The following is a 72089-nucleotide window of genomic DNA, read 5'->3' as shown; positions in this document are numbered from 1 at the left end:
CATTAGTGCTAAAGCAGAATTTTTTTCCTAATGAGAGAACAAAAGGCAGAGTGAGTACATATTTCTTTCATTGTGCTTCTCTGTCTGAATTAGGGAGAGAGTAGGTAATCAAGTAAAGTGCAAGGAACTTAGACAGGGTAAGTATTGCATACAGTGTGTAAGCTTCTGCAGTAATTCCTCCCAATTGATTGTAGATTTTCTGTTCTAATGCAGAATACAATTGCAGGATCAGGGTCACAAAATCAAACATTCAAGAAAGGCAGATTATAATTTCTCACTGTTGCCCTCTTGCATGCATACATACATTTCAATATGATAAAGACATAAATTATGTGTGCATTATCGTGTTTCCACACTAAAATATGGAAATATGAAATATATAATGCCTTGAGAGTCCCATGAAGCTTAATTAGCACAGATGAATTTTTTTGTCAAACGGTTGAATTACAAATATTTCCCCAGTACAGTGATGATCCATTTTAGAGCTGCACAAAAGGTCCCATGGGTGGCATCTTTCCACAGGAGGCATTTGTGGCAATCGCCAGCTTTAAAATCCTTATTTTCTAATTTGGTAGTGGATGCTGCTTTTTTTTTTTTTTTAAGTCCCATCTCAACTCCCATTCTTTTTTGACCTCACAATGATTGCAGAAGCACCTGCAGCCTTTTCCCTCTTTCTCTCCAGAAGAGAATCATAAACACGAAAAGTTGCATTTCATATTTGCACAGAGTGCTTGTGGTATAAATAAGATAGTACAGTATGTGCTGGGGAGCTCGCTGGTGGGGCAGAACTGTGAAGTTCTTGTTCACCTGCAGCCTCAGGTGCACTTGGTAACTCAATACATATACAAACAGCAGCAATGGCTCACAGTCTGTGTCACTGTGAACTTCCTTTTCTCCACACCTTTTCCTCTTTCTCCCTTTTCACATCTCTCTTTCCCCCTTTTCCCTCTCTCTCTCCTCTGCCCTCATCTCTACTTCCTGTTTGATTCCTTTCCAAGCACATTATTGAGGTTTTATGATAAAATTTGCCTTTTTATAGACAGAGGTCACCTAATGGATTTTAATTTTACTCCATGCCAAACTGTATTAAGGGCAATCCTGTAATCTTGAGTGAGGTAAGCATTTAGGAATCATTTTAGGGGCACTTGTCATTGAAAGCAGTGGAGTTGTTTGCAGGCACATCCTCTAGAACTGCCTTAGTTAGTCTGCGATGCGCATATTTAAATTAAAGGCCTTATAATCTTCAAGAATCCTCTTTTAGGACTAGAACCACAGAACCAAGACATTTTGGAGATTTTTTTCTCATGAAAAAAGATGTGATATGGGTTAATTTGCCACTGCTGTTTCCTAGGCACCACAATGAAACAACCCGATTGATTTTAGCTGGGTTAACATCTATTCTGAAGATCAGCAATGTGAAAACTGAAAAGGAAAACTGAAAAACCTTTGTAAATCCCTGTTTGTGGTACAAGGTTAATTTTTGTCTGTATCACAGGTTTACATTCAAAAGTCCAATTTCATACCATCTGAAGGGAAAAATTATAACAAATAAAATATGATTATGCATTGTAAAGAAGACCAATAATTTCAACAGTTAGTTGAGACTACTTGGGGTAGATATAAAGTGACCAGTACTGCCAAATCATCTGTGCTCTCTTGTCCTGCTAACTTTATCATCAATCTAAACCAATATAACAAAATTGGGACATTATTCCACTACATACATGGAAACAGCTACATTTTTCCAGTTCTAGTGCAATCAGATTATTTGTTTTCAGAGGTCTGTAGGTTTACAATGCTTCTTTTGTTACTGCAAGTTAATTTTTTTGCTGTGGAGTGGAAGGATTAGTAAATTGACTCATCTTGGAAGTGTGAACATCAGCTTGAAACTATGTGGTAATTTTTTGTGAACAAAAATTGAACTTGCAGTGAGCCTTGTATTTAAATAGAATGAAAAAATTGTATCAAGAGCTCAGTGCTGTACTGCATACTTGAAAACATCACAGCATCTTCTAACTAGGGTGTGGACTCATTCCCTGCTCCTCAATTACATTAGTATTCAACATTCTAGAAGAAATACAAAATCCAGTGTTAGACCTTTTTGATGTTCAAGTCCTGGGACTAAGAATCTGCCTGGCTTACAAACTGTATTTGATTTCTCTGCTAAAAAAAATTTCTGTCTTTTGTAACAAATGTGGATGTGTGCTATTTGGCATTTAAGTGTAGCTAATGATTCCTTTTACTTTTATTTAAAGAACATGTTTAGACATCTTAGGGAACTCTACTCACTGGCAGCTGCCAGAATTGAAGCATTACGTGCAGGAAGACAATCTTCACAGGCTCACTTTGAATCCGAAGCAGCTTTGGTGCCTCTTACTCCTGTTCCTGATGGTAAGTGTGCTTTGCAAGCAATTACAGTCACTTGGATGTGGGTTCCCAGCCAGCATCTCCCTTCATGCTGCTCAGCTTCTGTAGGAAAATACAACAGCAATTAATTGTAAACATATTGAAGCAATAAAATTAGTGCAAACAGAAATGTTCAGAGACATATATCAGAAGAGAAAGAAGGTGATGAAAGTTAACACAGGACTTAAAATTAGTGCTGTATTTTTTTTCTATTGGTCATTATTTGATTAGGGGTTTTTTTGTTGTAGTTTGAATGTTGCTTGGTTGGTTGGATTTCTTTTGGTTTTGGGGAGTGGTGGTGGTGGGTGGGTATGTGTTTGGTTTTTGAGGTTTTTTGGGTTTTTTTTTTAATATTATTATCCTTCCTCCTTTCCTGGAACTTTCCTTTCCTGGAACTTTCCTTGCCTTGAAATTTCCTTTCCTTGCCTTGAAATTTCCTTTCCTTGAAACTTCCTTGAAATATCTTTTCCTTTCCCTGAAATTTTCTGTCCTTTCCTTGAAATTTCCTTTCCTTTCCCTAAAATTTCCTTGAAATAGCCTTTCCTTGAAATTTCCTTTCCTTTTCTTGAACTTTCCTTTCCTTGAAACTTCCTTGAAATTTCCTTTCCTTTCCCTAAAATTTCTCTGAAATTTCCTTTCCTTTCCTTGAAGTTGCATTTCCTTTCCTTTTTTAAAAATATCCTTTAGTTTCCTTGCCTTGAAATTTCCTTTCCTTGCCTTGAAATCTGCTTGCAATTTCCTTGTCTTGAAATTTCCTTTCCTTGAAACTTCCTTGAAATTTCCTTGAAATATCCTTTCCTTAAATTTCCTTTCCCTAAAATTTCCTTGAAATTTCCTTTCCTTTCCTTGACATTTCCTTTCTTAAAATTTCCTTTCCTTTCTTTGAAATTTCCTTTCCTTTCCTTGAAATATCCTTCCCTTGAAATTTCCTTGACATTTCATTTCCTTTCCTTGAAATTTCCTTTCCTTGAAATTCCCTTTCCCTTCCTTGAAATTTCCTTTCCCTTTCCTTTCCTTTCCTTGCAATTTCCTTTCCTTTCCTTCATAGACTTTTCCCTTTCTTTTTGTTAGAAGCCATTAACATTTTGTAACAGCCTTTCCTTGCAAACACAACCATTCCAGTATTGTGCATTTCCTTGCTTATTACAATTTACTTTCTCCAAACAGAATCTTCACACTGCCACATTGAATCTGAAGCAGGTGGTTCACCACCTCCTCCTCCACCTCCTCCTCCTCCTCCTGCTCCCACTTCTGCTCCTCCTCCTCCACCTCCTCCACCACCATCACCTCCACCTCCACCTCCTGCTTCTGCTCCTCCTCCTCCTCCTTCTGTTGCTGTTCCTGCTGCTGCTCCTGTTCCTGTGGGTAAGTGTGCTTTGTGCCTTTCAAGCAATTAAAGTCACTTGAATGTGGGTTCCCAGACAGCATCTCCCTTCATGCTGCACAGCTTCTCTGGGCAAACAATACTTAAATATAAACATAAGGGAGTATTAAAACTAGTGCTAAGAGAAATGTTCTGAGACTGTTTTCAGAAGAGAAAGGAGATGGTGGAAGCTAACACATGGATTAAAATTATTAGTCTAGTGTTTTTTATTATTGGCTCCTATTTCCTTGTGGGGTTTTTTGGTTTTAGTTTGGGTTTGGATGCTTGGTTGATTGGAATTTTTTGGTTTTGGGGAGGGGTTGAGGTGTGTGGGTGGGTGTTTGATTTTTGATTTTTTTTCTTTTTTTACTTCTTTTAATTGCTTGCTTTCTTTCTTTTTAACCAAAGGCTTTTCCCTGTCTTTCTGTTTTAAACCATTAACATTTTGTAATCACCTTTCCTTGTAAGCATAACTATTTCCATTCTGTGCATTTCCTTGCTTATTAAAACTTTTTACTAAACAGATCTTCTTCAGCCTCACATTTCACCCCAAGCAGCTGGTAGAGCTGCTGCTCCTATTCCTGCTCCTGCTGGTAAGTGTGCTTTTCAAGCAATTACAGGATGTGGGTTCCCAGCCAGCATCTCCCTTCATGCTGCACAGCTGCTGTAGGCAAACGCAACAACACTTAATTGTAAATGCACAAAACACTTAATTGTAAATGTAGCATTCCATAATGTAGCATTAAAACTAGCACAAACAGAAATGTTCAGAGACATTTTTCAGAAGAGGAAGGGGATGGTGAAAGCTAAGACAGGGATTAAAATTTTTGTAATTTTTAGTAGGTTGTTTTTGTTTTTTTTTTTCTAGTGGTCCCCATTTGCTTGGTTATTTTTATTTTTGTTTGTGTTTGGTTGCTTGGTTGTTCGGATTTTTTTGGTTTGGGGGAGTGTTGGTGGCAGGTGGATGGGTATTTGGTTTTTCATTTTTTTCTTTCATTACTATTTTAAATTTTTTAAAGGCTTTTTCCTTTCTTTCTGTTTTAAACCATTAATGTTTTTGTAATAGCCTTTCCTTGCAACCGCAACCATTGCAGTTCTTTGCATTTCCTTGCTTTTTAAACTTTGCTTTCTCTAAGTTGTAGAAATTTGTCAGACTGGGCTTTTTTCTTGTCATCCTCTGTCTTGCATTTTTTTTCTTGGAAATAGTGTAGGACAGAATTCAGTAAATGTGGACCTCAAATAATTGTAACTTTTTCTTAGTACTGTTAGTAGTGAATGGTTTATTTGCTTTGAGACATGTGAATGTTCTTACAGTGATAGTAAGTAAAGTAAAATCTGATAGTGTCATGGGTTTGACATTGGCTAAAAGCCAATGCACCTACAGTGTGTTAAAAGCCAGTGCACCTACAAAAAATCCTTTACTTATTCTCCTCTGCCACAGTTGAGTAGAGGAGGGGGAAAGAACAATTAAAAAGCTCATGGGCTGAGATAAGGATTAGAAGTAAAAGACTTCAAAGGCAAAACAGGCTCAAAACTTTAAAATATATAAAGAAAAATCTATTAATGAAATTTAAAAAGAATCATGAGATTTAAAACCCTTCCATAGCCCTTCTTTCCTTCCGACCAACAACAGAGGGAGACAAAACATGGGGCTTTTAGTCAGTTTGTCACTTCTAAAAGTCTTTCTTCAGTCTGCTTAGGGAGAGGTGTTTTTTTGCTATGCCATGGAGTCTCTTCCACAGGAGACAGTTCTCTGTGAACTTTTCCAATGTCGTTCTAATTTTCACGAGTAGCAGCCCCGCCCAAATTTGCTGCAACATGAGTCACTCCCAAGGGCAAAGAAGTCTTCCCACAACTGTTTTTTCATGGGCCATTTGGTTCATGGGGTTTTGTTTTAAGGATAAGCTGTTTTAGTATGAAAGCAAAAGTGTTTTTCTTCTATCTCTGGAAGCAAGGCTTCTCTCTCTCTTTCAAGTCTTTCACTTGATCACAGCTTCTCAGCATCCACACGTTCCAGGATGAGCACCTTTTTCTCACAGGCTGCAGGTGATTTCTGTATTCCCCCACGCACTTAATGAATTACAAGGAAATAGATTGTTGTGTTATAGTCCTCACCACAGCTTGCAGGAGAATTTCAGCTTTGAGGCCCAGAGCACCTCCTCCTCCCCCTCCCTCTTCTGCACCAACCTTAGTGTCGCCATGTTGCTCTCCTCGCATGTCTTCCCCTTTTCCTTTTCTCTGACTCAGGAGAGAATTAGTGTTCGTAAGTTCATTTGTTCCCAAGTTCTATCAATTGAAAAGTTTTATAGACCTCTGCAGCGTTGAAAGGTTGATCCTATGCAGGCTTCACCCTGGGCAATTGCTCGCCATGCCCCTCACACTGATCACACGGCTCCCACCGGCGCCATGCGGGACGCGCCAGCTGCCGGCTCCACTCAGTGCCTCTCCTCATGTGGTGCACCAAAAAGGGGAAAAAAATCCACTGCCACTACTTCTGGCTCTTCTGTTGGCAGCATGGCTGGCTAAAAGCGGCTAAGCAAATAAAGCTCATTGTGAGCCACACTGAGACAGCCGCACCACATGGCGCCAGCCTGGCTGTGCCCATCTTGGCTGCGCTGTCCTGGCCACATGGCCAGCCCTGGAGCAGGAAGACCGTGGCACCTACCCACCTCTCCGAGGAAGAAAAAGAGAGTTCCCAAGGTTTTGTCTTTCATAAATAAATTATCATAGAGGCAATACAAGCTTTTGTAATTGACTTAGCAGTGTGCCTATTCTCAGAGGGAGACAGCAATTGGTTTTGCTTAGCATGGAGGAAGCTTTTAGCACCTCCTCACAGAAATATCACTTACATGGCTGGCTTCTTCCCTCCTGACCAAAAAAAAACCCATGCAAAACCAACATATGCCACAAAAGAGAATTTTCCAGCTACTGAGATGATGGCAGACATGAAAGAATGGAGATATCAGTACAGGCAAAACAGAAAAGCATACTGACAGTGTTTACTTATCTGGAAGTGTCTATAATACACCAAGCAGCGATGTCTCCCAGAAACTAATTTTTTACAGGAGTAGTAGCGATTCTTACCTGACTTTAATCAACTGAGCATCACTTGCCAACATTACTACATAGCCAAGGAATGCACATATCCCAGTACAAATGCTCTCCTTGTCATGTGTCTTTGCTTACACAAGTAATAGTTGTAACTAAATATTACAAATCATGCAGTTTAAAATAATAACAATATGAAACTTATATTATAAATCACATTATGTAACTTAGGACAAAGTTTACAAAAACACGTTAGTTCAACCCCACACATGCTATTTGGTAAAGAAAGTGCCTTTTCTATGCAAAAATGGTTTGATACTCAGTATTTTAGTTATGTGAACTTTTAACTTGTCAGATTATTGTAACATACTGGAATATTACAGTAATTTCATTAAAATGTTGCCTGCAACAATATGCTTGACTAATATTTGAAGAACATTAAGTGTTGATTTCAATTAATAGTGAAATATATCCAAAAACAAATAAATCCCTTCTGTGGCCAACAGGGCAAGTGTTCCCCAATAACAGTGACAGGGAGACTGTAGAATAAGTTTGTTTACTTGATTAAAAAACACAGCCTTGGAATTATAATGATGAGGGATAAAAGATCTCTGTAAGTATTGTGTAGCACTTCAAATAAAGTGCCATTGTTTTCCAACCCTTCTGAGGGCAGGATACTTGTGCTAATGTCCTTTGTCTATTAAAGATTAGTATCTATAATCAGGTGCCGTGTGTTTCAAATGAGCACTTAAGAAGCAAACAGTTATAAGTACTTCACATACATACCCTTGTGAGAGGTATTTAACAGGAAACGTAGATTTGCTCTTGATTTGTTTTTCTATTTTTTTTATTCCAGCACACAGGGGAGAGCTTAGACTCAGAACCTATACTGTTTCTGGAACCGACACAACATCCACTGTGGCACCAGACAGAACTGTGCCTGTACCCTCCAGTGTGGTACCATGCAGAACGCACACTCTGTATACCACCGACACATCATCCAGTGTGACACCAGACAGAACAGGTGTTGGATCATCAGTGGACATATCCTCCCACAGGATATCCGACAGAAGTTACAGTTTGTCTGCAAGCAACATACCCATGTCCATTGTGACGCCAGACAGAACAGGTTTTGGATCATCAGTGGACATGTCCTCCCATGGGATATCTGACAGAATGTACCCTCTGTCTCCAACCGACACATTCTCCAGTGTGACACCAAGCAGAACAGGTTTTGGATCATCAATAGACATGTCCTCCCATGGGGCACTTGACAGAATGTACCCTCTGTCTCCAACCGACACACTCTCCATTCTGATACCAGAGAAGGCAGGTTTTGAATCATCAATGGACATGTCCCCCCATGGGGTATGTGACAAAATGTACATTCTGTCTCCAACCGACACATTCTCCGTTGTGACACCAGAGAAAAAAGGTTTTGGATCATCAATGGACGTGTGCCCCCCATGGGATATCCAACAGAATGTACACTCTGTCTCCAATCGACACATTCTCCAGTGTGACACCAAGCAGAACAGGTTTTGGATCATCAGTGGGCATATCCTCCCATGAGATATCTGACAGAACGTACCCTGGGTTTGCAACCAACACACTCTCCAGTGTGACACCAGACAGAACAGGTTTTGGATCATCAGTGGACATATCCTCCCACAGGATATCCGACAGAAGTTACAGTTTGTCTGCAAGCAGCATACCCTCCAGTGTGACATCAGACTGTCCAATATGTCCACTGATGACCCAAAACCTAAGTACAAGTTTTGGATCATCAACGGACGTATCCTCCCATGCGATATCCGACAGAAGTTACAGTTTGTCTGCAAGCAACATACCCTCCAGTGGGACACCAAGCAGAGCAAGCATTGGTCATCAAGGGACACATTCACCAACCTGACACCAACCAGAAACAGTACTGGGTCATCAATGGGTGCATCCTCCCATATGACAGGGAGCAGAACTGGTACTGGGTCTTCAGTCAACAAAACCACACAGAACTAGTTCTTTGCCTTCAGTCAGGTCTTTCAGCCTGAAGGTCTTACCCAGCACCAGGAGAAATCAGGGAATTTAATTATTGGATGTGACAGTTTTCTTGAGCAGTATCCTAGCTTCTCTTCAGGAGAAAAAAAAATCCAGCAATGTAAAAAGACCTAATTAAAGTAGAATTAAAAAAGGAGTAATTAAAGTACCAACCTTTGTATTATAGTTCAGTGTATGTAGTTTTTGGTTGTGACAGCTATAGGTGGCCTAAAGCTGCACAGATGATGTGGCATAACAAGACAGCAACTCAACCAGCCTAATCCATTGGATAGTAGAAGCAACCAAGTCCCCGGGTGTGTTACTGATAGGCTGGATTCAAGTTCAAACAGGGGACTTCAGCCAATCCGTTTGAACCATGAATGCACCCATATCATTGGCCAGTGAGCTGGTGGAGCTAAGACCCTTGTCCAATCAGCTATGTAAGAGTGGGAAATTTGAAGCCCCTATAAAAGAGGGTGCCTTTTGTTGGTTTTCCCAGCTTTTACAGAGATGGGCAACTGGAAGGCATTTAAAAAGATTTGATTCCATTATCAGTCTCGATGAATAGTGAGACACAAGAGATGTAAAACTCAATGCCATTCCATCAGAAGCCAACCTATTTCCTGGTTACAATACCTTATAAATGTTTTTCAACCTATTAGCTTTTGCCACACAATGCTGCTATTAACTCTTAACACAAATCGCCTCTATTTTTCCCCACATGGTCCTGCTACAATGCATCTTTCACAGTTCTAATTCTCTAAAATATCTAGTCTTTTTGCAGGGCCATATTTTGAAACTTGTTGAAACTTGTTTCTAGTTCAGTCTCTCTCCACAATGTCATCTCTAGTCCATGGCCTTCCTAAGTCAGCACACCTTACCTCAGTGTTTGCATACAGGTGTACAAGACTGTGAGCTTTCTGTCAGGTTGTGAGAATTCTTCACAAATCCATTTCCCACAGCCATTCAATAAGCATTGGCTGTTGCTGCATGGACTCAGTGTGTGTGTATGTCACATTCCTGTCTCTACCATCAGCGACTTTTGTCTGTAATTTCATATTTTTATGAAAATATGCATTCATATCTTCACATTTCTGTGTTTCTAATTATTTGTACACCAAAGAACTTACTTTTTAAATTCTTACTTATTGCAGTTGTTAATTTTTATGTAGTATATTTTAAAATGTTACAAAAAACCACATTTTGAGTAATTTTCCTCATTCTTAAAAAAAAAATCCCATAAGCCATTTTAGTCTCCGTCTCCCAAAGTTGTTTCATACCTGTCTATTTTAAACCAGGACTAGAGTACTTTAATAGGATTGAGAGAGGTCCATGAAATGCACACCAGTGATTCCTCTTGTGGAACGTCATAGCCCTGCCATGAGGCTCTTTTTTTATTGGTGTTTTTTTGTTTGTTTGTTTGTTTTGTTTTTCTTTCCTCCTCATCAGTGTAACTGCAGCCACACATTGAGTTGCAAACTTAAGCCAGATGAGCAGAATAAAAACGATGTGATGGGCCTTTGGGAGCACCCTTGCTGATCTTTCTGTTTTTTCCGTTGAGCAAGGCTCTGATCCAGGCAAAGAGATTGCACTTAGCGCTACAGAACCATTTGGCAGGAACTCCATTGATTTCTAGGAACAGCTGGAGGCCTGTGTCTCCCCAGAATGTTTTGGCTGTCCCAGGCTTTGTTGGGTTTTGGCTGCAAATGCCATTGCCTTTGCTTTCTGATCTAGAAGTACCATGGCTGGGCAAAAACTGCCCATGGGCCATATTTCAAAGGCAGTTTGGTCTGGAGTTTGTGAATGAAGGAGACCTTCATCCAATTCCATAGGAAAAACCATAGGAAAAAAAATCATAAAAGAGAAGTTCCCATCCTTAACAAGCAACTGACAATTCAGAAGGGAATGTAGAGCTTATTTACGGAATGAAAAGGAAAGGAATCTTCCAATGGAGTTGTGGTTCACAGAGTTTTTATTCCGACTCCCACTCACAGCTGGCACTGGAGAAAGCCATGTCCCTGGAAGTGTCAGTGTCTTCTGTCTGCCATGAATTGTTTTGCTGCAACAGAGGCATCAGGTGGAGAGAGGCTTAGCTGATGTTAGGAACAGGAGCTGCCCCAAGGAGAAAAAAATAAACAAATTTTTACTTCCCAAATCCATCTCCGCACAGGCTCAAGCAGGATTCCTCTGGTTCCCAGAAATACACAGAAATAGGGCTGAGAAGGCCATCTGGACATACATGTTCATGCCCAAGACCTTGCTGATGCCATTTGGGTTTTGCCTTTTTTTCTATGTTTTCTATATTCTTTGCATATATGTTTGTAGCTCTGTATCCTACTGTATTAGTCACCAGTTTTCCCAATACTTTTCCAAGTCCTTTTCCTAAGCAGAAAGACAAAACAAATTCCAGAGCTCCAAGCGCTGCGGGGGGTCCAAGGCCCTGGTGCCATCTTGGTTCTTCCTGGCACACAAGAACAACTCTTTGAGATGCATTTTAATGGACAAAGTACAGCCAGTGCCAAGAGGGGGGACTCCAGAGAAGGAACTTGACCTGGGGGGGAATTGCATCACCACTTGTTGTCCTAATTAGTGCTTTTTATCAATTACGCTAATTTCCTAAAACCTACAAATATGTACTCATCTCTGGAGGGAGTGGGCTTTTGTGGACATCTTCCATAACTGCCCCTGAAAACTTCCAAATAAAGATCCATTTTTATATTATCTCCTTACTAAAATTATCTCTACTTTCATTTCCAGGTTGGGAAAAAGGCAACATTGCCATCACAGGCAAACGTGGCTCATAATCTCACTAATCTGTTCATCAAGGTATCTTCAGTTTGCTGCTAGCTCTTTGGGAAGGCTGCTTGCTGTCCAAGAATTTTGTTCTTTTCAGGAAACTCAAGATACTTGCTTAAGTTCCCCTTTTCTACAGACTTGGGCTATTGTTGAAAAAAATGAGGGGCACAAACCATTGCTTAGGCAACTTCAACAAATCTAACGTTGATCCCAGTAGGTCTTAGGCCCTTGTTCTGTCAATTGACAGGGGTGTTTTAAAGGACACAGACACCAATGGAAAGAAAGATCATATTTTACTAGGAATATTAAGGCAACAGAAAAGTGAAACAATACATTCAATAAAACTGTGTGCTTGGCTTTAGTGACAAGCAAAAACAAGCAAGGTAATCTCATTACTATATGAGAGACGGGACAGTGTTTGAGAAAGATCCATCACCAATGGCGTGAACGCCTGGATCTCTTGCCAAAAAAATGAAATTTATTTACTGTGTCTGGGTGATCTTCAGGACAATGAATAACTACTTTTTAAGCTTTACATGACATATACCCGGTATTGAAGATTAATGCTTATTCCATAAAATAAAATTAAAGAAAAAAATTTACTCTGCTCTAATCCATTTCATTTTGCTCCAAATTCTGCTTAGCATTTGGATCAATAGAAACACATGTGCCTATGTATTCCTCCGTCTTTCTCTTTCAATTTTGCCATTCATATTTGTTGTAAAATTGGTGAAATTAAAGATTCTGAAGCAGGATTTCTGTTTGCAGCATTTATACTGAGATGAAATATCCACAGTTCACTATTATAAAGAAGACATTTATTTTATAGCATGATTTTCTGGAACGTGTGTTGTTTTTAAAAAATAAGAATGCTATATCATCACTAGTACTTTGTGTTTCAAATAAATTGCTACAATGTTCCTGAAGGTAATACTAAAATTAGATGAATCAGACCGGACAGCGAACTGCAGTATAGGGAATACTACATTAATTTCAACTACTCCTTCACTTGTCTTTCTAACACAAAAAAGGAAAAAAAAAGCAAAGTATCTCCCCTTGAAGGTTTCAAAGATGGGTAGGGGGGTGGCAGCAGAAAACAGGAGAACAATGAAACAATAAAAATTAAATACTAACAGAATCTGTCGGCCTCAAAACAATTAAAAGATTCAGAGTTCGTTCAGCCATTGTCTGTCATTTGTACATCAGAAAAGAGGGAAATCAATATTTGTTTCTTGGAGAGTTCCAACCCCAGCACGTGGTATTGATAGTTTCAACAGTGTAAAAGATCAATACTTTTCACAACAAACCTTTCACTTTTCCGCTGTTAGAAAAGGTTTGTGAATTGGCTGGTAACACTGCTCTTGTTTAACGTTTTCTTTTGGGGAGTTGATGTTATTTCTATTGGCATTACTAGTGAAAATTTTTGCACTACTATTGCTGTTTTAACACAAATGATGAATGCATAAATAAAAAAAACCTTCACCACACAGGTGACAGCCATGAGAAAATATGCAACCAAAAAGTGCTGCAGCAAAGTCCCACTAACCATGGGTGACAGGAGCTGCTTTGTCCCCAACAAATGCCTGAGGCATTTGCAGGCTGCAGCAGTTTATGGCAGGCCCTTTTTATAATTTTCTGATCTCATTGCTATCCTGCAAAGCCCAGAGACACATCTGTGGAGGCATGGCCAGTCATGACTTCTAGTTGTCACGGAACCTTGACACAGCCGGGACCTCTCTACTGGCAGATTGTTTTCTCAGTTTCAGCTCTGAATGGGAGGAACTCATGCGAAAATGAAATTTATCCTGAACTGGTACTATTGAAAAATGCTATCTGTGTTTCTTTGACTCCTGTTCTCAATGTGTCATATCACCTGATTCTTTTATACAGCTTCTGCATTATCAGTCTACTAAGTGCTGTAAGGGGGTTTATATCTCACCCCTCAGGAGAGGGGGGAAATAAAAGGCTCCTTACTGTGTTTGCAGGAGAAAAAGTAACCGATCTCTCTTAGAGCAGAGGGAATAGGAAAGGGGATGCTAGAATTAAACTCCTACCTGCTATCACTAAACTCTTCTCTACTTTTCCAGAGCAAATTTACAAAAATCGAACTTGCATGTGGTTTTCAGATAGGACTTCATGTGCTCTCCAGCAGGTCTGAGCACTGCTAATTGCTCTGTGGCTGTCTCATTCTTCCCAAGAGTGTTGTAAACTAGGCTACTGGAACCACAGCACATTTGGGATCTGGTAGCAAGGCAAATCTCCCCGTTCTCCTTCCACAGCTTCAAGCTTTCTGGTTTTAGACATTATTGTTTCATTCAGTTTGTGCCTCCCAGTATGCTTCTCTTGAACATTCTCTGATTCAGGATGATTTTTTTTTCCATTGCTCCAGGCTTCCAAAATCAAGTGTGAATTATTTTACCTTTTCTCCAGAGTGCTAGGACTGTTCTAGGTTGGACCAGCAAAACATTGCTGTTCAAAAGTCCAAAGTCTGTAGAGCACTTCTTGTCACTATGGTCTGTGGCAAGCAACACTGGGTGAACTAGTGGAATTTAAGCATATATCTTGCATGAAATATATTCAAATAAGTCAGTGTCACTCTGCATTTATGAAAAAATTTTGTTTGATCCGCAAAAAAGATAACCACAATACTAGAGAATATCGGTTCCAGGGAAACGGGCCTTGGAACGCGCCCTCTCCATGCATGCCGAGAGAAATACAGAGAGCTGCCTGGATAGCTCAGCCTCCCACGGAAGAAGAAGAAGAAGATTTTACTCCCTTAGATCGTCAACTTCTAGAAGTGCCAGTGTAGAAGTAGAAACCACAGTAGCTGTTACCATCACAGACTCTGCTGTACACCTGATGGATACTAATGTAAAAAGACCCTTGAAAGATAAGCTTAGTTCTTTACTGTTAGAGAGATCATCTGCCAGTAAAAAGAGATGAAATAGAATTCCAAGAGTTATTGATGCAGACTATCAAGGGGTTGTTAAAATTATGGTTAGAACATTTTTTCCTCCTGTATCTATTCCCAAAGGTTCACCAATTGCTCAGCTTATTCCTTTTAAGTCTTGCGTCCCCTGTACGGACTACAAGGAATGGGGAACAGGAAGCCTTGGTTCCACAGGTAAACAAGAAATATATTGAGCCACAGACATCACAAGACCTAAACCAGACAAACAGGTAACCCTGACACATCCTAATGGTGATTCTATTACAAAGAAACTTTAAAAGCCACCATTGTTACACGGCCTTTTTAGCAGCGGCCGCTGGAAGGCAGCCAATCCTCAAAATCAGCTAGACCACTGATACACCTGTTTGGATTGATCAGTGGCTGCTGTCAAAGGAAAAGCTGCCCATAATCCAACCATTAGTGCAAGAAGAGCTGGAGGAAGGGCACATAAAGGCATCGATTACCCCTTGGAACACTCCAATTTTTGCCATCCCGAACAAGAGTGGGAAATGGAGGTTGCTCAATGACTTATGTGCTGTTTATGCAATCATGCTAAGTACGGCTGCCTTGCAACCTGGTCTTCCATCTCCTACTATGATACCTGAGTCGTAGAATATATTGATCATTGATCTCAAAGATTGTTTTTTTACCATTCCCTTGCATCCAGAAAACACTAGTCAATGTTACATTTTCTGTTACATCTATCAATAAGGCAGAACCGAACAAAAAGTATGAAGAACTTTGTTTGCCCCAAAGCACGCAAAATTCCCCTACGATGTGCCAAATTTATGTGGCTTGGGCATTAGAACCTGTTCGGCAGCAATTCCCTGAGTATATCATCTATCACTACTTGGATGATATATTAGTAGCTGCAAATTAAACTATGTAACTGTTCTAAAACCATGACAGTTTTGCTAGAAGAAAGGGGTATAAGAATTGCTCCTTATAAAGTGCAATCTTCTGCTCCTTAGAAATATCTCAAGTAGCAGATTGATCAGTCTGTAATGAAGCCACAGAAACTCACCATTACAACTGAGATGAAAACTGTACCTGATGTGCAGAAGTTAGTAGAAAATATTCAATAGATAAGACCTATTTGTGGGATAACTAATGAAGAACTTGGACCACTAATACAGTTACTAAGTACTGCGTCTTGAGCAGATGAATGCCAGATCCAAGATAAAAAACAACAGCAAGCCTTAGATCACATTGCCACAAAGGTTGCTACCTCACACGGACCTCCTCTGATTGAAGATGTTCCAGTTCAACTGATGATCATCACCCAGAACAAAGAAGATGACAATTATGCCAAGCATCCTTTCACCTTGATTTATCAATAGGTTAAAACTTAAGCTAATCCTTTCGTTATTATAGAAAGAGTATTTTTACCTGTAAAACAATCTAGAAATATTACCACTCAACTAGAACTTTTTGCTCATTTGACTATGAAGGGCAGTGAGAGAATATTAGAAATCTAGAGACATGAACCATATTCAATTGCTGTAGCATTAGCTAACTAATATCTTAAATAGAGAATTAAGCATTCTGTTTCTTTACAGATAGCTTTGGCTGGATATGATGGTAAAGTTCACAATACTTATCCATGGCACCGGGTGGTATCTTTAGTGGAGCATGAGCGTCTGGAGGACAGACCCTGGAGATTTGACTGTCCGGTGTCTGGGCAGACAGTATTTACAGATGTAGGTAAAAGGCCCAAAAGGGCTGCCTGCACTTGGCAGTAAGACAAAGCGTGGAAAAAGCATGTCATTTTTGGAGAGGTAAAAGATATATTGCAGACAATAGAATTGAAAGCTGTGATTTGGGCTTTTGAAAATCGGAATAATGAGGTCATTAACATTGTTTCTGATTCGCTTTATGTAGTTGGCTGTGTCCAACGCCTAGAAGGAGCAGTGCTTGAAGAAATGAGTAATGAGCATTTGTATTCCCTTTTAAGCTGATTGCTTAAAATCCTAAATCAACAACGGCAGGAATACTTGATTATTCATGTTCGTGGTCATCAAGCTCTCCCTGGTCTGTCTGAAGGTAACGCTCGAGCTGATCGGTTAGTAGCCACTGTCTGGCCAATGCCAAACTCTGATAAATTTCAGCAAGCCAAAACTTCCCATGCATTTCTTCATCAATCTGCAAAAATGTTAGGTAAACAATTTGCTATACCCCTTACTGATGCTTCTGGTATTGTGCAATACTGTCCTGACTTGTCAACCAGATGGCATTAGTTTAGTCATGGTGTTAACCCTAGGGGTACTCAACCCTTGCAATTATAGCAAATGGATGTAACTCATGTAGCAGAATTTGGTCAGAAAAAGTTTGTCCATGTTTGCATTGATACCTATTCTTGAGTTATATGAGCTACTCCCTTAACAGGTGAGACGTCGTGTTGAGAAACATTTGTGCAATTGCTTTGCCATATTAGGTATCCCCTTAGCAATTAAGACAGACAATGGTCCTGCTTACTGTTCCTTAAGATTCCAACGTTTCTGTAATTTGTGGGGTATTCGACGTGACACTGGTATTCCTCACAATCGTACCGGACAGGCAATTATTGAGCGTGCCCACCAGACATTCAAGGGCATGCTGCAAAACAAAAAGGGGGAACTCCAAGGTTATCCCCTGAGGAAAAAACAGCTAAAGCCATTTTTGTGCTTAATTACCTTAGAACAACAGGAGATAGGGAAGATCCACCTATTCTTGTGCATCATGCCCTCACACGTAATCCAAGTGAGGAATTGCCTGACGGCATTCAGGTCATGTTCAAAAGTCCAGAAACAGGGGTGTGGGAAGGACCAGCTACAGTCAAATTAAGAGGAAGAGCTTCTACGTGCTTACTTACAGATAAAGGCATTCGTTGGATTCCAGCCACGTGGGTGAAGCCCTATCTGAAAGCACCGTCCTCAGCCCATGTTGTGCCCAGAGGCGGAGAGTCGGCAAAAGCACCGATTCCAGACAGCCCTGAATCCAATTCTTCGACAGCCGACCGTTGAACAACGGTTAGAATATCTACCAAATTTTCTGGACTATGCAGAGGAAGTACTAGCAACTTCACATAAGCTTAATACACACAGGTTAGATGTAGACAGACTTCTTTTACCTTCACTTCCATCACAAGTTGTAAATCAGATAGAAAATGCTTGATATCTGCATGGTTGTGCATGTAAGCCACAGGCTTAAGGCTCGTTGTATAAAGCGTCACTTAAAAACTTGGCGACAAGTTTGTCAAGAACATAATTTAGCAGTGGTCCGAGGGAAAAAGCAAAAATTTAAGCCTATTAACCTAATATGCAATAACTGTTCTTACACACTTAACACTATTACCCCAAGAATGGCAAGAGCTAAATTTTTAAGGCGTAACTCAAGAAGATATCAGAGTTATCTCCAAGATGTATCTTTGATAGAAATACATAAGCAAAGATTGTTACTGTGGTTGCAGTTTAAACTTGCTTTAATTGCTGTAGTAAACCAAATTGTACTAGAGAGCAAGATAATAGCTACTGAATGGAGAGTAAGAATAGCAATACCACAAATACGTCACTTTAGAGATTTTGAGTGAGAACAAGCTAAAGCAATTGGGGCAAAGCGCAGGCGTGATGGATGACAAGGGCAACAATGGCACCAGCCTGGCAAATATTAACAATGTTGCTTAGTGGAGTGATTAAGGAAACGCAGGGAGTATACAATATAGAGCAGCGAGCTGACATGAGGGTTACATAGGCTACCAGAACAGGGCAGAATCTTTCTGCTTATCACTAGCTACACCTTTGCATCCATTTTGCACCTGTTTAATTGGAATTCCCTTAGACTCAATGGAAGAATTTGGAAATTGGACCAGAGCTCACATTTATGGCAACTTAAGTAAGGCCTGGTCCAATTGGTGTACTAATCAAAATGGGATGATCACAGAAAATTGGTGTGAAACACAAAAAATCCCTAGAAATCCTTTAGGAGTTGAGGCATTTACAATCGCTCAAGGTTTAAATACTACAAGCCAGTGGCCGCAGGAATTGGATATTTTGGGATCAGTGCCAGGAAATTACTGTTTGTTCTTTGAGTACCACAAGGGTAAAGAGCTGATTAGGGAGAAATCAGGAAAACACGGCGATGGTAGCACTTGGATATCTCCTCTTTCTTCCTGGTATTACAATACCACAGCATACTGTGCCAGTTGGACATGGTCTGTATCCCTAAAACAAAAATCTGCAAGGATGTAACCTCCTGGAGTTTTCTCATTTGTGGAGATAAAGCTGAGCCTGTGATTCCTCAGAAAGCATTAGGAGGACTGTGCTATTTTGGGAAATTGACACTGTTTGCCCCTAGCATTCAACAGATGCTTGACATCAGGCACAAATTCCCTGCAAAATATCTTCAACAACAGGGCTCTGCTCCCTGGCTGGGAACAGCCCGGTTTTGCTGCCCTGAGCGCAGGCAGGAAGGAGCTCAGGCACGTGCAGAGGCAGCAGGCAGCTCGTGTTTGGAGGGGCCCGGGGCTGCGCGCCTGGAGCGACGCGTGGAAACAACCTCGGGGGAAGGAAGATGAGCTCCAGCTGGAGTGCCTGTGCTGCAAGGAGCACAAGCAATTCAGCCTTGCCAGGGTTTCTTAAGGGTGTGTTGGTGTTGCCCAGGAAATGTACACATTTGGGGAAGTGCCCTTGGAAGAGAGGGGCTTGATTCCCAAGGAAACTGCTTCTCCAGGAGCCCCCAGTGAGATAGGTGCAAGTGTCTCCATTTGACTCCCTGTGTTTCCTAGCATTCAACAGATGCTTGACATCAGGCACAAATTCCAACGCCCAAAATGTAATTAGGCTCAGACTGTAAGGATAATGTAGAATTGTAGAATACACATTTCGTTATACTGGCATCACTTTTTACACCAGATGTAGCTTCATCAAAGGCCCTCACACAATTCAAATGATTGGCTTGTTGGACAGGAAAACAAATTAACATTACATCTGCAATACTGAATGAGCTTACCAACTGATGTAGGTAGCATATGCCACGCTGTGTTACTGGATTGGGCTGCTCTAGATTTTTTGTTGCTAGCACAAGGAGACGGATGTGAAGATTTTGAAGGGATCTGTTGCATGAATCTCTCTGACCACTGAATATATTGACAAGAAACTGTCATTGCTTAAGGAGAATATGAAAAAGCGGGCAGTTGTTTAGAATTCTTTTGATGAGTGGCTAAAATTCTGGGGAATAACAGGCTGACTCAAGGACTTAGTACGCGCTGGCATTATGATACTTTGTATTCTTTTTTCAATTCTGCTTATAGTGCCTTGCTTACTATGCTGTGTGCAAAAAATAATTGACTGTGCTTTTAAATCAGTCTAGTTTGTGCAAAAATAAAAGCGGGGAACTGGTGAAGATATTTTGCAGGTTGAGGAGTTTTGGCAAGACAATGGCCATATTCAGCCGATGCACAATCCAGCCTGCTTGTAATAATGGACAATGAACACGTTCACAAAGAATGAATTATGGACATATTCAGAAATGGGCTCAGTATATCCTTGAAAAAGATACAAGAAGAAGAGTCATCAGGACTCAGCAAGTTTGTCAGCAAGCTTGGGAAAACGAGCCATGGGTGAGCCAGACAACCACAGCAAGATACGTAAAAAATTAGATGATCCAATCAGCATTCTATTTTAGACGCGTGAACAGCTAGGATTAACCAATCACGTATTAGCTAGAGACACATGGATAGCAGAGACTTATTATAAATATAGTCTTTTAAAGGATAATAAATTTGGCTTCACTAGATCATACTGCTTATGGTGTGATGTCCCAAAACCTCTGCGCCCTGCAGCCTGTTCCTGCAGGAGGCTCTGGTGAGCCCCTTGCGGGACGCTCTGCCGTGCACGCAGCACTTCTCCTCTTCTCCTGCCCGCCCAGAACGCTCCTGGGACAGCAGGACACAAGCTGGCGGGCTCTGGGCTCAGCACATCCCAAACAGAGGGGCAGGAAGATACAGTGGCTGTTTTGCAGCCCTGCCCAAGAGAGGTGGGAAGGGTCTCCTCCCTCTGGTCTCACTTGGTTGGGTTTCTGACTGGGCCTGAGGCAGGGGCTGCCATTCCTCACTTGTGGGGACACCAGAGCTGCCAGAACCACACCGAGCCTGCAGGCACTGCCCGACAGCGCTGCGGCCACTGGGACGGTCGCGCCTCTGGGGCTCAGCCATTCCCTGCTGCTGCTGCTGCTTTTAGGCACACCCAAAGCTCACTGTTAGGCCATGACGGTCTCTGCTTCTGCCCTCTTCCTGTCCCTGTGTAGGGATGGAGCATTGCTGTGCTTTCAGGAAGCTCTCTGGGAAAAACTTCCAGCATTGCAAGCTCCTCTGCCCTCCATAGATGCATGCTGTGGAATCCCTCACAGTTGGCTTCAGAGCATCCTCAAGCTGGCTTTTCTAAAACCCAGGGTCCTTGTTCCCTTCAGCGTGCTCAGCACGACCTTCAACTCCATGATGCTGTGCAACTGAAGCAGCAGGACAGGGACCTTTGCAGCCTGAGCTGCCCTTGTTCCTCTCTGCCCGTGCACAGAACACAGCGTGGAAGAGAACGGCAGCAGGGCCCTGCGTGTTCCTGGGTTCAGGATTTGTGCCGCTTCAGCTCCACAGACACGTGGGTAAAGTGACAAAGCCAAACTGTTTATTAAGGGAGGGCAAAGCAAAGGGGTGAACTGGGAGGCAAAAAAGGGGATGGACAGGGCCTGGGGGCTGGAGGGAGGAAGGGAGGGAAGGAGCTGCCAACAGGGAGGGAGATGACAGGAGCTCCTGGAGCTTCCCACAGGCTCAGCTGTGACCAACAAGAGCTGGGCCTGGAGTTCCAGCTGGTCCCCTGTGCTCTGCAGGTGGTCTCATCTTCATTGGGAACTGGGGGTTGCCGAAGGACACGGATTCTTCTGATCCTGCAGACCAAGTTCGGCAGCTCTTGCCTCGAACTTCAGCTGGATAAATTGGTTGATGAAGGAGGGGCACTCGTATTCCCTCAAGGCTTGAAGGGCTGGAAAAAAGAAGCACAGAGCCACGGTTAGAGGCCGGATTGCAGGAATCCAGGGAAACACTCCTGCCAGGGCCATCCCAGCCGGCTTCTGCTATGGCCAGAAGGGAGCCGGAGACAAGGGCTTGGGCCGGAAGGTTGTGGCCTCGGCTCCCCCACGTGTGCCTGAAAGCTCTCCGGGCTCTGTCCCCGCCGCCCCTCGTCCGTCCGCACAGGGAGCAGAGCCCTCGGCAGCTCGGGCTGGGATTGTAGCTCCGGAGCTGGGATTTAGAGCTGCTCCCGGCGGCCCCCGCTGGCACCCGCGCGGCTGCCCCCACTCACCCTGACTGAGGACCTGGAGCTCCTCCTTCTGCCCCATCATGAGCACTCCGGCGACCCCTGGCAAGACAGAGCCCGTGGCGGCGCCAGGCGGCACAGCTGCCCGACACGGGCGCTGGCAGCCCTGCGGCCGCACGCCCTCCTGCCCCGGCAGGGCTGCTGCCGGGCCCCTGCCGCACGCTGCCGCCCGAGGGCACGGCTGCGGGAGGGCGGCGGCAGCGCCGAGGGCGGGCGGGGCTGCAGCGGCCTGGGCGCGGCTCCCGCTGTAGCCGGGGCAGCAGCCGGGCCGGGGGCAGGGAGGGGCGCGGGGCTGCTGGCTCACCGATCAGCCTGACGGCTGCCTGTCGCAGGCGCTTCTGTGGGCTCTGCAGGAAGGGCAGGGCCCAGCGCAGGTGCTCGGCTGCTCGGCTCTCGTCCTCCAGCAGCTGCGGGGAGCACCAACAGGGAAGGCTTGGCGCGGGCTCTGCCCCTCGGCCGGGCGCTCCCTGCGCCCAGCAGCGGCCGAGCCGGCCCGCACGGCCCAGGGCAGGGAGCGGCGTGTGGGGCGCAGGCTGGCGGGCCCGGCTGCAGCGCCGGGCAGGGGCACAGCTGCCAGCCCCAGCACGGGGGGCAGGGGGGGCTTCTCCAGCCTGCGGCTGGGGCTCCCGGGCTGTCCTTACCAGGCGCTCGGCGAACTTCATGCGCTGCTGCTTCGTCAGCAGCTCCTCCAGGTCCCTCCTCCTCCGGAAGCGGGCCGCACAAAGCAGGGCTTGGAAAGAGGCCTGGAGAGCAGCAGAGAGCCAGTGGTGGCACCAGAACCCAGGCCACAGGACCCACATGCCTGTGCCAAGGCCAGGGAAGGCTGGAGCCTGCGAGCTGCCAGGGCAGGAGGCAGCCCAGCTCCTTGCCAGGGATGCAGCAGCGTCACACAAAAGCTGACCTTTGCCACACGCCAGTTCTCATCGTGCCAGCGCAGGAAGAGAGGGAGCAGGCTCTGGCTCACAATTCTCGTGAGAGGCTTTTCCCCCTCTTCCACTACCAGCTCCATCACTTTGCAGAAGAGCTGAATGGAGAGCAGCTGCACGTGGCTGTTGTCCTGGAGGAAAGGAAAAGACCTCAGCACCAACTACTCCAGGCCCATCAGGGCAGAGGCCCAAAAGTGCATGAGGCACAACATTTCTGGGCAGCGTCCAGTGCTGGGGGCTGGCCGGGGACACAGAGCCTTACATTCTCCAAGTGTGGCAGGAGTGGCTCAGCCAGCTTCAGGGCGGTGGCGCTGGGTATCTTGAGGCCTTTCTCCTGGAGCATGTGTGTGAGCACAGAGAGGATCATGCCGACCATCTCTGCATCAGGATCCGCCAGCTGCTCCAGCAGGTGTTGATAGAGGCCGCGTATTCCTCCGCCCTGTGTGCAAGAGCAGGCCGTGCTGTGAAGCCAAGGACAGCCGCAGCACCAGCAGCTGCTTGGGGCACTCAGGCAGCTGAAGTGGGAGGCAGGAGAGCTGGGAGCAGCTGCCTCTGCTGCCAAAGGCCAGCCAAGGCCAAAGGTCTGCGTTGGCCAGCCCCACGCTGTCAGCGCAGCTTCAGCCACTGCCCTTTCTCACCAGCGAGGGCTCCTTGCTGAGCACCACGAGGCCTCTGAGCTCCAGGCGCAGCCTGTCCCTGCACTCGCTCGGCAGGTGCCTGGACACAACCGACAGGGCACTGGCACCATGCTTGGTCAAGTCCAGACACTGCAGGACCTGAAAGGCACAGGGCAGTGACAGGGGGGCCGGCCAGCAGGAGCCCAGAAGCGCACAGGGCCGGGCCCAGGCAGCAGCAGCAGCAGGCGCGGGCAGCGTCCCAGGCAGCTGCAGCTACGAGAGGCCAGAGAGCTGGGAGGCAGCTCAGCCAGGCAGTGCTGGCCATCAGGCTCACCTCCACAAAGAAGGCCAGGGCAGGCAGATCCCAGCAGGGCTGCTTCCCAATGAGCAGGTTGAGCAGGTGCAAGGCGATGCGGGAACACAAGGGGGTCAAGCTATGGCGCATCTCCCTGGCAGGGGGAAAAAGGCAGAAAAGCCCTGAGCCAGGCAGGCAAACCTCTGCCAGGACTGACTCCCAGAGGTGTGATCTTTCTCCAGCACCGTGCAAGGGGACGTGGGTGCTCTGGGAGGCAGCTGCTCCTGGGCACCCTCCTCTCCCAGCCTATTCCAGTCTGCTTGGTCGCCCGTCGCTGACAAGGCCCTCTTGCCCACAACCACGGGGACTGCGTGGGGCACTCCGGGCACGGGGCACAAACGCTGGCGGCGGTGGGAGAAGGGGGTCTCACCTGGCCAGCAGACCGACTGCATGGTGCCGGGTGTCGGCACAGAGCAGGGTGTCCCAGAGGCACTTGCGCTCCAAAGCCACCAGCCTCTTCTCAAAGTCCAGTAGGCAGAGCAGAGCCTTCATGGCCTGCACTGCAAACCTGTGTACAGAGCAAAGGCCAGGTCACGCCGGGAGCACTGGCGCTGGCCACAAGGGCATGGGAAGGACAGGGCGACTGAGACCTGTTGGGCTTTGTGGGAAGGCAGTGTTCCTCCCGGCACGCTCTCCAGAAGTTCTCAACCTCCTCTGGCATCTGCTCTGTGGTGACAAAAACTTGGAAGAGCAGAGCCACAAACAGGCGGGCAGAATGAAGGACTAGTGCCTCGTGCCACTCGGGCATGTGGACAGTCTTCCACAGCACCACAGTTGCCTGCAAAGGAGAAAGCACCCCAAGGCAGCAGTCAGTGCCCAGGTGTCCATGTTGCAGGGCCCAAGGGGAGATGCAGTGGGAGCAGCCAGCCTGCTCCCCCTGAGTCTGCCCCTAGCCCAGCTTTCGGCCCAGCGCCTGAGGCAGGGAGGTGCAGGACAGGGAGAGAGCATGGAGAGCTGCTGGAGAGGTGACCTGGAGGGTGAGCAAAGGCCAGTTCTAGAAACTCACAGCCAGGGCAAAGATGGCCTCGTTATCCCCACTGTAGAAGAACATGCTGTAATGTGGCCGGTCCTCTGTCACAGACAGGAGCGCTGGAAGCACCTTCTGCACTGCGGATCCCGAGGAGCCGATGGTCCTCCACATCAATGCAGCAGCTCTGTGGGACCAGGGCTGCGCGTCAGTACCGTGCCCTGTGCGGCTGGGTGGGGCCGGGTGACAGAGCCCCGGTGCCCTGAGGGGCGGGGGGGGCATGGCAGCAGGCTCAGGAAACAGAGGGGCCCCAGGGTCCTGGAGCTGTCCGCCTGTCTGGCAGACCCCACTGGACAGGCTGGACAGGGGGAGGGCCCTAGGGGCCACTGAGCACCAAGCTCTCGAGGCAGTTGTGCTCTGTACCTGTCACAGGTTGGGGCACAGCGCAGGAGGCTCATCACCACATTAGCAGGGTGCTCTTGGGCCAGGCTCAGAATGTCCCTTTGCAGCCCAGCGTCCACAGTGAGACGGGACACGAGTGTCTGGTGAATGTCCCTCACCATGGCTGGCACCTAGAGGAGGCATGGGGAATGCCTGGAGTGCTGTGCAAGGGGGCAACTTGCCCAGCTTCCCCCAAGAAGTGCTTGCCTTCCCACCCCACTTTGCTGGCTTCAGTGGCTGGCGGGGCCCAGCAGACGTAGCTTAAGGGCCACACGATCCTGGGAGGCCTTCAGCCCTTGGCCCCAGGCTGCTTACCTGCTGCTGAGATGAAAAGAAATGCTGAGTGGGAGCAGGAACCGCAGTGCAAGTGGGCCTGGTGTTGGTCTTTGAGAGGGCCCACGTGCTTTGAGTCCTTGCATCCTCACTCAGGGCCGTGACAGCCTCTGGCCTGCCCTCAGCCATTGCCCTGACAGAGTCTGCTGCCTGCTCAGGGGAGGCTGAGCTGACATCAAGCTCTGCCCGCAGCTCAGCCATGCCCTCGGTTGCTGTGGCGCTGGTGTTTCTGCACCGAAGGCACAGGAACCTCCGCAGTATCTGCAGCAGAAGGAAGGGCAGGAAGAGAGGGACGTTCCATGGCCTGCTCCAAGCGCGGCACTGGGCCAAGCAGTGCCAGCAGGCCCGGCCCAGGTGGGGATGGCCGCAGGTACCTGTGCTGCTCTGTGGAAGCGGCCGCGAGTGGGGTCCTGCTCTCGTGTCCGATCCTTGCCCGCATCTGGCAAAGAGCGAGTGCAGCCAGAGCTGAGGGGCTGCGGGAGAGGCCCGAGAACACGGCCCAGCCCTGGCAGGGACAGCCCCCGGGTGGCCAGGGGATGGAGCAGGGCCGCTGGGGGGCAGCCCCAGCCCCTCTTCCGTCCTGTCTGCGGGCTCGTCCACAGGGGCCGGGCCGGCCGCAGGCACCAGCCCTGCAGCCCGGCTCTGCCACTCACCATCCTGCAGTGGCTGCAACTGCTCCGGCTCTGCAGGCTGCTGCACTGGGGAGGCTGCAGGGCCTTTCCTTTTCTTCCCCCGAAGCACCTTGAAGAGGCTGAGCACTCTGCCTGCCATCCCGCTTTCTGACCTCGAGGACACCTTTGAGACAGATGCCTGGGCAAAGGTCTGAATCAGCAAGCACCTTGCAGGTGCCTGCAACAGAGAGGCCTCAGGAAGGCTACAGGACAGCGTGTCCTGCACTCTGGTCTCGAGGCCTCCTGCCACAATAACAGGAAGGTCCTTGTGAGCAATGGAGGTCACTGAGTCCTATGGCCTGGCCACGAGGGCACCGCCACAGGGATGGCAGATGCCTGGGAAAAACTCTGAGTCAGGAAGTCCTGCAGTCTGGCCACAAGGCCAGCCGCAGGAGTAACACCTTGGAAAAGCTGTGGGTCAGCGACAAAAGAGCCGGCTGCGTGGGGCTCCTCACAGCACAGCTCTGGCACGTCCTGTCCCGTCACATCCACCAAGCACTGTGGCGTTGCCTCGTCACCGCCAGCACCCATGTCACCACGTGTCACAAAGGGTCCTGTTCCATTCCATTCCATGGTAACCGTGCTGCGCCTTGTGTCAGCAAGGGCCCTTGGGATACGCTGCCAAGTGCTCTGGGGCCACCCCCACCCTGCCCAAAATGCCTCTGATTGGAAGAAATCCATTGCCCCAAGTGTCTAAGACAGCCCGGGACACACCAAGCCCAGCCAAGTGCTCAGGGAAGGACTCTCCATGGTGCCTGGCCAGCACAGCCCAGCTCGCTGCTGGCTCTGGAGCAGAGCAGCTTCCAGCAAGCACGGGGCAAACACATCTTGCCAAGAGTTAAGACACACCAGATAGGGGAGATGGCATGAATGTGTGCATCAAGGCCTTTGAATTCACAGCTCCCCAAGAGAGCTTTGGGGCACTCGGCTGGACAAAAATGATCCGACTCAGACCTGTGCTCAAAGGTGGGCAACAAACCCTGCTGCAGGTGCTTGGCTTGGTCTCTGCAGGCCCAGACAGATGCCAAAGCTGCTCTTCACATCCTTCCCCTGCCCCTCTGCCAAGTGCAAGGGGCCTCAATGACTGAAGGAAACACAGGGAGTCAAATGGAGACACTTGCACCTATCTCACTGGGGGCTCCTGGAGAAGCAGTTTCCTTGGGAATCAAGCCCCTCTCTTCCAAGGGCACTTCCCCAAATGTGTACATTTCCTGGGCAACACCAACACACCCTTAAGAAACCCTGGCAAGGCTGAATTGCTTGTGCTCCTTGCAGCACAGGCACTCCAGCTGGAGCTCATCTTCCTTCCCCCGAGGTTGTTTCCACGCGTCGCTCCAGGCGCGCAGCCCCGGGCCCCTCCAAACACGAGCTGCCTGCTGCCTCTGCACGTGCCTGAGCTCCTTCCTGCCTGCGCTCAGGGCAGCAAAACTGGGCTGTTCCCAGCCAGGGAGCAGAGCCCTGTTGTTGAAGATATTTTGCAGGGAATTTGTGCCTGATGTCAAGCATCTGTTGAATGCTAGGGGCAAACAGTGTCAATTTCCCAAAATAGCACAGTCCTCCTAATGCTTTCTGAGGAATCACAGGCTCAGCTTTATCTCCACAAATGAGAAAACTCCAGGAGGTTACATCCTTGCAGATTTTTGTTTTAGGGATACAGACCATGTCCAACTGGCACAGTATGCTGTGGTATTGTAATACCAGGAAGAAAGAGGAGATATCCAAGTGCTACCATCGCCGTGTTTTCCTGATTTCTCCCTAATCAGCTCTTTACCCTTGTGGTACTCAAAGAACAAACAGTAATTTCCTGGCACTGATCCCAAAATATCCAATTCCTGCGGCCACTGGCTTGTAGTATTTAAACCTTGAGCGATTGTAAATGCCTCAACTCCTAAAGGATTTCTAGGGATTTTTTGTGTTTCACACCAATTTTCTGTGATCATCCCATTTTGATTAGTACACCAATTGGACCAGGCCTTACTTAAGTTGCCATAAATGTGAGCTCTGGTCCAATTTCCAAATTCTTCCATTGAGTCTAAGGGAATTCCAATTAAACAGGTGCAAAATGGATGCAAAGGTGTAGCTAGTGATAAGCAGAAAGATTCTGCCCTGTTCTGGTAGCCTATGTAACCCTCATGTCAGCTCGCTGCTCTATATTGTATACTCCCTGCGTTTCCTTAATCACTCCACTAAGCAACATTGTTAATATTTGCCAGGCTGGTGCCATTGTTGCCCTTGTCATCCATCACGCCTGCGCTTTGCCCCAATTGCTTTAGCTTGTTCTCACTCAAAATCTCTAAAGTGACGTATTTGTGGTATTGCTATTCTTACTCTCCATTCAGTAGCTATTATCTTGCTCTCTAGTACAATTTGGTTTACTACAGCAATTAAAGCAAGTTTAAACTGCAACCACAGTAACAATCTTTGCTTATGTATTTCTATCAAAGATACATCTTGGAGATAACTCTGATATCTTCTTGAGTTACGCCTTAAAAATTTAGCTCTTGCCATTCTTGGGGTAATAGTGTTAAGTGTGTAAGAACAGTTATTGCATATTAGGTTAATAGGCTTAAATTTTTGCTTTTTCCCTCGGACCACTGCTAAATTATGTTCTTGACAAACTTGTCGCCAAGTTTTTAAGTGACGCTTTATACAACGAGCCTTAAGCCTGTGGCTTACATGCACAACCATGCAGATATCAAGCATTTTCTATCTGATTTACAACTTGTGATGGAAGTGAAGGTAAAAGAAGTCTGTCTACATCTAACCTGTGTGTATTAAGCTTATGTGAAGTTGCTAGTACTTCCTCTGCATAGTCCAGAAAATTTGGTAGATATTCTAACCGTTGTTCAACGGTCGGCTGTCGAAGAATTGGATTCAGGGCTGTCTGGAATCGGTGCTTTTGCCGACTCTCCGCCTCTGGGCACAACATGGGCTGAGGACGGTGCTTTCAGATAGGGCTTCACCCACGTGGCTGGAATCCAACGAATGCCTTTATCTGTAAGTAAGCACGTAGAAGCTCTTCCTCTTAATTTGACTGTAGCTGGTCCTTCCCACACCCCTGTTTCTGGACTTTTGAACATGACCTGAATGCCGTCAGGCAATTCCTCACTTGGATTACGTGTGAGGGCATGATGCACAAGAATAGGTGGATCTTCCCTATCTCCTGTTGTTCTAAGGTAATTAAGCACAAAAATGGCTTTAGCTGTTTTTTCCTCAGGGGATAACCTTGGAGTTCCCCCTTTTTGTTTTGCAGCATGCCCTTGAATGTCTGGTGGGCACGCTCAATAATTGCCTGTCCGGTACGATTGTGAGGAATACCAGTGTCACGTCGAATACCCCACAAATTACAGAAACGTTGGAATCTTAAGGAACAGTAAGCAGGACCATTGTCTGTCTTAATTGCTAAGGGGATACCTAATATGGCAAAGCAATTGCACAAATGTTTCTCAACACGACGTCTCACCTGTTAAGGGAGTAGCTCATATAACTCAAGAATAGGTATCAATGCAAACATGGACAAACTTTTTCTGACCAAATTCTGCTACATGAGTTACATCCATTTGCTATAATTGCAAGGGTTGAGTACCCCTAGGGTTAACACCATGACTAAACTAATGCCATCTGGTTGACAAGTCAGGACAGTATTGCACAATACCAGAAGCATCAGTAAGGGGTATAGCAAATTGTTTACCTAACATTTTTGCAGATTGATGAAGAAATGCATGGGAAGTTTTGGCTTGCTGAAATTTATCAGAGTTTGGCATTGGCCAGACAGTGGCTACTAACCGATCAGCTCGAGCGTTACCTTCAGACAGACCAGGGAGAGCTTGATGACCACGAACATGAATAATCAAGTATTCCTGCCGTTGTTGATTTAGGATTTTAAGCAATCAGCTTAAAAGGGAATACAAATGCTCATTACTCATTTCTTCAAGCACTGCTCCTTCTAGGCGTTGGACACAGCCAACTACATAAAGCGAATCAGAAACAATGTTAATGACCTCATTATTCCGATTTTCAAAAGCCCAAATCACAGCTTTCAATTCTATTGTCTGCAATATATCTTTTACCTCTCCAAAAATGACATGCTTTTTCCACGCTTTGTCTTACTGCCAAGTGCAGGCAGCCCTTTTGGGCCTTTTACCTACATCTGTAAATACTGTCTGCCCAGACACCGGACAGTCAAATCTCCAGGGTCTGTCCTCCAGACGCTCATGCTCCACTAAAGATACCACCCGGTGCCATGGATAAGTATTGTGAACTTTACCATCATATCCAGCCAAAGCTATCTGTAAAGAAACAGAATGCTTAATTCTCTATTTAAGATATTAGTTAGCTAATGCTACAGCAATTGAATATGGTTCATGTCTCTAGATTTCTAATATTCTCTCACTGCCCTTCATAGTCAAATGAGCAAAAAGTTCTAGTTGAGTGGTAATATTTCTAGATTGTTTTACAGGTAAAAATACTCTTTCTATAATAACGAAAGGATTAGCTTAAGTTTTAACCTATTGATAAATCAAGGTGAAAGGATGCTTGGCATAATTGTCATCTTCTTTGTTCTGGGTGATGATCATCAGTTGAACTGGAACATCTTCAATCAGAGGAGGTCCGTGTGAGGTAGCAACCTTTGTGGCAATGTGATCTAAGGCTTGCTGTTGTTTTTTATCTTGGATCTGGCATTCATCTGCTCAAGACGCAGTACTTAGTAACTGTATTAGTGGTCCAAGTTCTTCATTAGTTATCCCACAAATAGGTCTTATCTATTGAATATTTTCTACTAACTTCTGCACATCAGGTACAGTTTTCATCTCAGTTGTAATGGTGAGTTTCTGTGGCTTCATTACAGACTGATCAATCTGCTACTTGAGATATTTCTAAGGAGCAGAAGATTGCACTTTATAAGGAGCAATTCTTATACCCCTTTCTTCTAGCAAAACTGTCATGGTTTTAGAACAGTTACATAGTTTAATTTGCAGCTACTAATATATCATCCAAGTAGTGATAGATGATATACTCAGGGAATTGCTGCCGAACAGGTTCTAATGCCCAAGCCACATAAATTTGGCACATCGTAGGGGAATTTTGCGTGCTTTGGGGCAAACAAAGTTCTTCATACTTTTTGTTCGGTTCTGCCTTATTGATAGATGTAACAGAAAATGTAACATTGACTAGTGTTTTCTGGATGCAAGGGAATGGTAAAAAAACAATCTTTGAGATCAATGATCAATATATTCTACGACTCAGGTATCATAGTAGGAGATGGAAGACCAGGTTGCAAGGCAGCCGTACTTAGCATGATTGCATAAACAGCACATAAGTCATTGAGCAACCTCCATTTCCCACTCTTGTTCGGGATGGCAAAAATTGGAGTGTTCCAAGGGGTAATCGATGCCTTTATGTGCCCTTCCTCCAGCTCTTCTTGCACTAATGGTTGGATTATGGGCAGCTTTTCCTTTGACAGCAGCCACTGATCAATCCAAACAGGTGTATCAGTGGTCTAGCTGATTTTGAGGATTGGCTGCCTTCCAGCGGCCGCTGCTAAAAAGGCCGTGTAACAATGGTGGCTTTTAAAGTTTCTTTGTAATAGAATCACCATTAGGATGTGTCAGGGTTACCTGTTTGTCTGGTTTAGGTCTTGTGATGTCTGTGGCTCAATATATTTCTTGTTTACCTGTGGAACCAAGGCTTCCTGTTCCCCATTCCTTGTAGTCCGTACAGGGGACGCAAGACTTAAAAGGAATAAGCTGAGCAATTGGTGAACCTTTGGGAATAGATACAGGAGGAAAAAATGTTCTAACCATAATTTTAACAACCCCTTGATAGTCTGCATCAATAACTCTTGGAATTCTATTTCATCTCTTTTTACTGGCAGATGATCTCTCTAACAGTAAAGAACTAAGCTTATCTTTCAAGGGTCTTTTTACATTAGTATCCATCAGGTGTACAGCAGAGTCTGTGATGGTAACAGCTACTGTGGTTTCTACTTCTACACTGGCACTTCTAGAAGTTGACGATCTAAGGGAGTAAAATCTTCTTCTTCTTCTTCCGTGGGAGGCTGAGCTATCCAGGCAGCTCTCTGTATTTCTCTCGGCATGCATGGAGAGGGCGCGTTCCAAGGCCCGTTTCCCTGGAACCGATATTCTCTAGTATTGTGGTTATCTTTTTTGCGGATCAAACAAAATTTTTTCATAAATGCAGAGTGACACTGACTTATTTGAATATATTTCATGCAAGATATATGCTTAAATTCCACTAGTTCACCCAGTGTTGCTTGCCACAGACCATAGTGACAAGAAGTGCTCTACAGACTTTGGACTTTTGAACAGCAATGTTTTGCTGGTCCAACCTAGAACAGTCCTAGCACTCTGGAGAAAAGGTAAAATAATTCACACTTGATTTTGGAAGCCTGGAGCAATGGAAAAAAAAATCATCCTGAATCAGAGAATGTTCAAGAGAAGCATACTGGGAGGCACAAACTGAATGAAACAATAATGTCTAAAACCAGAATGCTTGAAGCTGTGGAAGGAGAACGGGGAGATTTGCCTTGCTACCAGATCCCAAATGTGCTGTGGTTCCAGTAGCCTAGTTTACAACACTCTTGGGAAGAATGAGACAGCCACAGAGCAATTAGCAGTGCTCAGACCTGCTGGAGAGCACATGAAGTCCTATCTGAAAACCACATGCAAGTTCGATTTTTGTAAATTTGCTCTGGAAAAGTAGAGAAGAGTTTAGTGATAGCAGGTAGGAGTTTAATTCTAGCATCCCCTTTCCTATTCCCTCTGCTCTAAGAGAGATCGGTTACTTTTTCTCCTGCAAACACAGTAAGGAGCCTTTTATTTCCCCCCTCTCCTGAGGGGTGAGATATAAACCCCCTTACAGCACTTAGTAGACTGATAATGCAGAAGCTGTATAAAAGAATCAGGTGATATGACACATTGAGAACAGGAGTCAAAGAAACACAGATAGCATTTTTCAATAGTACCAGTTCAGGATAAATTTCATTTTCGCATGAGTTCCTCCCATTCAGAGCTGAAACTGAGAAAACAATCTGCCAGTAGAGAGGTCCCGGCTGTGTCAAGGTTCCGTGACAACTAGAAGTCATGACTGGCCATGCCTCCACAGATGTGTCTCTGGGCTTTGCAGGATAGCAATGAGATCAGAAAATTATAAAAAGGGCCTGCCATAAACTGCTGCAGCCTGCAAATGCCTCAGGCATTTGTTGGGGACAAAGCAGCTCCTGTCACCCATGGTTAGTGGGACTTTGCTGCAGCACTTTTTGGTTGCATATTTTCTCATGGCTGTCACCTGTGTGGTGAAGGTTTTTTTTATTTATGCATTCATCATTTGTGTTAAAACAGCAATAGTAGTGCAAAAATTTTCACTAGTAATGCCAATAGAAATAACATCAACTCCCCAAAAGAAAACGTTAAACAAGAGCAGTGTTACCAGCCAATTCACAAACCTTTTCTAACAGCGGAAAAGTGAAAGGTTTGTTGTGAAAAGTATTGATCTTTTACACTGTTGAAACTATCAATACCACGTGCTGGGGTTGGAACTCTCCAAGAAACAAATATTGATTTCCCTCTTTTCTGATGTACAAATGACAGACAATGGCTGAACGAACTCTGAATCTTTTAATTGTTTTGAGGCCGACAGATTCTGTTAGTATTTAATTTTTATTGTTTCATTGTTCTCCTGTTTTCTGCTGCCACCCCCCTACCCATCTTTGAAACCTTCAAGGGGAGATACTTTGCTTTTTTTTTCCTTTTTTGTGTTAGAAAGACAAGTGAAGGAGTAGTTGAAATTAATGTAGTATTCCCTATACTGCAGTTCGCTGTCCGGTCTGATTCATCTAATTTTAGTATTACCTTCAGGAACATTGTAGCAATTTATTTGAAACACAAAGTACTAGTGATGATATAGCATTCTTATTTTTTAAAAACAACACACGTTCCAGAAAATCATGCTATAAAATAAATGTCTTCTTTATAATAGTGAACTGTGGATATTTCATCTCAGTATAAATGCTGCAAACAGAAATCCTGCTTCAGAATCTTTAATTTCACCAATTTTACAACAAATATGAATGGCAAAATTGAAAGAGAAAGACGGAGGAATACATAGGCACATGTGTTTCTATTGATCCAAATGCTAAGCAGAATTTGGAGCAAAATGAAATGGATTAGAGCAGAGTAAATTTTTTTCTTTAATTTTATTTTATGGAATAAGCATTAATCTTCAATACCGGGTATATGTCATGTAAAGCTTAAAAAGTAGTTATTCATTGTCCTGAAGATCACCCAGACACAGTAAATAAATTTCATTTTTTTGGCAAGAGATCCAGGCGTTCACGCCATTGGTGATGGATCTTTCTCAAACACTGTCCCGTCTCTCATATAGTAATGAGATTACCTTGCTTGTTTTTGCTTGTCACTAAAGCCAAGCACACAGTTTTATTGAATGTATTGTTTCACTTTTCTGTTGCCTTAATATTCCTAGTAAAATATGATCTTTCTTTCCATTGGTGTCTGTGTCCTTTAAAACACCCCTGTCAATTGACAGAACAAGGGCCTAAGACCTACTGGGATCAACGTTAGATTTGTTGAAGTTGCCTAAGCAATGGTTTGTGCCCCTCATTTTTTTCAACAATAGCCCAAGTCTGTAGAAAAGGGGAACTTAAGCAAGTATCTTGAGTTTCCTGAAAAGAACAAAATTCTTGGACAGCAAGCAGCCTTCCCAAAGAGCTAGCAGCAAACTGAAGATACCTTGATGAACAGATTAGTGAGATTATGAGCCACGTTTGCCTGTGATGGCAATGTTGCCTTTTTCCCAACCTGGAAATGAAAGTAGAGATAATTTTAGTAAGGAGATAATATAAAAATGGATCTTTATTTGGAAGTTTTCAGGGGCAGTTATGGAAGATGTCCACAAAAGCCCACTCCCTCCAGAGATGAGTACATATTTGTAGGTTTTAGGAAATTAGCGTAATTGATAAAAAGCACTAATTAGGACAACAAGTGGTGATGCAATTCCCCCCCAGGTCAAGTTCCTTCTCTGGAGTCCCCCCTCTTGGCACTGGCTGTACTTTGTCCATTAAAATGCATCTCAAAGAGTTGTTCTTGTGTGCCAGGAAGAACCAAGATGGCACCAGGGCCTTGGACCCCCCGCAGCGCTTGGAGCTCTGGAATTTGTTTTGTCTTTCTGCTTAGGAAAAGGACTTGGAAAAGTATTGGGAAAACTGGTGACTAATACAGTAGGATACAGAGCTACAAACATATATGCAAAGAATATAGAAAACATAGAAAAAAGGCAAAACCCAAATGGCATCAGCAAGGTCTTGGGCATGAACATGTATGTCCAGATGGCCTTCTCAGCCCTATTTCTGTGTATTTCTGGGAACCAGAGGAATCCTGCTTGAGCCTGTGCGGAGATGGATTTGGGAAGTAAAAATTTGTTTATTTTTTTCTCCTTGGGGCAGCTCCTGTTCCTAACATCAGCTAAGCCTCTCTCCACCTGATGCCTCTGTTGCAGCAAAACAATTCATGGCAGACAGAAGACACTGACAATTCCAGGGACATGGCTTTCTCCAGTGCCAGCTGTGAGTGGGAGTCGGAATAAAAACTCTGTGAACCACAACTCCATTGGAAGATTCCTTTCCTTTTCATTCCGTAAATAAGCTCTACATTCCCTTCTGAATTGTCAGTTGCTTGTTAAGGATGGGAACTTCTCTTTTATGATTTTTTTTCCTATGGTTTTTCCTATGGAATTGGATGAAGGTCTCCTTCATTCACAAACTCCAGACCAAACTGCCTTTGAAATATGGCCCATGGGCAGTTTTTGCCCAGCCATGGTACTTCTAGATCAGAAAGCAAAGGCAATGGCATTTGCAGCCAAAACCCAACAAAGCCTGGGACAGCCAAAACATTCTGGGGAGACACAGGCCTCCAGCTGTTCCTAGAAATCAATGGAGTTCCTGCCAAATGGTTCTGTAGCGCTAAGTGCAATCTCTTTGCCTGGATCAGAGCCTTGCTCAACGGAAAAAACAGAAAGATCAGCAAGGGTGCTCCCAAAGGCCCATCACATCGTTTTTATTCTGCTCATCTGGCTTAAGTTTGCAACTCAATGTGTGGCTGCAGTTACACTGATGAGGAGGAAAGAAAAACAAAACAAACAAACAAACAAAAAAACACCAATAAAAAAAGAGCCTCATGGCAGGGCTATGACGTTCCACAAGAGGAATCACTGGTGTGCATTTCATGGACCTCTCTCAATCCTATTAAAGTACTCTAGTCCTGGTTTAAAATAGACAGGTATGAAACAACTTTGGGAGACGGAGACTAAAATGGCTTATGGGATTTTTTTTTTAAGAATGAGGAAAATTACTCAAAATGTGGTTTTTTGTAACATTTTAAAATATACTACATAAAAATTAACAACTGCAATAAGTAAGAATTTAAAAAGTAAGTTCTTTGGTGTACAAATAATTAGAAACACAGAAATGTGAAGATATGAATGCATATTTTCATAAAAATATGAAATTACAGACAAAAGTCGCTGATGGTAGAGACAGGAATGTGACATACACACACACTGAGTCCATGCAGCAACAGCCAATGCTTATTGAATGGCTGTGGGAAATGGATTTGTGAAGAATTCTCACAACCTGACAGAAAGCTCACAGTCTTGTACACCTGTATGCAAACACTGAGGTAAGGTGTGCTGACTTAGGAAGGCCATGGACTAGAGATGACATTGTGGAGAGAGACTGAACTAGAAACAAGTTTCAACAAGTTTCAAAATATGGCCCTGCAAAAAGACTAGATATTTTAGAGAATTAGAACTGTGAAAGATGCATTGTAGCAGGACCATGTGGGGAAAAATAGAGGCGATTTGTGTTAAGAGTTAATAGCAGCATTGTGTGGCAAAAGCTAATAGGTTGAAAAACATTTATAAGGTATTGTAACCAGGAAATAGGTTGGCTTCTGATGGAATGGCATTGAGTTTTACATCTCTTGTGTCTCACTATTCATCGAGACTGATAATGGAATCAAATCTTTTTAAATGCCTTCCAGTTGCCCATCTCTGTAAAAGCTGGGAAAACCAACAAAAGGCACCCTCTTTTATAGGGGCTTCAAATTTCCCACTCTTACATAGCTGATTGGACAAGGGTCTTAGCTCCACCAGCTCACTGGCCAATGATATGGGTGCATTCATGGTTCAAACGGATTGGCTGAAGTCCCCTGTTTGAACTTGAATCCAGCCTATCAGTAACACACCCGGGGACTTGGTTGCTTCTACTATCCAATGGATTAGGCTGGTTGAGTTGCTGTCTTGTTATGCCACATCATCTGTGCAGCTTTAGGCCACCTATAGCTGTCACAACCAAAAACTACATACACTGAACTATAATACAAAGGTTGGTACTTTAATTACTCCTTTTTTAATTCTACTTTAATTAGGTCTTTTTACATTGCTGGATTTTTTTTTCTCCTGAAGAGAAGCTAGGATACTGCTCAAGAAAACTGTCACATCCAATAATTAAATTCCCTGATTTCTCCTGGTGCTGGGTAAGACCTTCAGGCTGAAAGACCTGACTGAAGGCAAAGAACTAGTTCTGTGTGGTTTTGTTGACTGAAGACCCAGTACCAGTTCTGCTCCCTGTCATATGGGAGGATGCACCCATTGATGACCCAGTACTGTTTCTGGTTGGTGTCAGGTTGGTGAATGTGTCCCTTGATGACCAATGCTTGCTCTGCTTGGTGTCCCACTGGAGGGTATGTTGCTTGCAGACAAACTGTAACTTCTGTCGGATATCGCATGGGAGGATACGTCCGTTGATGATCCAAAACTTGTACTTAGGTTTTGGGTCATCAGTGGACATATTGGACAGTCTGATGTCACACTGGAGGGTATGCTGCTTGCAGACAAACTGTAACTTCTGTCGGATATCCTGTGGGAGGATATGTCCACTGATGATCCAAAACCTGTTCTGTCTGGTGTCACACTGGAGAGTGTGTTGGTTGCAAACCCAGGGTACGTTCTGTCAGATATCTCATGGGAGGATATGCCCACTGATGATCCAAAACCTGTTCTGCTTGGTGTCACACTGGAGAATGTGTCGATTGGAGACAGAGTGTACATTCTGTTGGATATCCCATGGGGGGCACACGTCCATTGATGATCCAAAACCTTTTTTCTCTGGTGTCACAACGGAGAATGTGTCGGTTGGAGACAGAATGTACATTTTGTCACATACCCCATGGGGGGACATGTCCATTGATGATTCAAAACCTGCCTTCTCTGGTATCAGAATGGAGAGTGTGTCGGTTGGAGACAGAGGGTACATTCTGTCAAGTGCCCCATGGGAGGACATGTCTATTGATGATCCAAAACCTGTTCTGCTTGGTGTCACACTGGAGAATGTGTCGGTTGGAGACAGAGGGTACATTCTGTCAGATATCCCATGGGAGGACATGTCCACTGATGATCCAAAACCTGTTCTGTCTGGCGTCACAATGGACATGGGTATGTTGCTTGCAGACAAACTGTAACTTCTGTCGGATATCCTGTGGGAGGATATGTCCACTGATGATCCAACACCTGTTCTGTCTGGTGTCACACTGGATGATGTGTCGGTGGTATACAGAGTGTGCGTTCTGCATGGTACCACACTGGAGGGTACAGGCACAGTTCTGTCTGGTGCCACAGTGGATGTTGTGTCGGTTCCAGAAACAGTATAGGTTCTGAGTCTAAGCTCTCCCCTGTGTGCTGGAATAAAAAAAATAGAAAAACAAATCAAGAGCAAATCTACGTTTCCTGTTAAATACCTCTCACAAGGGTATGTATGTGAAGTACTTATAACTGTTTGCTTCTTAAGTGCTCATTTGAAACACACGGCACCTGATTATAGATACTAATCTTTAATAGACAAAGGACATTAGCACAAGTATCCTGCCCTCAGAAGGGTTGGAAAACAATGGCACTTTATTTGAAGTGCTACACAATACTTACAGAGATCTTTTATCCCTCATCATTATAATTCCAAGGCTGTGTTTTTTAATCAAGTAAACAAACTTATTCTACAGTCTCCCTGTCACTGTTATTGGGGAACACTTGCCCTGTTGGCCACAGAAGGGATTTATTTGTTTTTGGATATATTTCACTATTAATTGAAATCAACACTTAATGTTCTTCAAATATTAGTCAAGCATATTGTTGCAGGCAACATTTTAATGAAATTACTGTAATATTCCAGTATGTTACAATAATCTGACAAGTTAAAAGTTCACATAACTAAAATACTGAGTATCAAACCATTTTTGCATAGAAAAGGCACTTTCTTTACCAAATAGCATGTGTGGGGTTGAACTAACGTGTTTTTGTAAACTTTGTCCTAAGTTACATAATGTGATTTATAATATAAGTTTCATATTGTTATTATTTTAAACTGCATGATTTGTAATATTTAGTTACAACTATTACTTGTGTAAGCAAAGACACATGACAAGGAGAGCATTTGTACTGGGATATGTGCATTCCTTGGCTATGTAGTAATGTTGGCAAGTGATGCTCAGTTGATTAAAGTCAGGTAAGAATCGCTACTACTCCTGTAAAAAATTAGTTTCTGGGAGACATCGCTGCTTGGTGTATTATAGACACTTCCAGATAAGTAAACACTGTCAGTATGCTTTTCTGTTTTGCCTGTACTGATATCTCCATTCTTTCATGTCTGCCATCATCTCAGTAGCTGGAAAATTCTCTTTTGTGGCATATGTTGGTTTTGCATGGGTTTTTTTTTGGTCAGGAGGGAAGAAGCCAGCCATGTAAGTGATATTTCTGTGAGGAGGTGCTAAAAGCTTCCTCCATGCTAAGCAAAACCAATTGCTGTCTCCCTCTGAGAATAGGCACACTGCTAAGTCAATTACAAAAGCTTGTATTGCCTCTATGATAATTTATTTATGAAAGACAAAACCTTGGGAACTCTCTTTTTCTTCCTCGGAGAGGTGGGTAGGTGCCACGGTCTTCCTGCTCCAGGGCTGGCCATGTGGCCAGGACAGCGCAGCCAAGATGGGCACAGCCAGGCTGGCGCCATGTGGTGCGGCTGTCTCAGTGTGGCTCACAATGAGCTTTATTTGCTTAGCCGCTTTTAGCCAGCCATGCTGCCAACAGAAGAGCCAGAAGTAGTGGCAGTGGATTTTTTTCCCCTTTTTGGTGCACCACATGAGGAGAGGCACTGAGTGGAGCCGGCAGCTGGCGCGTCCCGCATGGCGCCGGTGGGAGCCGTGTGATCAGTGTGAGGGGCATGGCGAGCAATTGCCCAGGGTGAAGCCTGCATAGGATCAACCTTTCAACGCTGCAGAGGTCTATAAAACTTTTCAATTGATAGAACTTGGGAACAAATGAACTTACGAACACTAATTCTCTCCTGAGTCAGAGAAAAGGAAAAGGGGAAGACATGCGAGGAGAGCAACATGGCGACACTAAGGTTGGTGCAGAAGAGGGAGGGGGAGGAGGAGGTGCTCTGGGCCTCAAAGCTGAAATTCTCCTGCAAGCTGTGGTGAGGACTATAACACAACAATCTATTTCCTTGTAATTCATTAAGTGCGTGGGGGAATACAGAAATCACCTGCAGCCTGTGAGAAAAAGGTGCTCATCCTGGAACGTGTGGATGCTGAGAAGCTGTGATCAAGTGAAAGACTTGAAAGAGAGAGAGAAGCCTTGCTTCCAGAGATAGAAGAAAAACACTTTTGCTTTCATACTAGAACAGCTTATCCTTAAAACAAAACCCCATGAACCAAATGGCCCATGAAAAAACAGTTGTGGGAAGACTTCTTTGCCCTTGGGAGTGACTCATGTTGCAGCAAATTTGGGCGGGGCTGCTACTCGTGAAAATTAGAACGACATTGGAAAAGTTCACAGAGAACTGTCTCCTGTGGAAGAGACTCCATGGCATAGCAAAAAAACACCTCTCCCTAAGCAGACTGAAGAAAGACTTTTAGAAGTGACAAACTGACTAAAAGCCCCATGTTTTGTCTCCCTCTGTTGTTGGTCGGAAGGAAAGAAGGGCTATGGAAGGGTTTTAAATCTCATGATTCTTTTTAAATTTCATTAATAGATTTTTCTTTATATATTTTAAAGTTTTGAGCCTGTTTTGCCTTTGAAGTCTTTTACTTCTAATCCTTATCTCAGCCCATGAGCTTTTTAATTGTTCTTTCCCCCTCCTCTACTCAACTGTGGCAGAGGAGAATAAGTAAAGGATTTTTTGTAGGTGCACTGGCTTTTAACACACTGTAGGTGCATTGGCTTTTAGCCAATGTCAAACCCATGACACTATCAGATTTTACTTTACTTACTATCACTGTAAGAACATTCACATGTCTCAAAGCAAATAAACCATTCACTACTAACAGTACTAAGAAAAAGTTACAATTATTTGAGGTCCACATTTACTGAATTCTGTCCTACACTATTTCCAAGAAAAAAAATGCAAGACAGAGGATGACAAGAAAAAAGCCCAGTCTGACAAATTTCTACAACTTAGAGAAAGCAAAGTTTAAAAAGCAAGGAAATGCAAAGAACTGCAATGGTTGCGGTTGCAAGGAAAGGCTATTACAAAAACATTAATGGTTTAAAACAGAAAGAAAGGAAAAAGCCTTTAAAAAATTTAAAATAGTAATGAAAGAAAAAAATGAAAAACCAAATACCCATCCACCTGCCACCAACACTCCCCCAAACCAAAAAAATCCGAACAACCAAGCAACCAAACACAAACAAAAATAAAAATAACCAAGCAAATGGGGACCACTAGAAAAAAAAAAAACAAAAACAACCTACTAAAAATTACAAAAATTTTAATCCCTGTCTTAGCTTTCACCATCCCCTTCCTCTTCTGAAAAATGTCTCTGAACATTTCTGTTTGTGCTAGTTTTAATGCTACATTATGGAATGCTACATTTACAATTAAGTGTTTTGTGCATTTACAATTAAGTGTTGTTGCGTTTGCCTACAGAAGCTGTGCAGCACGAAGGGAGATGCTGGCTGGGAACCCACATCCTGTAATTGCTTGAAAAGCACACTTACCAGCAGGAGCAGGAATAGGAGCAGCAGCTCTACCAGCTGCTTGGGGTGAAATGTGAGGCTGAAGAAGATCTGTTTAGTAAAAAGTTTTAATAAGCAAGGAAATGCACAGAATGGAAATAGTTATGCTTACAAGGAAAGGTGATTACAAAATGTTAATGGTTTAAAACAGAAAGACAGGGAAAAGCCTTTGGTTAAAAAGAAAGAAAGCAAGCAATTAAAAGAAGTAAAAAAAGAAAAAAAATCAAAAATCAAACACCCACCCACACACCTCAACCCCTCCCCAAAACCAAAAAATTCCAATCAACCAAGCATCCAAACCCAAACTAAAACCAAAAAACCCCACAAGGAAATAGGAGCCAATAATAAAAAACACTAGACTAATAATTTTAATCCATGTGTTAGCTTCCACCATCTCCTTTCTCTTCTGAAAACAGTCTCAGAACATTTCTCTTAGCACTAGTTTTAATACTCCCTTATGTTTATATTTAAGTATTGTTTGCCCAGAGAAGCTGTGCAGCATGAAGGGAGATGCTGTCTGGGAATCCACATTCAAGTGACTTTAATTGCTTGAAAGGCACAAAGCACACTTACCCACAGGAACAGGAGCAGCAGCAGGAACAGCAACAGAAGGAGGAGGAGGAGGAGGAAGAGCAGAAGCAGGAGGTGGAGGTGGAGGTGATGGTGGTGGAGGAGGTGGAGGAGGAGGAGCAGAAGTGGGAGCAGGAGGAGGAGGAGGAGGTGGAGGAGGAGGTGGTGAACCACCTGCTTCAGATTCAATGTGGCAGTGTGAAGATTCTGTTTGGAGAAAGTAAATTGTAATAAGCAAGGAAATGCACAATACTGGAATGGTTGTGTTTGCAAGGAAAGGCTGTTACAAAATGTTAATGGCTTCTAACAAAAAGAAAGGGAAAAGTCTATGAAGGAAAGGAAAGGAAATTGCAAGGAAAGGAAAGGAAAGGGAAAGGAAATTTCAAGGAAGGGAAAGGGAATTTCAAGGAAAGGAAATTTCAAGGAAAGGAAATGAAATGTCAAGGAAATTTCAAGGGAAGGATATTTCAAGGAAAGGAAAGGAAATTTCAAAGAAAGGAAAGGAAATTTTAAGAAAGGAAATGTCAAGGAAAGGAAAGGAAATTTCAAGGAAATTTTAGGGAAAGGAAATTTAAGGAAAGGATATTTCAAGGAAATTTCAAGGAAGTTTCAAGGAAAGGAAATTTCAAGACAAGGAAATTGCAAGCAGATTTCAAGGCAAGGAAAGGAAATTTCAAGGCAAGGAAACTAAAGGATATTTTAAAAAAAGGAAAGGAAATGCAACTTCAAGGAAAGGAAAGGAAATTTCAGAGAAATTTTAGGGAAAGGAAAGGAAATTTCAAGGAAGTTTCAAGGAAAGGAAAGTTCAAGAAAAGGAAATTTCAAGGAAAGGCTATTTCAAGGAAATTTTAGGGAAAGGAAAGGAAATTTCAAGGAAAGGACAGAAAATTTCAGGGAAAGGAAAAGATATTTCAAGGAAGTTTCAAGGAAAGGAAATTTCAAGGCAAGGAAAGGAAATTTCAAGGCAAGGAAAGTTCCAGGAAAGGAAAGTTCCAGGAAAGGAGGAAGGATAATAATATTAAAAAAAAACCCCAAAAAACCTCAAAAACCAAACACATACCCACCCACCACCACCACTCCCCAAAACCAAAAGAAATCCAACCAACCAAGCAACATTCAAACTACAACAAAAAAACCCCTAATCAAATAATGACCAATAGAAAAAAAATACAGCACTAATTTTAAGTCCTGTGATAACTTTCATCACCTTCTTTCTCTTCTGATATATGTCTCTGAACATTTCTGTTTGCACTAATTTTATTGCTTCAATATGTTTACAATTAATTGCTGTTGTATTTTCCTACAGAAGCTGTGCAGCATGAAGGGAGATGCTGGCTGGGAACCCACATCCAAGTGACTGTAATTGCTTGCAAAGCACACTTACCATCAGTAGCAGGAGTAAGAGGCACCAAAGCTGCTTGGGATTCAAAGTGAGCCTGTGAAGATTGTCTTCCTGCACGTAATGCTTCAATTCTGGCAGCTGCCAGTGAGTAGAGTTCCCTAAGATGTCTAAACATGTTCTTTAAATAAAAGTAAAAGGAATCATTAGCTACACTTAAATGCCAAATAGCACACATCCACATTTGTTACAAAAGACAGAAATTTTTTTTAGCAGAGAAATCAAATACAGTTTGTAAGCCAGGCAGATTCTTAGTCCCAGGACTTGAACATCAAAAAGGTCTAACACTGGATTTTGTATTTCTTCTAGAATGTTGAATACTAATGTAATTGAGGAGCAGGGAATGAGTCCACACCCTAGTTAGAAGATGCTGTGATGTTTTCAAGTATGCAGTACAGCACTGAGCTCTTGATACAATTTTTTCATTCTATTTAAATACAAGGCTCACTGCAAGTTCAATTTTTGTTCACAAAAAATTGCCACATAGTTTCAAGCTGATGTTCACACTTCCAAGATAAGTCAATTTACTAATCCTTCCACTCCACAGCAAAAAAATTAACTTGCAGTAACAAAAGAAGCATTGTAAACCTACAGACCTCTGAAAACAAATAATCTGATTGCACTAGAACTGGAAAAATGTAGCTGTTTCCATGTATGTAGTGGAATAATGTCCCAATTTTGTTATATTGGTTTAGATTGATGATAAAGTTAGCAGGACAAGAGAGCACAGATGATTTGGCAGTACTGGTCACTTTATATCTACCCCAAGTAGTCTCAACTAACTGTTGAAATTATTGGTCTTCTTTACAATGCATAATCATATTTTATTTGTTATAATTTTTCCCTTCAGATGGTATGAAATTGGACTTTTGAATGTAAACCTGTGGTACAGACAAAAATTAACCTTGTACCACAAACAGGGATTTACAAAGGTTTTTCAGTTTTCCTTTTCAGTTTTCACATTGCTGATCTTCAGAATAGATGTTAACCCAGCTAAAATCAATCAGGTTGTTTCATTGTGGTGCCTAGGAAACAGCAGTGGCAAATTAACCCATATCACATCTTTTTTCATGAGAAAAAAATCTCCAAAATGTCTTGGTTCTGTGGTTCTAGTCCTAAAAGAGGATTCTTGAAGATTATAAGGCCTTTAAATATGCGCATCGCAGACTAACTAAGGCAGTTCTAGAGAATGTGCCTGCAAACAACTCCACTGCTTTCAATGACAAGTGCCCCTAAAATGATTCCTAAATGCTTACCTCACTCAAGATTACAGGATTGCCCTTAATACAGTTTGGCATGGAGTAAAACTAAAATCCATTAGGTGACCTCTGTCTATAAAAAGGCAAATTTTATTATAAAACCTCAATAATGTGCTTGGAAAGGAATCAAACAGGAAGTAGAGATGAGGGCAGAGGAGAGAGAGAGGGAAAAGGGGGAAAGAGAGATGTGAAAAGGGAGAAAGAGGAAAAGGTGTGGAGAAAAGGAAGTTCACAGTGACACAGACTGTGAGCCATTGCTGCTGTTTGTATATGTATTGAGTTGCCAAGTGCACCTGAGGCTGCAGGTGAACAAGAACTTCACAGTTCTGCCCCACCAGCGAGCTCCCCAGCACATACTGTACTATGTTATTTATACCACAAGCACTCTGTGCAAATATGAAATGCAACTTTTCGTGTTTATGATTCTCTTCTGGAGAGAAAGAGGGAAAAGGCTGCAGGTGCTTCTGCAATCATTGTGAGGTCAAAAAAGAATGGGAGTTGAGATGGGACTTAAAAAAAAAAAAAAAGCAGCATCCACTACCAAATTAGAAAATAAGGATTTTAAAGCTGGCGATTGCCACAAATGCCGCCTGTGGAAAGATGCCACCCATGGGACCTTTTGTGCAGCTCTAAAATGGATCATCACTGTACTGGGGAAATATTTGTAATTCAACCGTTTGACAAAAAAATTCATCTGTGCTAATTAAGCTTCATGGGACTCTCAAGGCATTATATATTTCATATTTCCATATTTTAGTGTGGAAACACGATAATGCACACATAATTTATGTCTTTATCATATTGAAATGTATGTATGCATGCAAGAGGGCAACAGTGAGAAATTATAATCTGCCTTTCTTGAATGTTTGATTTTGTGACCCTGATCCTGCAATTGTATTCTGCATTAGAACAGAAAATCTACAATCAATTGGGAGGAATTACTGCAGAAGCTTACACACTGTATGCAATACTTACCCTGTCTAAGTTCCTTGCACTTTACTTGATTACCTACTCTCTCCCTAATTCAGACAGAGAAGCACAATGAAAGAAATATGTACTCACTCTGCCTTTTGCTCTCTCATTAGGAAAAAAATTCTGCTTTAGCACTAATGTATTCTGCACAACTATAAAGACTAAGGGATAGTTTCTGTAGAAGACCAAACTTAAAAACAATAAGGATGCATTGCACTGAATCTGCATTCAGAGCTGAAAATATGGCACATTATTGGTAAATTTCTCTTTTTTTTCCACTCATTGTTTTGTCCTAAAAAAATTAGTATTTTGAAATGTGCAAGTCTTTAAACCTACAGAAGCAAAATAGCTTCTATATTTAAACATTCTAAATAGCAATCTCTTTTAAATGAGGAATGCTCTAAACACCACAGTTAATTCTAGAACCGTGGGTTGAAAAAATCTGATACTGACCAAGAAGGAGCCTGAAAATCTCATCTTTTTTGTTTGTTCGGTTTTGCTTTTTTGTGGGGATCTTAGTTTTGGTTTTGTTTGTGGGGTTTTTTTAATTAGTCTTGTGTATATTAATGGGAAAAAAAGTGAAGGGGATAGAGGGATATTAATTTCCAAATATATATACTTCTGCCCATGTTTGTTTTCCCATCCATTATTTAATACTGTAACTGCAAAACTGAAAGTTGACATCATCTCTGAAATACCATGTGCAAGCGTATACATGGAAATTCTTTCAACTGTTGACTGCAATACTTTTGAAGCTTTTTGCTCTCCACATGCTCAGAGCATAATCTGTCTGCCTGTTGCAGCTCAGATGCAAAAAAGAAAGAAAATTTAAAAAAAAAAAACCAGGATTGGTTTTAGACTCTAACCTGGAATGATCTAGCCTCTGGCCTGTCTCTCATTGCTTCCTCTGAAAGGGTCTTCAGGCTGGGGAGTGGCGCAGCTGCTGCAGCATCTGATGCCACAGCCTCGTCTCTGACCTAAAGGGAAAATACCCCAGCATCAGTGGTAATTCTCCTTCAGACACACCAGCGGGGGTGAACGGTGTCCCCTTGAGCCCATTGAGTGGACTTGCTTTGATCACTGGACCTAACATCCATGGATAAAGTACGACTGATTGAATTTTCATTGCAAATAAATCTCTCATTCACAGTGCTGGGAGAGAATGCTACCAAAAAAAGAAAAAAGCACCCTGCCCTGAAAAGAGAAAGGCCAAGGACATGGCACGACATATCTATTACTGTAAAAACACAGCAGTTGCTGCATGACATTCACTTGCAAAGTTTGAAAGAAGCCAGTATGAAGATGGTGGTGGCACAAAGGAAATTTCTTATCAGCACAGTTTGCTGTAGGTGAACCACGCAGTTTAGGTTCTGTCACTTTCCATGAGCATTAAAGGAAAGAGACTTGAAAAAGATATCTGAAAATAAAGTTAACAACAGTTTTGGTGAATACAGAAACTAAAATAAAGAAGAGATTCCCATTTTGCTAGGAATTAAAGATGTAGTAAGGGAAATGGACACTCTAAGGTAATGAAAACATCTCTTGCTCTGTGCTGCTGTAGATTGAAAGCAGTTATAAAACCACCTACCATTAGAGCTATACTATAATATGAAAATATTCCTTTCTCCTAAATAATTAATATGTATAGCTTTGTTGGACCTTCAAATAGTCTTATACCAGGCCACACTTGTACAAGTCAGAGAGAAAACTTGAGATTATTATTAAATTTAAAATGAGCTTTAAAAAAATACCATGGAAGGTTCTGACCACAGATTATGACTTCCTGCATTTTCTTTTCCTATTAATAATTTTCAGAGGTTAAAGTAGCAGACACAAAGCCAAATGTTTTATGGCCACCAAGTATGTGATCTCTCATTCTTCAGTAGAGGGTTAACCACCACAATTGCTAATTTTTTGTATGTTGCATTAGTCTTGGCAACCAGAAATAGTGCTCAGCGAGGGAAGGCAAGTGAATTTTGTCATAAATTCTACATTTAGAACAAGGTGTGTGTATACTGCAAGCTTGCATTTTATTCCACAATAGTTTTTTAAGATGGTAGAAGTTGAGGGAGGAAACTTCAACTCTAAGGAAAGGAAGTTGCTTTGCAACAACTTTTCTCCTCCCCTGAGAATAAACAGTTCTAAGAGTTTGGCATGTTTGGAACACAAATCAGAGGGAGCACTTCAAATTCATACCTCATTCAGGGCGGCCTCTGCAGCTTTTATATGATTAATGATCAACTCTTCGTCTCTATTATAAAAGAAAAAACAAAACAAAACAAAACAACAATGGAGTAACTTTATAGAACTGAAGCTCTTCCAATGTACAAATTAATCTTCAGCTACTTTATGGTTTTGATGTCTTGTAAAATAATTGTTGATAAACTGTTTAAATTGTTGATAAATTATTGATAAACTCCAATGCAAACCCTAAAAATAGTTCATATTGGTGCATTTGGTGCATTTCCAAATGAAAGATGCTTCTGTTGAGGATAAGCAATTAAAACTGATCTAATTATATGCCTATCAAAACTGTCATGGCTTGGATATAGAGGTCATTAAAAGTCTCTAGCAGGATGGTATTATATTCTTGTATTGGAAAACACTGACAGAATCTGTTTATTTCATCTGCTTTGCTTTTATGTTCCAAAGGGAGAAAAAAAACCCTATTAGTTGTGAAGAGCTGCTAGAACAATGAAGGGAAAGTTATCTTTGTTGGTTTTCAGTTGCTATATACAGAAAGAAAATGCCATTTTTAAAGTCTCTTCACATGAAAATAATCTTTTCTGGATATATGTGTGGCCACAAAGAAGAATGTCCAAAATAGATTGGGGTGATTACAATGGAAAGGGCAAGCATTCTAGAACAAATCCTTCTGCAGGTGACAGCTGCTTGGATCAAATCCTACCAAATAACATTTGTCATTTTAATGAGCTTGTTAAACATTTCATTGAGGATTATACAAATTGCATTATTTCCCTCGTGCATAAAGCCCTTACAGCTTCTCAGACGTTGGTCTTCAGAGGTCAAATGAACCCATGTATGACTAAAATTTTTTTAGATCCTAGCCATGGAACAACAACAATATTCATAATACATGCTTCATACTATGGTAAGTATTAGAAACAAAGTCTGCGAAGCTGTTGTTTTATTTTAATCTCACCATATGGCGTAAGAATTGGTTAGTAATAAGCTCCTTCAAGTCATGGGGGCTCCTTTTGACCACCAGTCTTTTCAAAACCAGTGCCCGAGCCTTTTCTGCCACTCCAGGTGATGGTGCAAGTGGTGTGGGGATTAGGTGTAAATCCAAAACTCCCTGAAATCAGCTGGAAGATCTGTCTTGTACCACAGGAAAGGCGAGATCCAAAATGGGTTTCAGTCCCTTTGGCAGTGAAGACCTGTCCCCTAGCTGATGCTTCTGTATTTACTATAACTAAATGGTATCTGCCTATAACAAGATGGCGTGGAAACACAGAGAACAAACAATCATTTCTTAAATAAACAGAACTTTAAGGATGTGCCAAAGAGATGTTGTCAGATCAGTAAGATCACACAGGTCTTTTGTTTACCAGATATTTCAGCACCCAGAATTTGGAGCACTATTAGGGGATAACTGCATAAAATGTATGACCTAGTATTTTGAACTAACACTTTTGCTTTTAGAAGACTATGTCTGAATTTCAAAAAAAAAGGAGACAGATGTACTTTTCTCTTCTAACCTTACACTTTCCAGGGCTAAAACCTGCCCATGGAAGTAGGAATTTCAGTTTTTATACATTTTAAGTGACATCCCCCAGGCCCCAGGGCTCACATTGCTCCCTGTTGGATGGCACGTTCTGCCTCCTGGAGAGTCTCCTGCAGCCGCTGCTGGTCCTGCTCTGTGTCTTTCAGGAGTCTATTCTGGTGATCCAGAACTTGGTCTCTTCTCCTCAGCTCTTCTGTTGCATTAGAGAGGCTCTGCCAGCAGAGAGCAGAGTTGCTATTTAACCCAAATAAACCTCACTTTATGCCACTGGCTACTGACCAACGTGGAAGACAAATTGATTGCGAAGTAGATTTGGACCACTGCATACTAAAGTTTTATGAATTTCCTAGCAAAAGCATTAATGACTCAGAACCCCCCCCCCCCCCGTCCCCCCCCCCAGTTTTAGAAAACAAAATTATTGTAGGTAAAAAGCCCAAATCAAACCCCCACTGAAGACTTTTTCCTTAATTGTTGAAAATAAAACATCCATAGCTTAAGAAAAAAAATGGAGTCTTTGAAGTGTTTTCTCAGTAGCCTAAAATTCTCAGCAGACTGAGTAGTGTGTGTATTTACTCCTCTTATTTCATTTATACAAGGACTGCACTATTTGGCTTGTTGAACAGAAGGTGAAACTCTGGTGACTGTTCCAGAAGAATAACATTACCATCAGAGGTACATTGGAGACCTGGCTTCTATCTTTGTTGGTACATGAGTGCAATTCCAGTGTATTGCTCAGCTCCTGAACCCGTCGCTGGTGTTCTTGTAAAAGCAATTGTGCCTCATGCTCACGCTGCAAAGCATTTTGTAACTCCTCGTGTACATTGTCTTGGTTGATTCTCTGGAAAGAGAATGAAGTTGTGCCTGATTCTGTAATTATATTCAGTGCTTTCCCTACCACTAAGTGAGTTCCACTTGCAAACCTAGCAAATTCCAAAACAAATGCATGCTTAGGATTAGTATTGAGGTTTTTTTAACATGAAGACAGATCACTGGACAGTAAAATGGCAGACCAGTTAATTACTGTGTTTTTTATAAAGAACATTCATGTAAAGTTTTGGCATTCATAATTCTTGTCAAAGTAACACCCTAGGATGCAAAACTTCAATATTTAGAAGGAAAAATACGCACATCAGTGTTCAAAAACTTAGTGGATAGCTTATTAATCCTTGTAAACACCTTTGTGGACTGTTCTTCTCCTCCAAAAACTGTTCCAGATAGAGGAAATAATTCTTCAAGGAAAGTCGTCATCTACGTTTCAACTACAATCTAAAATGCGGCAAGTTTCATCTAACTGTCCCAAAACACTAAGGGAATAAAACCTGTTAAGAACAAAACTGAAGATGATTAGAGATTTTTGAGTTAAAAAAAAAATCCATTTTACTAGCTAGGAACAGGAAGGACAATGGGTGAGACATCATCTAGCAGATATTCTCTGCTTGGAAGTGTTTGGATTGGGACACCCTGACAGGTTCTACCAACTAGGCTTCAGGTTAGGGAACCCACAGTGTCTCAGTAAGTCAATCAGCAACAGCAAAAGACTCAGGGGAATTTTGGGCATTTGTGCTACGGACAATGTCGGAGGAGGCTTTTTCTCCCCCTGCCGTAAAGTAACTTCTTCAGGGAAACAGACCCAGTAAAATTTGAATTGTTTTTATTATAAAAACGTCCATTATTATGTTTTTCATCAACATCCATTCGGAGTTAAAACTGCTACATTTATATTTCATGAACTTCTCATGAACGTACTCTTATTGAATACGTTCATTCCAGCTGACTTTACTCTGTGGAAGTGAAATCTTCTTTTAGGATACATAAATCACATCAACATTTCCAACAAATGGGAGAACCTGCATTGCTGAAGACCAAACTGTCATTCATACAGGATACCTCCTTCTACAAATCAAAAGGAAACTCCAGTGGGAAAAGGGTATTTCTAAATACATCTGTCTTCTAGTTTAGTGACATTTACTGGACAAGTTTTCTGGAAAATTCTATTGAAAGTAAATCAATTTTATGCTGGTTTTCCAAAATAAAACAAATCAAAAAATGTGTAGAAAGGAGAATCTCTTTTAAGCAAGAGAGTCTCCAAGTCAAATGTACTTACACGCTGAAGTTCATTTAATTGCTCTTGCAGTCTGCAGGCTTTTTCAGCATCTTTTTGCATCTCGTTGAAAGCCCATCTGCATGCTGCAAGCTGCAGGTGCAGTGAGTGGGACTCTACCTCTGCTGCATGAGGCCTTTGTAAAAATCCAAATATTTCTTGCTGCAAGATTGCTATGTTTCTCTGTCAGCAAACAAAAACAACTTGATGGGCTATAAAATCTGCTATTTTAGCAATAAAATGAATAATATTTAAGACCCAAGAAAGTGAAGACAAAACCATCATTTTTTCCTCTGTCTCTAAAAGACATACACAAAAGTCTGAACCTGTCACCTACCAAGGGTTACTGCAAATTCTGTTTACAAAGAACTACTATTTTCACCTAAAGTCTACTATAAAATATTATGAGAGAAAGTGTTTGTCTTTTCATTTTGGTTAAAGGGAAGAAGGTTATCTTTACTGAAAGAAAGGATGGTAAACATGAGAAAATAGGAAACAATAATAAAAAGCAACCTTAACACTTACATCAAGCCAAAAGCAAATTTGTTCTTATAAGCTAATACAGATCTGACAGAACTTGAAAAAAAAATCTTTTCCTTGGATACGCTAACCTGTTGTGGTTTGTGTCTAGTATGTTCTGTTTCCCCCATGTTATGATGTTAATGGTTCTGCCTTTGTTCCCCTCTGTTCCACAGTTACTTGTCAATCTCCCAACCCCTCCCCGGTTGCCCCAGTTACCGATGTATCTTTTTAATTCCCCGCCCCCGGCTGCCTGCCAGTCACCCGGCACTCCTGCCTCTATCTCTAGAACCTTCTAGCCAGAGCGTCGGGTGATTGGTTCAGGGGCCGGGGGCCCTCCCTCCGTTTGTTGCAATTGGTTCTCCTTTTATGTCTGTCACCTATGTATCCCCCTTCCCCAGACTCTGATTTGTTCATGTGTTGTTACCACCCCTACCTCCCACTGCCTTTAAAAACCCAGTGTTTGCCCGCCCTCGGGGCTCTCTTGTTCCTGGATCTCTTGGGTACGTTTGGTCCCTCCGGGGACTCAATAAACCCGATTTTGCCACTAGCTGGAGAGTCGCCTCTTCCTCCTGCGGAGTGGCAGTCCTGCACGGCAACATCCCTTTGGCTGAAGGCGGGCTGGCCGGCTAGCCTGGGCGTTCACCATCTGCCGGCCGACTTCACTAACTCTCCTCCAGAAATCGTTTGTCAATAAACAAAAAGACCTATTCACACTCTAATGCGTGACAAATCTAGTTCTTAGTGTTCATGTAGTAGTACTTCATTGTCATGGACTCATCACCAGCCTGAAACCAAATAAATGCTGCTATCGAGGGAGCTTCACCATTGCTGTAAACCTATTTTCCTGAAGGAGGACTGTAAATCTGCTTACTGTGCTGGGCAGTCTGTCATACAATCCAGTTTCCAGGGCCTGGGCATTTACTGTCTGGAGCCCACGAGGCAGCCTCTGTGTGAGGGAGTCCCTCTCCAGGTAGGCTCTGCACCCGCGAGCGTTCCCTTGAACTGTCTCCATCAGAACGCTCAGGTTGTCCATCAGTTGTGCAAAACAGTTCCTGGCTGCACTGATAAATGAGTGTCCAAAAAGCCAGGACTGTGCATCTTTAAGAAACAACACCACAAAGGAAACCTCGAGCAGGTTATTAGGTCCGGTTTCTTGTAATATCCCATTCTTTTTCATTTATACAAGATGGAAGCTGTAAATATTCTGAAACACAGAATACAGAATCTGAAGCGCTGTTCAAACTTTGCTTTTTAATTTTCAATTTCTTGAAAACAGCGTGATCAAAGAAGAAAGTGCCTGCGACTGAATCTAAAGACATTTGATTGAATGGCAACTTTTATACCAATTTAGTGTTTAGCCTTTTGGAAAATGCATCATCTTGTCTTTGTCCTGCTATTTCCCTTTATTCACATAAAGTATCCCTCTTCTTGTATCCTTTTTTCTGTGACAAAAATGTGGAGACTCTAAAAGTAGAGGTTAATAAAGAACCAGGGATGGCAGCAATGCAGATGGACCAAGGGAACGTGTATCAGTTCTCACTGTAAATAAACTGCAGAAACACTCTCCAGCCTTCAGCTTCTGTGGCTCTGTATACTGAAAGGATATAATATCCTATCAGCTGTTAAAGAAAATGAATCTGTTCCAACAGTACAGAGATGTGATCATTCAGAGAATGTAGAAAAGAGTTATTATTGTATCTTGCAATGAAATTACTCCTTCAGGGAAACAGTCCCACTAAAATCTGTATTGACTAGCTCAGGATATAACCTCTAGTCAAAGGCGTCTATTATGTATTTCTGCTACAACAATATCCAGTTAAAATTACCTTGTTTGGTGAGAACACCCTCCAGTTCTGAGATGGAACTGATTATTGCAGTATAGAGGTTAGAACTAGTCAACCAGTGAAGTGCTTCAATACAGTCAACTCCTTCCTCTCCAAAACCTGTGAAAGAGAATTGCAGCTAGCAGGATAACTGAATCACTAAGATATGGCACACTGCTATCTCCAGCTCTTTTAGAAATTAACCAAAAATAAGCATATAAACAACAAATTAGACGGAACAATTTAGAGTGTTTTAAGCATGCTTCCAGAATTACTTTTTTTAAAAAAAGTAGATGAATCTTCTAATTTGGAAAACATTTTGATACTATTTATCCTTTTAGAGGGAAGTATAAACTGGTCTAGTAACAGAAAGGGGCAAGTAGACATAATCTCAAAAGAAAATTTTAAAATCCTAGGCTAATATTTTACCTGAATCAGAAAGCAATTTTGGTGGAAAATTCTAGGAATTTTAGTAGGAAATAGGTATTAAAAATTATTAGAAAAAGAAGAGGAAATACTTTAAAAAAAAAAAAAAAGGTGACAGTTAATCATTTAGGAGCATTGCAAGATCTTTACCACAGAGAAGATGCTGCAGCGCCTAGTTCTGAAATCCGTAACACAAATATCAAGGCTATCAGATACTGTTGAGTTCATGTGCATAATTGCAATTTTACTTGCAATGCTTAACATAAGAGTAGGCATTTGCTCTTGGAGTGAAATACTTTCATGAAGAAACACAAAAACCATAAATCCATAAATAATAATTGTCAGAATGTCATTAAATATGTCTTTATGCCCTAGCAATAATAATAATATTGCTCTTTGTTATTCCCTAAGCATGTAATTTGACATAACATTTTAAGAACATTTCACTTACGTGTCAAAGGATGCCTGCCTCTGGATTCTCCCAGACAAACTTGAATTCCAGAGCTTCCTCTGCATCCATCTGTCCAGACAAAAAAGGTACAAGAATATCGGGCCAGAGCCCTCAGCCTGTTAGCAGCCAGAACTGCGATCACGGCTCTTCGGAACACATAAAGCAGGTTCTTGGCTCTTCTCTGCCTCAGCCTGCCTTCGTCCTGGTTTCTTTCCACCACAGCAGGGAGAGCATAAAGGAGGCTGACGATCTTGTGGTTCAAGAGTTGGTGCTGGTTCACCCGTTCCTGGAGAATGTCTCTTTGGCAAGACGTGGCGCACAGTCGGCCGTAGAGAGAGCACAGGGCCCCTGACAGCAGCGCACAGGCTGCCAGCAGGGGTGAGCGTGCCTTGAAAGCATCTAATAATGAATTTTCTAAGGAATTGTTTTCCTGGGTCAGTTGTGCACACATTTGTTCAAGGCCACACAGTTTTTGCCTGCTTTTCTGCTTCCTCTCTTCACATTCCTGCAACAGAAAGAAACCAAACCAAAGTGGAAGAACTATTAACTAGATGGTTTTTACCTAGACAAGAGCAAAAAGAAAATTCTTAGTTTTGCCATTCCAATGATTCATTCACTCCTTGTGAGCAGTTGATAATGAATTTTCCAAGGAATTGTTTTCCTGGGTCAGTTGTGCACACATTTGTTCAAGGCCACACAGTTTTTGCCTGCTTTTCTGCTACCTCTCTTCACATTCCTGCAACAGAAAGAAACCAAACCAAAGTGGAAGAAATACTAACTAGATGGTTTTTACCTAGACAAGAGCAAAAAGAAAATTCTTAGTTTTGCCATTCCAATGATTCATTAAAGGAATAAAAAATGTTAGTAATGACAGTGATAAAAGTATCTCTTCTAGTCAACAATTAGAGAATCAGATATATGAAACCAAAGCAATGGTAGGAGGGAAATTGCCACAATCATCAACTGCAAATGACTCCTGATTTCTGACAACAATTCACCAATACTGTGACAGCTCACAGAAGGTCCAACACTACTTGTCTGCCCACAGTACAGTTTTAGGGGTTGACTTAGTAGTAACATCCTCCAATTTCAGAGAGAACACTGCTCTACCAAGTAGAAAACCAGTGTAAGTGAAAGGAAAAGTGTAAGGAAGGTTGGAATATGAAACTAGACAAATTTAAGTTTTCACCATGCAAAGACTTCCAGCCCTGAAATCTGCATCAAATACAGCATTATTCTGTGAAGTAAGTTGCAGTAACTCAGAAATAAAAAGGGACATCTGTTTCCTTTCTTTACAATGCTTTTAACTGAAACAGGTGTGAAGGAATGTGATGATAAAGACAGTAAATAGTTTTTGTGGAATAACATTTTGGATTGCAAATAACTCCTTTTACAAGCAGTGACAGTTTTACATTTTAAAACCACTTCTCACCGTAGTATCAGTAAAGCAGAGACGCTTAACTCTGTTGAAATCTTGTGATGATCGCAAACAATAATTTAAAATGGCATTTAATTTTTTGTTTTGTTCGGGTTTTTTTGGGTTTTGGTGGGGTTGTTTTGGTTTTGGTTTGGTTTTTTTGGGGGTGTTTTTTTGGTTTTTTTTTTTTTTTTTTTTTTTTTTTTTTGCAAAGCCAAGACATTCCAGATTATTATTAACTTTTAAAACAATCTCAGGGAATTCTAACATAGAGAATGTTTTCTTTCTAAATAGCTCCTAAGTTTATGATGTGTTTTCAACAAGCATGAAAGGATTCTTGAGATGCTTGAGCGTGTCCAAAGGAGAGCAACGAGGCTGGTGAGGGGATTGGAACACAAGCCATATGAAGAGCGACTGAGGGAGCTGGGGTTGTTCAGCCTGGAGAAAAGGAGACTCAGGGGTGACCTTATCACCCTCTTCAACTTCCTGAAGGGTAGCTGTGGTGAGCTGGGGGTCGGTCTCTTTCTCCGGGCAACAACCGACAGAACAAGAGGACACAGTCTCAAGCTGCGCCAAGGGAGATGCAAGCTAGAAATAAGGAGGAAGTATTTTACAGAAAGAGTAGTCAAATACTGGAATCATCTACCCAGGGAGGTCGTGGAGTCACCATCCCTCGAAGAGTTTAAAAAAAGACTGGATGTGGCACTTGGTGCCATGATCTAGTTGAGGTATTAGAACATGGGTTGGACTCGATGATCTTAAAGGTCTCTTCCAACCTAGAATTTCTGTGTGTGTGATTCTGTGTGTGTGTGATTCACTCTTGTGGTTTAACACCACACATCCCATGCAAACTAAATGGAGGAATGAACCGAGCCAACAATGATCTCCAAATGCACACACCTGCACTTGTTGCTAGAAAATATTAGCAAGACACTTCCAGATAGATCACACTGAACTGTAGGGAAACTGAACTGTAGAAAAAAAACAACACAGTCTAAAATCCCAGAACAGATGCTAAGTACATGAGAAGAGCCCTACAGACCTCATGATCAGTCTCAATAAAAATGCTTAATTAAAAAGCAGGCACAAAAAGATACAAGCCCCACAAACACTGCCAACAATATTCACCCCTTCCCTTCTCTTTCCTTCCCTTTCCTCTTCTACTTCAAAAGAGAAATAAACCAGAAAACAAAGTGAAACCCTAAAGAGTGGCTTAGCCACTCTTAGCTTAGTCTCTGGAGCCAGCTGACTTACTTAAAAAGGGGCTTTTTTTTCCTAAAACCACAAGGTTTTCTGGGAGGAGAGGTGATGTAAGCTCACTTGCATTATTATCATGCAGAAAAGTACAGCTCCTCCTTCACACAAATGCTGACATGTTTTATAATCGGTATTTCCAAAAATGTCATAATCCAAAAGTTACAATTAAACAAAAAATCCCACACTGGCATTCTTTCAAATAGTAGATCTGAACCATAAACACATAATTTAAAAACGGTATTCCTGGAGAAAGCCTATTTTGCCAATGGATTATGGTAGAAGAAAAACTTGCTTTATGACTGTAAATGACTACATTCTGTGAATTCTTCATCAGTAAGATGAATTTATTATCTTTTAATTAGGTCCCTGTTGCTAGTATCAGATATTCCTTTCAGAATGTCCTGCACAGAAGGTGGAGCTGAGAGACTTGAGGCACACTCCAGTCACATCTAAAGGCCCACAGCAACAGCATCAAACTGAGCTGTGGACAAGCCAAAATAAACAGTGTTTATTTGTTAGTGTCCAAATCCTTTGGGGGGGATGAATATCAGTCCTTTTTAACGAGACTGCAGTGTGAACAAATGTCACTGAGCTCAGCAGAGGCAGCTGATGCCTGGGGACACTCACCCTCTGGTTAGCCTTGCTGAAGTTTGAGACCAGGGCTTCAACATTCTCATGCAAGAGTGCACAAAGCTCTGTCCAAGGTAACTCTTCCGGGGGCACGTTTGTCTGTCTGGAAAGCACCTGGGCATTTGCCAGGGTCTGGTATAAGTTCAGGAGGATGGACATCTCCCTCTGGAACACAAAGAAAAAAATTAATTGCTGTAGCTGGGCAATGTTAAAATCAAAAGAGATAAAGAGATGCATCCTATGTGTGGTAGCAGTGCTGCGCGCAGCTGAAAATGAGCCCTCAAGGCTCATTCTCACAGCTTTACAAAATTCCTCAGTTCATTTCTAATAATGGCAGCCAAAATATTGCATAATATTACAGCAGAGTAAGAAAATAGATTTCACTAAATTTATCTAATTAGACACAGTATGTAAATAAAGTATGTGAGTAAATCGCAGTCCTGTGGGGGCCACAATCATGACCTGGCACAGATAAAAATTTCCATGCTCTTAGTGGATGCAATTCATTCACCCATGTTAATACCTTGAGGTGCATTCAAACTGTGCCCCAACACCTGCACAGCGCACAGAAAACTGTCTGGCAAGGCAGTTGGCAAGTTGGCAACACAATACACTTAAATTATTTTAAAATTTTGTTTTGCATGTATTATATATGATTAAATATCTGGCCAAAATAGTCCTACAGCTCCATCAAACTCCACAAACTGTGCCTCATTTATTACAGTGATTTTAATCAGTGGTATAATAAAGTGATTCAGGTTATAAATAAATTTTAGCAACAACAGCATGCAGTAGAAATTCAATTCTTCATACTTTTAGTACATACAAGTGCCTTAGAAACTTTGATTAAGATAACAGAAATGTTATCTTAATGTTTCTCAAATGCCATGAAGACTGTATCAGTACAGTCAGAGATCAAGATAAGATTATCAGACCAGAGTGGAAAGAACATAGGGAGCGTAGAAGTGGTATAAAATATGAAAAAATACTGTACAGGTCAGGAAAGCAGGAAGGGAAAATGAAGGAAAGTAAAATACACTGACATTTTTACATAATTTAGGCATGGGTATAGCAAAGACCAACAGCAATATATTAAATGTTACCTATGCTTAGTTTCTGCTACAGCCTTCTGCTTTTTCATTTTGGGCAGCAAAATCAGAGCTGTCTCAATGGAGTAAACAGGATCACATACAGGCACTTCTGCTTCCCAAACAAATACAAACAGCTTTGGGAAATACGCAAAGCCATCCAAGGCCATAAATACCTGATCTCATAAGGCAACCAGTAATACAACTCTTCCAAAAATGAATATTTTATCACCTGCTCAGGACAGTCTTGTGGTTTGAAATCCTTTGAGTAAAACAATTAAAATAACCAGCTCTATGAATATGACAGTGAGACAATCTTTTTTTTTTTAACCTTTCAGTAACATAACATTAATTTTGAGTCTACACCATTACCAGAAATCTTGATCATGAATGGAATCTTGTCCTGAATTCTTGTCATGTATAACATATATTTTACTAAGGAATACGAATAAAAAGGAAAACTCCTACCACAGCAACAACTAGCAAGCACTTTAAGTTTCTAGCAGAATATTTTGAGCTTGCAATTGTGTTTTGTAGTTAGAAATAGCAATCATTAATGCCCACAGTTAAGGCAGACAGTTGCTTTTCTCTATATATATTCCTTTTGTGCCTGATGAAATGACTTTTTCAGGCTAAGTAGGCCAGCAAATGTCTTTTAATACATTAATGCTTGCATGGAAGAAGCTGTTATGCTCCCAGAAAGAAAAAAGAAGATCCTGATTTTATTTGCCTCCAGTTTATGAATGACAGATCTGCCTGGGCAGTGGACAGCACTAAGACAAAGTGGGGAATAACTCCATCAGCTGAACAAAAGACACCCACAGATCTGAAGACTCTCTGATGCAGGTCTCCGCTCCTGTCCACAGGGAACAGACCTCACGCACCTTCCATGCTCAGAGCTCTGACAGAGAAAGAGGAGACGTTTCCAAGCCACCAGCAAAAAAAATGTATATTGCTAAGAGTAGAAAGAGAGCAAATGTTACCACATAATGAAAGGAGAGATTTTCTAAACATGCTAAGAACTTTCCTTTGTCCATACTGCTATGCAAAAAGATGGGACAATTGTTATTCAAGGTGTAGCTGAGTAAAGACAGTAGAAAGGCCCAAAGTGGTCATATAAGAGGAGAAAGTTTTCAGAAAATAATCCAGTAAAATACATCCAATGTGCCAAATCCACAGCAAAACATGCAAAAAACAAAACAGCAACAAAATAACCCCCCTGCTTTTCCATCTGAAAGCTTGAAATAATTGTCAAGCAATTTTTACAGTCAAATACATGCACTAAAACTAAAAGAGTGTATGAAAGAGAAAGAAACATTTCTACGATGGTAGCTAATAAAACGTGACAAAAAAGTTGGGTAGAAAGACAGAACATTCTTCACATGAAATGACGATCCATATCTACAAAATGCCTTAATTAGGAATGCCAGTACATCCTACCCATACTTTAAAAAAACATTTTCAAATTAGCTTCTCCAAGGCATTGGTTACATTTATTCATGTATTAAATTTTTTAAAAGGTAGCATAATAACAAAAAGGGTAAGAGTATAGCAGAGTTCTTCCACAGCTCAGCACAGCAAATGCAGCAAATCTTCAGCACAGTACATATTTTGACAGTATGTTTTAAAAAACACCTAAACTAAACGATGTGTGCCACATTTTTTTCCTTACTATTGAGCCTTCATGCAGGCTGAAGCTGCCAGGAGGAGTCACTAATGTCCCAGGGGATTCTTCAGTTTCCTTCCTTTCCTCAACCTAGTCTTTCCATTGCACGCTGGAGGATAAATGCTGTCTTTGTAAACTGGAAAGTTTCCACACAAAGATACTTTACCCAAAATTATTTTTGGCAAATGCACTGTGCTCTTTTAAAGGATAATCAATGGATTTGCCAGATACCACTTTAGCACATCACATGGATGCTGAAACTGCTTGCCTTTCTTAATTGAATGAAGACATTTATATTCCTTCTAAGAAAGATTTTTCAAGAGGTTATATTTTCAGCTACCAAGCCTCGTGACATGCAGTTCATAAGATTATTTGGATATGACCCCAAAGTTACGTATAAGAAACAGAATTCTTCATATTTTAATTAACACAACAGCTGTCTTCAGAGAGACCATGTCACATCTTGCATCATCAACGCTGATTTCAAGTACAGTTCTTGCTCTTAAGGTTTCCACATGCCTGACTCTACTCTGGAGTGACTTTTAAAGCAGACTGCCCAGAATTTTAATCTGTTCTTGTACTGTGTCAGTCAGGAAAACAGATCTATCAAGAGCCCGACATGACTAAACAGGCAACTGATGAGGAAACTCCAAGGCCAAACAATAGTATATAAAGGAGACAGAAGCAGAGACAGGAATCCAAGGAAGAATCTAAAAAGATTGCCTGAGCATTTAGGCACAGTGTCAGGAAAACCAAAAGCTTGCTTCAAATTGATTTTTGCAGAGGATGACAAAGGCTTTTCCAGCTCAAGTTTTAAGTATCTTACTAAAAAACATCTCCATCACCATGAATCTTGTATGAGTTGCTCAGGCCACAAACTTCCTTTCTTGTAGGAAAAGCCAGTTTCTTTCCTTCTCCACTACTACTTGTGTAAGTCAACATAAACACCTGTGTATACAGAGCCATATAGCTCTAGGCTGAAAGAGAGCTCACCCAAGTTCTGCTACCACAGGCACAGCAGACTGTGCTGGGCAGGAAACATCCCAAGAGATTTCCTCTGCTGTCACACCTTTCAATATTTTTTAACCATTTAAAGCTTTCAACAGCCATTCAAAAGTTGAAAACAAAGATTACCCACTATAAATGATAGACAACTTCATGACGGGAGTCTTAGAGATCCAGCTGAGTCACATAAGTGGAAAATAATGTCTTCATAATAATCTAAGTGTATATAGAAAAGCCATCTTTTCTAGACCTGCTGGCTGTGTTTTCCTACACTCACCCCAACCACTACTGGAGGCTGGACCTAACCATAACTATGATTTTCAAAATTTTTTATTTGGCAAATGATCTGTAATAGGCTAGTTATTATCTGTACCATTCACAATACCTTTGGTTACTGATATGGGCCTGTTATTAATGGACTGCCAGGTTCTGAACCTTTAGTTTGGTTTGGCACATTGCACCAGATTTTCTGCTGACTGAAAATTGCAGGGAATGTAAACTACAAGTTGTACTCCAAGTGTCTACTGTCATTTTATAACAGCTTTAAAAGGAAACTTACACTTTTTTTCCTCTCTCATGTGCATTTTCTGACTCTCTGAAATCTTTCCTTGATACCCCTGAAAAAGCTTCTCTCCTGCCACGTTGCTCTTCCTTCAAAGTGCCTTCAAGTTCTTGAATTCTCAACTACCAAGTGATAAGGAAGCAGTTAAAGGAAGTTAGGAAAGACTACCATGGTCTTTAATGCTGTTTGCTGTTCTGTTCTGCTTTTTACAGCTGAATACATTCTATTAATTCTATACGGCATTGGAAAGCGTTGAACAATGTAAAAACGTATTAATACATAAAGTTCAAAACAGAAGGAAATAGATATGCCGACCAAAAGCACATTCTGTTGTCCTTTCATGGAGTTTGGATTTTCCTGTTTTCAATTATTTGTATTACTGAAGTTTTCCAGGAGAATTCTATTTTTTTAAGTAGACTCCTAAAAAGGTGGGATTAACAGTAAAAGCTACACTTGCACTCAGAGCAAAGCGCATGTGGAGCTTGTTCATGTACATAAACAAGGAAGGAAACCTTACCAGTTCTTCACCTATAAAAGATAAATCTCTAACTTCAAGGAATGCTACCCTCCAGTTCCTTTGTATGTTGTAGAAGTAGAGAAGGAATCAAGAAAACTGAATCATCACTACTTATTTAATTATCACTTCAGAAATCTAAGGGACTGTACTTAGAGAAGGTCATAAGAAAATAACTGAGAAAGTGTCAATGCTTACTGGTGAAAAAAAAAAAGATGATATTCCTTCTTGTTTTCTCGTCTGGTTTTTCAAAAGTCCAATATGAAGGCTTTGTTAGTCAGTATGAGATCACTGAGCAATTATCTTACAGGTTTTTCATACTTGTTTTTTAAAATAAACCCTAATTGCTTTAATGGATCAAACCCTGTGTGATACAGTTTAATAACACAAGAATTTGATATTCAAGTATACATATTACATTTTTTCATGTATTCTTTGGTAACTGCAGATATAATAGCTTTGAAGCCAAAATGTACTCAGCTGAAATTTGAAACTGCAGTCTCAGGATGCATTAATATCTCACACCTAGAGAAGTTGGATGTATGCACTGTATCTCCAAAATTATCTAAGTACCCATTCCAAAGATACAGGACAGAACATTTTAACAGTTTAACTACTGTGAAACATTTCCTTTCCCCTCACTGTTTCAATGCTACTTTGAATTCTCAAACATAAGAATGTGACATTTTATTTTAATATTTATTCTATTAACTTAATAGTCCCCTGAGAATAGGAGATATTTTTCTATTACCTTTTGCAATTTTGACACTCATTGCAAAAAATCTACTCAGTGTTTTCACTGGAGCAAGGAAGTCCTGGCATTTTTCAAAGATTGTACCTTTACAAGGTACATCTTCTTTCATCTTCTGTTTCATTGTAAACTTCTACCACATATTTAACTAAAAGTTTACCTGCATGATTTCTGTAGCGGATTTACATTGTATATGTGCTAATCTTGCTGCTGCAGCATCTTCTTCCAGTTTCTTTATTTTCACTGTTTCTGCCTAAAAGTACATTTTGAAAACATTCATGTCCAGAAAGATGATAACATCATGCAAAGACAACTTAATTTCTTCAGTTTATTGGGTCTCCATAAACCAATTTGTGGCATCTGAACTACTTGCGCTTTAGAACTGTGAAAACTCATATCAATAAATAAGTAAAAGAAAACAATTACATATCCAGAATATTAAAATAAAAGTTTTTGTTTAGTTAAAGAAATTGATGTAGGATTATGTTCTTGCTGCATTTTTTATACTCACAGATACTTATCTCCATGTAAAGGCCTGGACATGGAATTTCAATTGAAAAAATGCTTCTAGCAATAGCAGTAACTACAGAGCTGCTATAATAGAAATTCACATGCAATTTTAACTACACTGTTTCCTGTCAAAAAAATATTTTCACTTAGACTGATGACTGATCTGAAAAGAACAATACACTCCAAAAGGACTCCTGCCTTCAAGTGATGCAACAAAGATCAAGAAAAAGAAATTAATATTAAAAGTCATTTAAGACACCTAAAGTTACACAGATACAAATGAAGTCATTCATTTTGGACAGGTAAAGCAAAGTAGCAAGTATGTGAGACTGAAGCTGACTCTAAGCACTTCAGTTAGTGAATCCACCTTTCCTGCCAAGTGATGCTCTGCATTTTGTTAATCAAACACAAGGCACTCATAGCCTAACTCAGAGGTTTCAAAAATGAAACTGCTCAGTTTTGCCAATGCTTGCTGAGGCTCCCAGCAGCAGGGAGAAAGCTTTACTTCCAGTTCTTTGATGAGATACTCCTGTCGTGTATTCTTGAAATCCAGATGCTTGGCCTGAAGCCTCAGGATCTTGCTGCAGCCATCGTGCTCTGCCTCCATATCCTTCAACTTCCTGGCAATGCTGTTCAGGGCAGCATTTGTGTCCTAAAGATAAATAGGTACATGAATAAATAAATACATCAAGAGGTACTTTTTCAAAGATAAAGTATTGCAGTAGAGAGTTCAATAGAGGAGGAGAGACCACGTCTGTGGCAGCCATGACTTTAAAGGTCCGCCTGAGCCGCCGTCCCCGCCAGCCAGCAGAAGGAGCGGTAGGAGTGCGCGGTTTCTCGGCGCGGCGCGCGGGAGCCGCTCCGCTGACAGGGACGCGCCGGCTGGGCGGTCAGCTCTGCCCGAGGCGGACAGAAAGGCACGGGACCACAGACAGGGATGGGAGAGCGTCCCCTGACTGGGACCAGGGTTTATTCCAGAACGCGGAGTAACACCCAGGGGAAGCCGCCGTACCGAAGGGCCCTGCGGGGAGGGAATACACGTGTTATATAGGAGAAACGGGAGGGGGAGAGCTCAGACAGGCAGCGAATGGGGGCCCACGGTGAGCGCGGGCTTTATCAGAGTGACAGGACGGGTAGCCAACCGAGAGAGCTCAAAGGTGGGACCCCGGTCCCCGGCCCAAAAATTCCATGTATAGCACCGAAGATTCCGGATAAAAGGGGGGGTATTTGGGGGTGACAGAAAGGGCGCAGGTTTCCAGGGTAACCGGTGATGGACAGATAACTGGGAAAGAGGGGAATTCCAGACAGAACCATTATACAGAAAAAGGGGGTAACAGAACATTCCAGCTTAAACCGGGGGAGCATAATGACACAACACACATCAGATGATGATGTTAGAATTTTAAAATCTCAGATGCCAGCACATGTTAACAGAAGTGTTTACCCAATGCAGGCATGCTTTTAATTGACCACCAAGAAATCTCTGTTGGCCCAAAAATCACTGTGAACATGACCTTCTGTGGTAACACTAAAATCAGATCCAGATCTCCACAGGCAATCTTTCCCTGAAAGAGTGCAGCTTTTCCAATCTCTTCTGTGTCCCAGCTCAGTGGCAATGTTAGAAACATGGTGCATTTGGGAAAATGATGGGGATGGGGACATGGGGACAAAAGTTCATTTTTGTCATGATTTTAATTGCTAAAACTTCAGATGTTTTGAGAGACAATTACTCCCATAGACCAAATAATTTAATTTTCTGCTATTCTGAAAAGGATTTTCTTCTTTGTAGAAACTGAATTACTTTAAAAACCTAAGAAATATGAAGCCCTCAGTAGAATAAAATAAGATGGTCCCCACTTCAATTTCTGCATACAGAAACTGAACTAAGCTACAGGTTGGGAGAATTACTGACATTACTGGACTCTGCAGCTCTGTGAAGTCACTGCTACAAAATCCCCATAGTCCATATGAATTTGGACCAAATTTAAGCTAATCCTCTAGCTTTGCATGTCCAGCAAGACAGGTTTCTTCCCTTCAGAATGCAAAATCAATGAATAAGTAAATCAATAATCCAAAATTAACAATTTCTACGGATATATATACCTGGAAATATATTTATTTCTTCAAGTTTATCTTCCAGATATTAACTAAAGTGAACTGGGAAATATGAAATAATTAATACATAGTTTGCTGTAAAATACTACAAAAAATTTTAAAACATTTTATACTGGAAATGTAATTAACATCAGTAAACTAAAATTGTCATGCATATACGAAGCTTGTTAAATAAGTCAGTATGAGCTGTAGGATTTCAGAGTTTTGAAGAATTTCTGAACTTTTTGGAGACTGTTTAATACTATCCCCGTAGCCACCTGCAAATATTTGCTCATGAAAGACATGGCTGGATTTTGTTTTGTTTTGTTTGGTTGGTTTTCTACCGTGTGTAAACGACACAATCTCCCAAGTATTCTAAGGAAAAAAACGTGCAGGGATATGATCTCCTCCCTAACCATGAGGTGATGCTATTGCCCTTCCTATCGAATCCAACCCCTCCTATCCCGGGCCAGGATGTGCCCAACAGAGCTCATCACGATCACAAAGCAGAGGACTACTTTTCCGGCGTGTTCCAGACGCACATTTCAAATATTCTATGACTGCACTCCCATGCCTACCTCAGCATTTTCACAGCCAATTTCAGAATTACAGTTTGTGAAGTGCAGTTTTTCCAGCCTGGATTTGCCTACATGCTCAGAATCCCACTTCTCTGCATGTATTAAGACCACAATTAAATCTCCTTAGCTTTCATTTTATAACTCAGAATAACTAAAGGAGATTTAAACCAGGCCTGTAAATACACAACACAACGTCAAGATTCTGAAACCCTACAGCTCACACTGACCTGTTTCACGAGCTACATATATTCATGGCAATCTTAGTCTACTCATGTTAATTACATTTCAATTTTGTCGCTTCAATACATTAACCAACAAAGCCCCTACAACCACGGGCAGAGAACACTGCCAGGGAACTGACAGAGAACACAATGTCCTGAGCCATTTGCTGCTTCTTTTGTCCTTTTTCAAGGACGAACATCACTTGACAGAGCATGGCATACTTTGTTAACTTTGATCTATTGATGCAGCATTAAACTCTCTGAAGATAGCTTCTATAAAACACTGTACACAACAGAAGGCAATACTCTTCCAGAGCCTCCTCAAACTAACTCAGCCACTTACTGTTAGCCAGAACTCAAGAGCTTACCCCGCTGCCCCTGGCAACTTAAAAAAAAAAACTCTATCTAAAAGCAGGCTTGTTCACAGCCTATATCCTGCCCTACCCATGTAAGAATCAGCTTTGAATGAAAAGTCACTTGTGTTTCTGCTTGTTTTGAGAAGGACCTTAGGTCCTGTCCACAAGCTCCTCTGTTTTCACTACCACTGTGTACTGATAACTTGGGTTTGGTGTTTCCCATGACAAACAGCCACAACACCTTCCATCAAAGCCCCAAACCAGCATTACACACTAAGTGAAACTTCATAAAGCTGTGTCGTGAACGGCGGAAGAATTGCAGCACACAATATGCGTGAACAACAAATCTCAAAGTTTATTGATAGCTCACACATATTTATATTGGTGTTAATGAAGCTTATACATATTGCAAAGCTGAGCTCATTATTGGTTAAAATACACATGAATCAACCACACCTACTTCTATGCTCTAATGATTATTTTGTTTCTATGTTTACATTCTTGTGGCTATTCTACCTAGGCTATCTTCATTTTTCTGGCAAAAGATTTTCTCCCCCATCTTCATGTTGCAGCAAAGGTCACCATGACCCTTGGCAGTGATTGGACACTGATTACTTAATCCCCAGCTTGTTTCCCCGAACCTTATCCAACGGTATCACATCGAAGTGGCCTTTCTCAGCTAGCCATTTATCCACAAAGCTCTCCACAAAGCTGTAATCTTCAGAAGTATTCTGCAGTATTTAGCTTTTTGGTTTTTTTTTTCCCCCTTAAACCAGAAAAACCCCAACCCACCCTAGACTTTTCACCAAAAAACTTTCAGCCAGCATCTAATGGAACTTTCCATCTATTAATACACCATACCTTACAAGCCCTTTCTCTTTCAGCTTTTTCTTTAATAAGGAATTCCATTCTAGCGAGGTATTCTCTGAGGATGTTATCTCTATCCACTGCAAATCTTTGCTGTTCCTCTTCCCACTGCCACCGAGAACTTTGAATCATTTCCTCAGTCTCTGCTTCTTTCTGCTGGTATTTGTCATCGAGTACTGTTGTTTACAAAAAAAAAAAAAAAAAAAAAAAAAAAAAAGGGAAAGAGAAAAAGACAAATAGCACTGCAAATAAATATGTTCAGAAAAAAAAAGAAAAAAGGTATAGTGAATACCAATTCACAACACAAAATCTGTGTATTGTGATATCCTGTGAAACACTGGAACATTAACACTTCCAGTTCCACTACAGAGAAACAATCACATTTTGTATTCCTGTAGCATCTTTCACATAAGGACATGGAAATGCTTTGGAAATTTTTACAAATTAAAGCTCTTCTCCCTTTGGAAAGGAATAAAAATTCAACTTTTTCAAGGGAGGCCTCTATAGCATGGGGAACTTAATTGCATTTTTCTGCAACACTTGGCTAGCTTATTTCCAAATGTCTATGTGAAACTTTAGTCCGTATCAATTAATTTCAAGCTCAGTTTAAGTAACAGCAAATACAGATACCTGCCACATGAAAAAGACTGTAGGAAAACCTAAGGCAGGTTGGGCTAATGAGCAAAGGCTTGGCTTTCCTGAGGAAATTTACTGCTGCTCAAGAGATTTGAATCTTCAACCCAGAAACTGCCCCAAGATAGGCAAACACTGCATATATTTCTCTGTGAAAGCTTAAATGCCAAGGAAAAGTTCTTTTCCTATAAGCAGTTTTGCTAGGGACTTTGCTTCATTTCACAAACTGGCTTTTGGGTCAAAATATTTTCTATTAGCCCTTTATATTACTGAGTACAACTACCTATGTTGGTGTTTACGTGATCACCATTTTCTAATAGATTTTAACTTCAAATTCATTCCATTCTTCTGAAATTTCTTCCTAGTTGGAGAAGGATAAAACAACAAGAAGAGACGTGGTGGGAAAACACAGAGAATTAGTGGACACAATGATGGGGAAGACCTATCACATGTTAGTAAGTCAAGCCTCAAGAACAGCAGAAAAACAGTTTGGAGAAAATACTAAAGACAGGGCACAGGTGAGGTGCTCTGTCCAAGAGTTAAGGTGGGATTGTATCAAAAGCACCACATGAGGTGAACAAGGCTCCAAGAGGCCAGGAATGAAGAAGTGCTAAGTTAAAAAATGAAAAAAAAAATGAGAAGCAACATGAGAACTAGTTTGTTTGACACTAAGCTTCTTTGACATTTGTCACAATAAAAACAAAATCAGGAAAAAACCCCAACAAAAAAACCAAACAAAACCAAACAAAAATGAAAATGAAAACAAAAACCCAAACAAACAAAAAACCTCAACCAAACAAAAACAGTTTGAGAAATTTAAACCAACCATGAGATTTGTATAATTTGTGTGTTCTCCAAATGAGTGAAAGTGCGTATTTCTTATTATCTTTTTAAAAAATCAGGCCGTATAAGTGCACTGTAGCAAATTTAAAGAGTATTATACTTACTTAAACAACAAAAAATGCATCTCCCCGGCTTTTAAGTGTGAGAAATATCACTCTGTTTGAGAAGGATTAAGAAAATTTGAGTTTCTGAATGCAGAAGAAGTAGGGGAAAAAATGTCTAGGTAAAGCCCTTCCTTTCTGCAGACTACTGTCATAACACATGTTATTTGTATAAAAACAAAACCAAAGATGACAGAAAGAGACCAGGTATGAGAATGAAAAGATAGAAATATTTTAAAATATGAAAGAACAAAGCAGTACTATGAGAACTCCTGGGGAAAAAGAAGGAAGAGAGGAGAGGAGAGGGGAGGGGAGGGGAGGGGAGGGGAGGGGAGGGGAGGGGAGGGGAGGGGAGGGGAGGGGAGGGAAGGGAAGGGAAGGGAAGGGAAGGGAAGGGAAGGGAAGGGAAGGGAAGGGAAGGGAAGGGAAGGGAAGGGAAGGGAAGGGAAGGGAAGGGAAGGGAAGGGAAGGGAAGGGAAGGGAAGGGAAGGGAAGGGAAGGGAAGGGAAAGAAGAGAAGAGAAGAGAAGAGAAGAGAAGAGAAGAGAAGAGAAGAGAAGAGAAGAGAAGAGAAGAGAAGAGAAGAGAAGAGAAGAGAAGAGAAGAGAAGAGAAGAGAAGAGAAGAGAAGAGAAGAGAAGAGAAGAGAAGAGAAGAGAAGAGAAGAGAAGAGAAGAGAAGAGAAGAGAAGAGAGAAAAGAAAAAAGAAAAGAAAAGAAAAGAAAAGAAAAGAAAAGAAAAGAAAAGAAAAGAAAAGAAAAGAAAAGAAAAGAAAAGAAAAGAAAAGAAAAGAAAAGAAAAGAAAAGAGTGTAAATAAATTTAAACAGGACTACATGTTTTTCCCCCCTGAAATGGAAAAGGAAGAACTGCTGGACATAGTGATAAACAGGATGTGGAGAGGGACACCTAAATTACAATTCTGTACACACTGAAGGAAGGAATAACAGAAGGTAAGGAGCCAGAGGGAAAAAAGGTATTGATAGGTTTAGCAGCTTATATTTAATTCCTATGAGACAGCAAGGGTTTTGTAAACTCTTATGAGCTTACAGAAGCAGAGGAGTAAGACATGGGAAAATAAGACACTTCCAAAAAATGCGGTAGCCATAAAACCTTTTGCAATCTCTGCTTGTTCTAATGACTTGGGACTGATGTAGCCTCTGGTCTACAATTTCTCTTTTTTCTTTGAAAATTACCTTGCAGTTCCAAAAGTTTGCTTTTTGCATCAGATAGCTTGTCCTCTGCAGAATACAGCTGTATTTCAGACGTCTTTCTAGCTAACGACATTTCACTCTGCAGACGAAGAAACTCTCCTTTCTCGAGTTCCAACCTTAAATTCATTACTTCTTTTTCACAGTGAGAGACCTAGAAAATAAATATT

General features: G+C 42.0%; 1 protein-coding gene and 1 long non-coding RNA gene across 2 annotated transcripts; both read right to left on the bottom strand.

Annotated features, from left to right (window-relative positions):
* Nucleotides 1-21273: 21273 nt before the first annotated feature.
* On the bottom strand, nucleotides 21274-22329 carry LOC136569853 (uncharacterized). Its single transcript, XR_010785486.1, has 3 exons — nucleotides 22245-22329; nucleotides 21926-21982; nucleotides 21274-21607 (listed from the first exon to the last, which is right to left on the bottom strand). It is a non-coding gene; the product is annotated as an uncharacterized lncRNA (long non-coding RNA).
* A 6767-nt stretch (nucleotides 22330-29096) lies between these two features.
* On the bottom strand, nucleotides 29097-65626 carry LOC136569854 (coiled-coil domain-containing protein 171-like). Its single transcript, XM_066570211.1, has 13 exons — nucleotides 65525-65626; nucleotides 64670-64762; nucleotides 58921-59088; nucleotides 55620-56124; nucleotides 54746-54862; nucleotides 53791-54017; nucleotides 52401-52580; nucleotides 50961-51134; nucleotides 50363-50508; nucleotides 48748-48802; nucleotides 30399-30539; nucleotides 30037-30110; nucleotides 29097-29421 (listed from the first exon to the last, which is right to left on the bottom strand). The coding sequence occupies exons 1-13, from the start codon at nucleotides 65624-65626 to the stop codon at nucleotides 29097-29099; spliced, it is 2307 nt and encodes a 768-aa protein (XP_066426308.1).
* Nucleotides 65627-72089: the final 6463 nt, after the last annotated feature.

Source organism: Molothrus aeneus, unplaced genomic scaffold (genome assembly GCF_037042795.1).
Source record: "Molothrus aeneus isolate 106 unplaced genomic scaffold, BPBGC_Maene_1.0 scaffold_289, whole genome shotgun sequence".
NCBI classification, from domain to species: Eukaryota; Metazoa; Chordata; class Aves; order Passeriformes; family Icteridae; genus Molothrus; species Molothrus aeneus.
The sequence above is the reverse complement of the archived record's forward strand: the minus strand, read 5'-3'. Positions and strand labels throughout refer to the sequence as shown.

Bases quoted from the DNA above. Each gene is read 5' to 3' on its own strand.
- LOC136569854 (XM_066570211.1), bottom strand. From the start codon at position 65,626: ATGGAGGCAGAGCACGATGGCTGCAGCAAGATCCTGAGGCTTCAGGCC. The intron at 64,763-65,524 runs GTAAAGCTTTCT...ATGTACTTTTAG, and splicing joins ATCTCATCAAAGAACTGGAA to GCAGAAACAGTGAAAATAAA. The intron at 54,018-54,745 runs GTAATTTTAACT...TGTTTCTTAAAG, and splicing joins GGGTGTTCTCACCAAACAAG to ATGCACAGTCCTGGCTTTTT.